The 72,089-nt window shown below is 34.8% G+C and overlaps 2 protein-coding genes and 1 long non-coding RNA gene across 4 annotated transcripts; 1 reads left to right on the top strand and 2 right to left on the bottom strand.

The window, feature by feature from the left end:
* Nucleotides 1–24,502: 24,502 nt before the first annotated feature.
* LOC112019285 (uncharacterized protein At1g03900) lies at nt 24,503–30,293 on the top strand. Its single transcript, XM_024051827.2, has 3 exons — nt 24,503–25,272; nt 25,954–26,244; nt 30,010–30,293. The coding sequence occupies exons 1-3, from the start codon at nt 24,760–24,762 to the stop codon at nt 30,076–30,078; spliced, it is 873 nt and encodes a 290-aa protein (XP_023907595.2). The 5' UTR covers nt 24,503–24,759; the 3' UTR covers nt 30,079–30,293.
* An 8,049-nt stretch (nt 30,294–38,342) lies between these two features.
* LOC112019222 (uncharacterized) lies at nt 38,343–42,218 on the bottom strand. Its single transcript, XR_010624501.1, has 4 exons — nt 40,250–42,218; nt 39,844–40,148; nt 39,094–39,711; nt 38,343–39,014 (listed from the first exon to the last, which is right to left on the bottom strand). It is a non-coding gene; the product is annotated as an uncharacterized LOC112019222 (long non-coding RNA).
* Nucleotides 42,219–64,693: 22,475 nt separating this feature from the next.
* LOC112019278 (protein CHROMATIN REMODELING 8) lies at nt 64,694–71,828 on the bottom strand. 2 transcript variants are annotated; one of them, XM_024051817.2, is made up of 8 exons: nt 71,672–71,828; nt 70,974–71,130; nt 70,159–70,716; nt 69,572–69,983; nt 68,457–69,330; nt 67,555–68,164; nt 66,767–67,267; nt 64,694–66,368 (listed from the first exon to the last, which is right to left on the bottom strand). In XM_024051817.2, exons 2-8 carry the CDS (start codon nt 71,061–71,063, stop codon nt 65,694–65,696), a joined length of 3,720 nt encoding a protein of 1,239 aa, XP_023907585.2. In that variant the 5' UTR covers nt 71,064–71,130; nt 71,672–71,828; the 3' UTR covers nt 64,694–65,693. The 2 variants fall into 2 exon arrangements, with proteins under 2 accessions (XP_023907585.2, XP_065618391.1); XM_065762319.1 differs by having other exon boundaries at nt 68,457–69,327.
* Nucleotides 71,829–72,089: the final 261 nt, after the last annotated feature.

Here is a 72,089-nt window from a genome sequence, read left to right as displayed (position 1 = left end):
TTAAAAAAATATAAAAAATTAAAAAGTTTTAGTGACAAATTTTTCTGTCACAAATATAGCAACGAAAAATTGTTTTAGTGATGAAATATTTTGTCGCTAAAGTAGCAAAATTTTGTAAGAAATGGTTTTAGTAACGAATATTTTCGTTGCTATATGTGCCTAGATTTTCTTAAAAATAGATTTAGTGACGAATTTTTTCGTCACTATATGTACCTAAAAATAGTTTTAGTGGCAAAATTATTCGTTACTAAATATGATTTAATAAACTAAAGTGTTTTTAGTGACGAAATATTTTCGTCACTGAATAGTGTTTTTAGTGAGGAAAACATTTAGCAACGAAACGTTTTCATCGCTAAATTTTTTTAAAAAAAAAAAACAAATCGGACTTTTAGTGATGAAATTTTTTGTCACTAGGACTTTTAGCGACGAAATGAGTTTCGTCGCTAATTAGTAGATTTCGTCGCTAAAGGTCCTTAGCGAGGAAAAACTAAACTTTTAGTGATGAATTTTTTCGTTACTGAAAATACATTTTGTTGTAGTGTAGTAGATAATCTTAATCCTAATTGTATTAGAAATATTGTAAGCATATGATATTGTGGTTGTTGAGATTTAGTGTGCTTAGTTAAAGTCGGGGAAAAGTGATCAATAAGTTAATGGTTGATAGAATTAGGCAAAAATCAAAGTGATCAATAAGTTTTAGGAAACATTTTTTTTTCAATTTTTTGTTCATAGCTGTTGAGATAAGTGGTGAATAAAATTTAGATGAAAATGATAATGCTCCATTTAGACGTTAATTCCTCAATAATTATATTAAAAAATTCATTTCCTATCATTATTCTAAAGGGATATAGTTGCCAAAGTAAAGGCAAGTGAATCATTAGTGGAGAAAAAATCTATCATTAATTAGTGGGAATGCTATCATCAGTGGAGAAAAATCTCGTCCTGTCCTTATAGTTATTGCCAACAAATTGACCTTGATATTTCAAGCTCACTAAGTTTTTGTCATTTTCTTTCTCCCCAAAAAAAAAAAGTTTTTGTCATTTTGGTTAGTATTTACTTTTTGGGTGATCAAGAATAATCTGGATTGTTTCATCGAAAAATAAGAACAATCTGGATTGATAGATGCCAAATGTTGGGTCGAGAAACTGATTAAGATGAATCAATGACAAGGCAAGCAAATTGATGGGTCATTACTTTTTTTTTTTGGTGGCAATATTCTCTTTGAACCTTTATGCCAAGTTAGATTAAACAAGACCTGTTAAAGCCATTATCTAGAATTAGACCACTACCCCTAGAAGTTAGAACCAGCTGCTCAGAACAATCCCTTTTTGACAGTCTTTCTTTGTGTATTTCCTTCTGTACTGACATGAACTTAAAAAAGAAATAAAGAAAAGAAATGAATAAAGAGGTGGAATGAGGAAAGGATTGAAGTGGGAAAGATTCGAACTGTTGACACTCATTACATGAAATGTGGTTTTCAATTAGGGTTGACTACTGCCTTTATCTTTAACAAAGTTTCTCAAGTTTATCAAAATATATATCAACTTTTATATATATATATATATATATACACATATATAGTAACTTAGGTTCCCTTTTTAAATTTCTGCCACATTTACTAATAAAACTAGATGAGTTAAAACTTAAAAGTGAAAACCCATTTGGAAGACACCTAAGAGAAAAACCCAAAGTGCAGAATCCTACCTTCATACACAATCTCCGACTTCTAATTTATGAAGAAATCATGCTTGATCTACTTCTCTCTCTGCTCAATAAGGGGGGAAAAAACATTCAGAACAATAAGAACAAATTGTTAACAATGAAATAGTGGAAGAAGAAGAGGAGGAGAATTATAATAGGAGGCAAAAATGTGTGGGTTTTTGAAGATTTTATATGTGAGATAGTTGTAAAAGGAGAGGATGTGGAACAAGAAGGTGTGCAAGTGGCAATTTAGAAGTCTTTGATTATGTGAGAAGTTAGAGAGGTTATGCATCCAGGGAAAACAAATTAAAGAAAGAAAGTTAATTAACATCGTTACTTGTTAGCTCTATTAGTACTAAAGTAGACAGGTGGCTAAAAATTAAAAAGGAAACATAAGTTACAAAACTTATGGTATTATATCTAAGTTTTACACTAAATATATTATATTATGTTTTATAATAAAGTTCAAACACATGGTTGTATTAACCAATTAAGTATACATTGAATATACCGTTATTATTTTCAATTACAAATTTTTTTAGAGAGTTTTAACCTATGACGTCCACTCTCGATAATAACTCTTTGTCATCAGACGAAAACACCAATCAATTTTTGGTGTAGGCAAAAATTGAACCCCAAATCTCTTTTTCAACCATCAGTAACTTTACTAGTTGAGCTAACTGGAACCCACTATTTTCAATTACAATTGAATTCAATGCAATTATGTGTTTAAAATTAATTAAAGAACAGAGAACTTGTTTTTTTTTTAAAAAAAAAAGAACAAAGAACCTAATGTATTAAAAATAAAAATAAAAAAACTAATTGAATCATCCAAATTCTTCTCATTTTTAGTTGAATGTGCAACCTGTGTCATGTATTTAATTTTTAAATATTACATATTTTATATATATAATTTAGAGAGAACTCGATGCGATCTTATCCCAAAAAATAGTATTTTTTAATTTTTTTTTAGTGAACAAATTTCTACGTGCGAGTGTGCTACTAACAAAACTTATTTGACTTTTTTTCCCCCTCCAAATTAGTGAGTAGTTGGTACCTTTTTACTGTTTGAATTTCAAGCAAAAAGTTTGGAATTGTGGAATAAAGTACTATCGTGTTTTTGGGGTTTTCTGTCTTTTTATTTTTTACTTGGCAAAAGATGAAAAATACTTGACACAATGATGAGTCGTTTTTGGTTTGCTTTGGTCCTTAAAGATAATAATTGCTGCGTGCGTACCTGCCCAAGCACTGGGGCATCGGCAAAATTTGATGGAGTTGAGATTCTTTTGTAATTACGATATACAGCGTGCGTTCGGATAACGCGTTTTGCAATGTTAGGTACTGTTTATACATTTTAAGCGGACTTAGAGCATTCGCATCAGCATATGGATAATCATGTATAATACAAAAACTTCCTCATTTTACACATTTTGGCCAAAAATCTTCCCACATCAAATTGTGTAAAACTGTGTAAATTCTTCTAAAAATTTCCATGAGCTACAGTAACCGTGTATATATACACGGTTACTGTAGCTCATGTATATATTTTAATATTTCTAATTTCACTCCTTTTTTTCTCTCTCTCTTCTCCATCTGCACAACCAACTCCTCATCATCTTCTTCCTCCGATACACACTCCCACAGACAAAATCAAAAATCAACCACCACAAAATCAACAACAAAATCAACAACAAAATAACCCACAGACACCACAAAACCAAACACACCCACACACGGACACACCAATGGAGATAGAGAGAGTGGATCGGCGCTTGTGGCGGATCGGCGTGCTTGGATCGGAGCTGCGAAGCGAAGCTTTGGATCGGAGCTCGTGGGAGCTTGGATCAGAGCTGCGGAGCGGAGCTTTGGATCGGAGCTCGTGGGAGCTTGGATCGGAGCTGCGGAGCGGTATGGACCAAGAGGTAGAGCTGATTCAGAAATGGGTATTGAGATGGGTTATGGGTAGGGAGATGGGCTGAGAGAGAGAGAGAGAGAGAGAGAGAGAGAGAGAGAGAGAGACAAAATCAGAAAAAATGGGTTGAGAAAAAATGGGCTGAGAGAGAAAGAGAGCGCACCTGTATAATAAGGTTAGTTGAGGAAATAATAAAAAAAATTGAGAAAATTGATTATTTAAATAAAAGTGGTGATAAAATAGATGAATTGATGTGGGTGTTTTGTAAAAGTGTATATATAAAATAGAAAAAGTATGTTTTTAGTGTAAAAATGGGCGTGTAAAATACACGGACTGATGCGAATGCTCTAATATATATATATATGTGTGTGTGTGTGTGCACTTGATTTGAAGCCTAATATATAATATTATATATATAAAACAAAAATTAGGGAAGAAAGTTCTTTTTAAAATGCATTAGAAAAATTTTAAAAGATGAGCTAAAACAGAAAGCCTCTCATAGTACATGCCAAATTGCCAATAGCATAGCATCAAAATATAACAACATTATTACAAGATCCTCTGGTGAATCAACAAAAGTCCTAATTAAAGTGTTGCTGCTGGCGTATTCCATTTTTTGTTAGCATGTGTCCAACTCAAAAACAGTGCTTAATGTATATCTTTACCCTTGGGATCAGACTCAGCAGAGTTACTACTAACTCAGCAGACCTGTGATTTGAAATGAGAATGGAATAAGCAGAGTTGCTACCAGTGTTGTTAAAACCGCACTTAAGCGCAAAGCGCAGAGTGCACAAGCCTTGGGGCTATTTTCCTCTAAAGTGATGCGCCCTCATAAAAGCATGCCTTAGGCGCGTCTTTTAGAGCTTTTTTATTATGCCCAAAGCACGCTTTTTTGAGCCTTTTGTAATTTTTTTATTAAAAAAAAATCTTAATTTGATTTTTAGCCATTAGATCTAAATATGTTTGATATAAACCATTGATTTAATATATAAAAACTAATAGTGTGGTTTGATACCATACACCTAATATATGATAGCAATGACAGGTTGACTAGAAGAGTAGAAGAAGATGAACTATCTGTAGATGATCTTGTGTATGATGATGATTTTTTGACATGGGGTAGTTTTGTTAGAGTTTCTGGAGTTGAAGAAGAAAGATTTAACTTGATATCAGGAATGGGCCCATTAGGGCAAACAATAGGTTCAAGTTCTAGTTCACAACATGCTCCTTATGATGGAGATGAAGACGATGAGGAAAATGATGAGAGCTATAAATCTTGTGATGATAATGATGATGGTCCCTTGCTTGATGATTATGTAGATTAAGATTGCATTGTATATTTGCATTAATTTTGTTAGGCAAAGATAACACTACTTAACATTTTAGTACTTTTTAGCCTTTGCCTTTTTGGTTCTATACTCCTATTCTGATTCAACCATGTTTTGTAATCATGGCCATTAATAATAAAAAATTTAGTTTATTAAAATTTTTTTATCAAATGTGCACATTACATCGATCAGGTGCGCACTTGCGCTTTATGTTTTGTGTCTAAGCTTTAGGAGGTCTTTGCACTTAAATACAGTCAGCGCTTTTAACAACATTAATTGGTTTTGAAATTCATTTATTGAGTTACAGATTTTAAAAATTCAGCATCTGTAGTTACTCCTATATAGCTCTAGATATCAAAGAAACCCACCCACCTCCTTAACTACAACTTAACTATTTCTTTTAAAAAAAAAAAATCCATGTCCTGAGAAGCAAATCATACAAAACATATCAAACAAAGAAATTTACACATTTTTAATTCAATTTCCACTTCACTAACAACTAGATTGTCAGCACCAGCTGAACTAACTGCTCATAACAGAATTGAGCCACCTCATCATAACCAACTCAACTGACTTCTCCTATCATATATAGGGTACCTGATCAATAATTATTAAAACTCGGCAACTCCCTATAGGTTGTCACCGTAATCGTATTCATCTTTGTCAACAGAATTGCTGCTTCTCCCTTCTTCTTCTTTTTTATGACATTCTTTGGTGGTGGTCCAAATGACGTAGGTGGTGAGCCGCCCATATATGCTTCATCACCAGAGCATGGGTCTTGAAAACCGTAGAATAGGTGCAAATAAGCCTCTGTCTCGGTTCATCGTTTTCTCTTCTTTTGAACCTATCATTTTTTAGTACTAGAAAGCAGCAATATAAATTGGAAAAACAAGCATGCATCAACTTAATTAAGTTTAAAAACAAGCATGCATCACCCAATTCGAGCAAAGGCTGGATGAAAGTCGATTGTCTGACCGTGTCTTCGAGGGTAGTGATCTACAGAGTAGCCTTCTTTGTAAAATCACTCCCATCAACTTTTTTTGAAAAAAAAAAATCTTCTTCAAATCCTTTGAAGTTAAGTCCTTCTCACCCAAGCCAAAGAAGTTCTTTGACCTGAGTGAGAACAAATTAACCCTTAGGATTTGTTGAAGTCTTTTTTTTTTTTTTTTTAATTTATGAAAGTGGTTTTACAAAGAAAGCAAATCTAGCGATAACTACCCCAAAGACACAGTCAGAGTATCGACTATCGTACAAAGTCAGCTCGTGATGGGTGTAACAACTGGTAAAATAATTATGGGATACAATCAAATTCAAAAGTCCTCTCATCTTGCTAGTACTTTGATTTTTCTATCTTTTTCTCTTTTATATTTTAATTAATGTAAGCTTAATTTGATGCATTCTTATTTTTCAATGTATTTTGTTGCTTGCTAGGGCCAAAAAATAATAGATCTTATGGGAGAGAAAACAATGAACTGAGATAAAGCTTATTCACCACTTATTCTACAGTACCAAAGATCCATACTATGGTGACGAAACATAATGTGGACGACTCACCGCTTGTCATCCACCACCAAAGAATGTCATTAGAAAAAAAAGGAAAAAATAGCGGTTTTGTGGACAAAGTCGAGAGCGATAATGATGATGACAACTATAACAAGTCACCGACTTTTACTAATTATTTATTTGATATCATATATATGACAGGAGTTCAAATTAGTTGAATTGGTTATGCAGTGGCTCAATTCAATTATGAGTAGTTAGTTAATTAATACAGCTGGTGTTGACAGTCTAGTTGTTAGTAAAGTGGTAAAGTGGTAATTGAATTAGAATAGTGAGAAATGTGTAAATTTTTTTTGTTAAAGTCCATACTTTAGTGAAAGTCCAAACATTTGCTCACTATAAAGTATCTCAAAACATGAAGTAACTATCGTTCTTTGCTCCAAAAAAAAAAAAAAAATGAAGTAAGATCAAATATCAATTTATTTAAGAAAGCAAGTTAAAAAAGAAAGACATAAGAAATGACATGTATCTATACTAAGATGAAATGTAAAAGAAAAACATGCAAAATGCATGAACATGTGAACAATCTATTTTAGAAAGCAAGATCAAAAATATTTACTAAGCATATGATAGCATGACAATTACTAGGACAGTAAAATGTATAAGGAACTCTATAGCATTACATACCAATGCAAATTTGCAATTCTTTTTCCCCCAAAAATTTTATCTCATATTCTCTCATGCAAAAAGGAACAACAAGAAACATAAATTTTGAATGCTTATAAAATGTGAAAAGAACATCATTCCACTTTTTTATTTTTTGAGGAAAATATTTTTATTTTGACTAAATAAATAAAAAATAAAAAAATAAAAAACATTTTTGTGACCTCAAGGGCCTTTTGCAATTTTTTGAAATTTTAGGGATTAAAATGTAATTTTGGAAATTTTGTGGGTGAAAAATAAGATTTGAAAAGATTTGGGGGTTGAAAGGAAATTTTGCAAAAGTTTAGGGATCAAAATGTGATTTTGGAAAGTTTGGGGCTGGAATTGTAACTTGGAAAAGCTCTGGGTTAAAAATATAATTTTTAAAAAGTTTGGGGTTTATTGAAATTTTGGGAAGTTGTGTTTGTGGCTTGTGGACCCACGGATTGGGTTTTTGTTAGTTATGGGGCCCAGAGGGGTGAGTTTTAAATTTAATGGGATCCATGTTAGGTCCATGTTTGGGTTGGGTACATTTTATTTTCTGACCAGGCCTAATTTCGGATTGGGCTTTGGTGTGAATTGGATTCAAAGGAACTGGGCTTTGGTGTGAATGTGGGACAAATTGGTCTGGCTCTTCTTTGTTTCACGGGTTGGCCAGTTGGGTCAACAGAATTGACCCGATTCACCTCATCTTAATGAAATCTCCCCTCCACCAATCAAAACCTAAGCAATCTCGGATTTTTTTTTTTTTTTTAATGCAAAATGCATGAACATGTGAACAATCTATTTTAGAAAGCAAGATCAAAAATATTTACTAAGCATATGATAGCATGACAATTACTAGGACAGTAAAATGTATAAGGAACTCTATAGCATTACATACCAATGCAAATTTGCAATTCTTTTTCCCCCAAAAATTTTATCTCATATTCTCTCATGCAAAAAGGAACAACAAGAAACATAAATTTTGAATGCTTATAAAATGTGAAAAGAACATCATTCCACTTTTTTATTTTTTGAGGAAAATATTTTTATTTTGACTAAATAAATAAAAAATAAAAAAATAAAAAACATTTTTGTGACCTCAAGGGCCTTTTGCAATTTTTTGAAATTTTAGGGATTAAAATGTAATTTTGGAAATTTTGTGGGTGAAAAATAAGATTTGAAAAGATTTGGGGGTTGAAAGGAAATTTTGCAAAAGTTTAGGGATCAAAATGTGATTTTGGAAAGTTTGGGGCTGGAATTGTAACTTGGAAAAGCTCTGGGTTAAAAATATAATTTTTAAAAAGTTTGGGGTTTATTGAAATTTTGGGAAGTTGTGTTTGTGGCTTGTGGACCCACGGATTGGGTTTTTGTTAGTTATGGGGCCCAGAGGGGTGAGTTTTAAATTTAATGGGATCCATGTTAGGTCCATGTTTGGGTTGGGTACATTTTATTTTCTGACCAGGCCTAATTTCGGATTGGGCTTTGGTGTGAATTGGATTCAAAGGAACTGGGCTTTGGTGTGAATGTGGGACAAATTGGTCTGGCTCTTCTTTGTTTCACGGGTTGGCCAGTTGGGTCAACAGAATTGACCCGATTCACCTCATCTTAATGAAATCTCCCCTCCACCAATCAAAACCTAAGCAATCTCGGATTTTTTTTTTTTTTTTTTTTCTAAATAACCAAATCCCTCAAACAATTTCATTAGTTAGCAAGTTTTTAAAACAATTTAACAATCTAACGAATCGAGTTCGTTAGACTCGATTTTTCTCTTGGAAATCGAGCAAGGATCTGTCGAGTTTCAATTGGAAATCGATCATTATGGATTCAAGTTCCATATGAAAAAGAACTAGAAGGAAGAACCCAGAAACTCAGACCAAATGAAGAAGGTTCTAGCGGCGGCAACAAAGCTCCTTTTGTTGAAGATCAATGAGTTTGTTATTTTTCTGAAGATCTTTGCTAAAGATCAGAGGTCGTTTCAATATGGAACTCGAGTGTTTCACTCTCGATTATGAAACTCGATAGAACCTCCCTCAATTTCAAAGAGCAAAATCGAGTCTAACGAACTCGATTTGTTAAATCGCTAAATTGTTTCGAAACCTTACTAACTAATGAAATTGTCTGAGGGATTTGGTTATTTAAAAAAAATCCAGCAATCAATAATACAAGATAAGCCAATAATATCCTGACACCTATTATTGGCGTATCAAGAGCTCGCCCTCCATGGCCATTACACGAGCCACTACCCATGGTGACTTTCTTTCTCTCTAATCCGCAGCCTCTCTCTTCCTCTCGGGTATTTTTTTTTTTTTTTTTCTTTGGGCCATTAAGTTTGGAGATTTGGATTATGGCTAAAGGTGGGATTTTTGCTTTGGATCTTAAGGTTTTGGAGTTTGGTGTTATATTTTGTTGGGAATATTTGATGTGGGTTTTTATTTGGGATTTTAAAGGGCTTCAGATTTTTTTTTTTTTTTTTTTTTTTTCGTATATGGGTTTTGGGGTTTGTTTCAAATGTCTATGATGTGTATGCTGCGTTAATGTATGAATTAAAGCAAACATTTGAGCATAAGTCACAAAGATAAAAACAGGCAACAGATTTAGTGCACTAGAGTTAGGCATAGATCAATATAGGGAAATTATTGTGTACTTCCGGAATACTATAAATGCGTACTCTCTCCTCTTACATGAATGGTGGGTCTCACTAATTAAATTCATATTGGGACCCATCATTCATGTGAGAGGAATATGCATTTACGGTACTCCGGGAGTACCTAATAATTTTTTGATTAATTTATATATGAGATGAGAAATAAATGCTACCTATTTTTGCTCTCTACTCGTTGTTGAGTTCTCTCTCTAATTGCTTACCTTTTGCCTGCTCTTCTTTTGTCCTCCTAGTCTTTGCTTTGTTGATAGTTAAAAAAAGGAACAACCTTTGGGTTAAATTTTGAGCTAAAAATTTAAAAGAAAAATGAGAGAGTGAAAGTAAAGTGAGAAGAAATTATTAGGTTGTCTCTGCTTTGCTCTGTCCTCTATTCTCTCTTTCTCTGCTCTTATTTCTTGTTAAAGTTGCCGCCTTTGGTGTTGCTTGTGATTGTCTTTGTTTGCTAATTCTCAATGTCTCCATTGTTGTTATTACTCTATAGTTGCTTGTTTGTTCTAGAGTTTTGGTTTAGTGAAAAAGGTTGGATTTTTCTTGGTTTTTTTTTTTTTGGTGAGATTTTTGGTAGGTGAAAAAGTAGTATATTTTTGTTAGCCGAAATGATTGTTCCGAACCGAAATAAGGAGGTGACCTTTTTTATTGCTCCTATGCACTTGATCTTGTCAATGGAAGCAAAGAGTTGCTTAAATCTTGTCTTGCAGAGAGAAGATTTGCATGATATGGTGAGAAGATAGAAGCTAAAGAAGTTGAAATAGAGAGAGAAGGTGAATGTCACTGCAAACAATAAAAGAAGACTAGCCTTAGAGCACGCGCCCATGCGCGTACTCAGATGCTCTTCTATTTGTTGGGTAAAATTTAATAATTTGCATCAATTATAATTTAGAGTTACTACATTTTCCAATAACAAAATACTTAGGGGTGTGATGAGTGTTATGCTTTTGTGGATGAAATATTTTTTTCATCACGCTCCTAGGTATTTTGTGATTGGAATATGTAATAATTCGAAATTATAATTGATATAAATTATTAAATTTTACTCAACAAATAAAAGAGCTTATGAGTACGTGCGTGAGCACGTGCTCAGAGGCTAGTATCTATTTTTGTTTTTTTGTTTTTGATAGGGAAAAAAAAAAAAAAACAATTGCAACTTGGGATTGTTTAACTTGTTTTTCTATTTTTTTTTTAAATAAAAAAACAATAAATGTATAGTTGTTTTGAAGAAGTAGATTAGTGGAAGAGTGATTCTATTTTGTAGGAAATGTTTATGTGGGAATTAGAGATATATTTTTACTATGTTATCTTCAAGTTTTGTCACTGCTTTAGATATATGTTTTAGGATATTTTTTAAACACAAAAAAGACGTAGATTGACAGGGAAAATTTATCCTGATTTCTTTCTCTTATACTAATTTTCGCTTCTCTCCTTATTTCTTCATGTGTGCCATAAAAGATTAGTCTGAAATAGGATAATAGTTATCATACTCATTACATGGATAAATGATAATAGAGAATTTATCGCCTTCTGCTTATCAAAAAAAGAAAAAAAGAAAAAGAAGAAGAAGAACAAACCCCAATAATTTTTTAGCATGGAGCAACACTTGTGTCAAAATCTAACCAACCAATTAGATCTAATGAGTTATCTTGAAATAAAAATGACATAATTCATAAAGGGTGTAAAATGACATAACTGACAAAAGGAACCAACCGAAGAAGTCTGGCATCAAATACTTCCAAGCCTTTTGTTTCACTTTCACCCATATGAACTCTGGCATCAAAACTCCAAATGAAAAACTAAGGTAATCACCATAAATTCATTTAATTTAACAATAAAACCCCAAAATCTAATCACCCACCAAATACAATAATTCCCATTTATTTGAGCCAAAATTCTAAACTAAGAATAGCCCAAGAAGAAGCATAATATGATGAAGATATCAAATTTAAGTCCTCTTGTGTCTTTACTATGTACTCTGCTATAGTGGAGAAGCCAGCCTGATCAGTCATTTTGCACAATAGAAACTCTTCAACTGCTACAGAGAGAGGTGATGATGGGATCAAGGATTTGTGTAAGGTTTAGTAGATGAAGTGGTGAACTAAACTGCTACTATTCAAGTTGAAAAAAAAAATTGATAACAAAGAAAAAGGAGAGATGACAGATAACTCGTAACTAGATAATAAGAAGTGGGGGAGTTCGAATTTCTAGGACAATTTTTAATTCAAAATTTTTGGTAGTTGTGGTTTGGGAGGAAAACATGGAGTTCGCAGATGTGTATCACTGGGATGAATGTGAAATAGAGGAATCAATGCGTGTATTAGTGGGAGGTTTAAAACTTTGGGTTTTGTTTTTATGTATTTCTCCTTGTTAGCTGAAAATTTGTATAAGAGAGCAGGATGGAAATATTTTAGGCATCTAAAAGTAGGAATCCAAATAGGGAAAGCCCCTTAAACAGAAGAAGATACTATATTTTTCAATCACAAAAAATTCCTAGGAGAGTGATGAGTAATATGTGTTTGTGGGTAAAATAATTTTACAATAATTTTTTTTTTTTTGGTTGAAGAGTTTTTAAATGTGTATGTGGGGCACAAGAATTTAGGTAAGGTGCCTGTGCCACGTGTCGTGTCCATGGCCGAGGAGTCCATTACTGCGTTGAGGAGGTCACACGCTCGGACAATAAAGCCACATCAGTGGCACATTGCAGAGGAGGTCCTGCTGTTGAGAAAAAGTTTCGAAGAGGGAGTTAGCCTTGACATGACTGGAGGGATGGTGACTGCCTCCACATTCATTGCATCCCACAAAACCCCCTAGCTGCATTTATGTGGAAAAAACCACTGAACAATACTGCCTTGGCCACTGCAACTCATAAGAGGTTTGGGAAGGTGTCTGATAGGACAAGAACTCAAGTGATGGACTGGACAATCAACAAATGGAGGGTTAAGATCGCCTGAAGGGAGCTATATAATGCGAGAGACCCTCCAAAGAAGAGGGAGGGAGAAATCTATAGAGAAAACACTGTAGTATTAAGAAAATGAACTTTAATCAAATCCTAGAGAAATATATTCAAGAGCTACTCTCCTCAAACATTGCCAAGGAAGAATTTTGTTGCATTATACTTGTCTATTCATTACTTTTCCTTACCATCTTTGGCCTGTTAAGGGTGCCGTCACTTCATTAAAGCTTAGCTTTTCAGCATATTCTCTACAAATATATTGTGTTGGGCTCTTTAGGCCTTAATTCATTCATCTTTTAAACCAAAGAACTAAAGCCAGCCCTTACAGTGTACTTATCCACAAATTTGTAAAAAGAAATGACCAGGGTAGGCTTTTTTGGATAGAATGTGGGATAGTGTTTTTTCTCTTTTTTTTTTCTTTTTTTTTTATTGAAGATAAACATGAGAATGATTTTTTTAAAAGAAAAAAAAAAAAAAAAAACAACAACAACAACAACAAACGTATAGTTGCTTTGAAGAAGTGGATTAGTGGGAGAGTGACCCTATTTTGTAGGAGATGTTTTAGGTGAGAGTTAGAGATATATTTTTACAATGTTATCCTCAAGTTTTACCCCTACTTAAACATAGGTTGTAGGGTTATTTTGGAACAAAAAAAAATCCAGTCCAAACAGGGGAAGACCCTTAAATAGTACCCCCTCTGTCCTAGTTTGTTTGTCCTTTATTCCATTTTGAGATGTTCCAAAATATTGTTGTGTTTCTAAAAATATAAATCATTAATTTACTAATGTTCTTATTATGCCTTTACTTTATTTTCAAAACTATTTGAAAAGAAAACTAACAAATATTTAAAAAAATTAATCTAATTGGGGCACATTTTTAGTTACCTCATTAAGAATAACTCTTTTAAAAAAAAGTTGATAAATTTACTTAAGGGTAGTTTTGAAAACTTATACATTTTCATAAAGATAAATAAGACAATAAATGATATTTCCTTAAAAAATTTGACTTTTCAAATAGTACTCCCTCTGTCCCAGTTTGTTTGTCATTTATTCCATTTTGAGATGGTCCAAAATATTGTTGTATTTCTAAAAATATAAATCATTAATTTACTAATGTTCTTATTATGCCCCTACTTTATTTTCAAAACTATTTGAAAAGAAAACTAACAAATATTTAAAAAAATCAATCTAATTGGGGCACATTTTTAGTTGCCTCATTAAGAATAACTCTTTTAAAAAAAAGTTGATAAATTTACTTAATGGTAGTTTTGAAAACTTATACATTTTCATAAAGACAAACAAGACAATAAATGATATTTTTTTAAGAAATTTGACTTTTCAAACAGAACAAATAAATTGAAACAGATAGAGTAGCATAGACGACGAAAGTAAGGTAAGAGAGAGAAGGAACATTGAGAAGTGGGAAAGTAAAATTAAAACTAAAAAAAGTAGAGGGGAGTCCAAGAGTCACGTGGGAAGGAAATTTTTTTTTTTTTTTTTACAAGATAAAATTTTTATTTTATTTTATTGACAAGATAAAAATTCTATTTTAGTATAATTTAAGTGTATATGTGAAACTCTCTTCTAAAGACTTGCACTCAGGTCCTTACTCCTACACTCCACAAATATTTATACTTATAGAATGACCATTATACCAAGGGTGAAAGGAAATTTCCTGAAAGGAGCATGCTGCATGCTTTACAAAAACCATTACATGCTTGCATATTTACAAAACTACCACTTTTTTCTTTATAGAACCAATCAGTTTAACACCCAGAAGCAGTTCGAAACACGAGTTTGTAGGCCTTATTTTTGGGCTGTCATGGATTTGTATGGTTGGAAAAGTTATGGGCTTAAAAAAAGAAAAGAAAAGATATGGGCTTCTTCTTTTTTATGGTGAATATATGGGCTTCTTTCTACATATATTCAGTGCGAAATTTTGAAATTGTGCACTGATATTCACCGGAACTGGAATGTATTACATTCCAAATTTCCAATAGTCAAACCGAAATGGTAACCGAAACAGAATTGAAGACTTTGGTTTTTGTGCCTCAAGTGGCTGAGGATAGGGGTATTTATATGGGGGAATTCCTAAGGTTTTTTGTGCCTCAAGAGGCTGAGGATGATGACTCAAATAATTCCAAAAGAAAAGGCGAAGGCCTACTGCTGAAAATCAGCTACAATCCTCACCAACTGCCCGTGAAAGATGCAAGTGCACTACTACAAATTCTTTGCAGTTTCGGCCCATTAATTGGTTAGTTGAGGGGAAAAAAAAGGAGGAGAGGACACACAAACAGAGCAACAAAGAGCAAACAGCAAGGGAGAAAGGAAGGGCAAGTGAAAAGAAAAGAAAAAAAGATTTCGACAAGTGCAGAAAAAGAGCAGTTACACAGAGGATAGAAAAACGAAAAAGAGGAAGAAGCAAAAAGCAATAAGTTAAAGACAGAAGCTACAGAGGTCTGTATATGAGGAGGCTTCACAAGTTTTCTTGATCTCTGACCCTCTCACTCTTCCTTCTCAAAACTGAATTTTTGTTAGGTAAAACAAATAGGATCAGTTTCAAGAGGAGTTACTAACTCCATATATGAAACTTGGAGTCACTGTTTGAGAATTACTAAATAAAAATTCTCTCCAACTCTAACAAATCAAATACATTAATGAATTTTATCCCAAAAAAAAAAAAAAAAAACATCAATGAAGTCCTTGACTCTATCTATATAAATTGATTCAATGGAGTCCTTGACTTCACCAATTTAAATATTAGAGTCAAGAACTCTATCAAATGTTAATGGAGTTCTTGACTCTACCAAATCAAATACATTAATGAAGTCTTTGACTCTACCTTATGAATTAATTCAATGGAATCCTTAACTCTACCAATTTAAATATTAGAGTCCTAGACTCTATCAAGTCAAATACATTAATGGAGTTCTTGACTTTACGAAGAAACACTCGTATCTCTCAAACAAACCTCTCCCAATCTCACAGTCACTATGTAAACCAAAACATAAAGGAAAACAGAGGGAGAGAAATGAACAGGAGAAACTCAGATATCTATATATATAGATACATTAGAGAAGGAAGAAGAGAGAAGCCCAACAAAGTCTGGTACAACAGACTTGTAACCACCTCACATGAACCATAACAGAATCCTTTACGTGTGTGAGATAACTGAATCCTTCAATCCTTCAATAACTGATACAAGAGAAATGACGCCTTTGGATTTAATGAGAAACGACACCGTTACACTTTAGGCGTGTTTTATATTTAATCATTTTAGCAGACGACATTGTTTTGGATTTAGGACTAGATGTTGGAAATAGTAACCTCCACGAGAGAAAACAACATAAAAAAAAGCAAGCACTGAGAAAAGAAGAGAGAAAAAGAAAAAAAAATTAGAAACAACGAAAGAAAATAGAGAGCATAGAACGGCAAGCATGCACCAATAGGTTGATCCCTCTCTGCCTCTAAAGCCCATGCTTTCTGTCAAGGACAAGAGATTCTTCTGAGCACAGTTTATTTAGGCCCGTTCCCTCAAAGCAATTAATTTCCTCCTGGGGAGATTATTCGCATTGAAGAAGTGGTTCCCTTCTTGACTTTGGCCTCGTAACATAACTTGGCACGACAAACTGACATTTCTCTCTTTGATTCAATAAACTCATTACTATTTCTTCCCCATTTATTTTTGCTATTTCATGAACAAGGCATTTCTTGTTGCCGCACTTTTATTTATTTCTATCTAAGTAGCAAACACATTTCTTTTGTTATCTTTATTATATCTGCCTGCCATCACTCTCCCATAGCAACTCCGCTTGTCATAGGGACGTGATTGAAGTTTTGACAAACGGGGCATAGTTTGTGCACAAGTCGGACCAAGGTGGGTCACAATTGGACTGGTTCTAACTCCCTAATCCAAAACACTTGGGCCCAGTAAGGCAAGAGACAGTTTGCTCAAGGGTATGAGGACATGAAGTTTGATGAAGAACACCATGGGCAGAACAAAAGGATTGAAACTCAGCATTAGTATATTCAAAACCATTGTCAGTTCTTAAAATTTTAAGTTTGGAATCATGTTGAGTTTCAACCATAGACTTGAAATGCTTAAACATAGACAGAACTTCAGTTTTAGACTTAAGAAGAAACAACCAAGTGAAACGAGTGTAATCATCAACAAAGAGTACATAGTAATTAAAACCAAGTAAAGAAGTAATGGGAGAAGGACCCCAAACATCACTATGCACAATTTCAAGAACTGAAGTGGAAACAATTGGAGATTGATTCAAATGAAGTCTATGCATTTTAGCACTTATACAATATTCACAAGAGGAACAAACCTCATCAATCATGGATAAAGAAAGAGATGAAAATACAGTCTTGAGAATAGAATACAAAATCCTAGAATTAGGGTGACCAAGTCTGTGATGCCAAAGTAGAATCTAATGTGGTTTGACAAACATAAAAGCAAAAGACTTGAAATGATTCAATGATGAAGATAGGTCAGAGTTGGAATGAATAGGATAGACCCCATCTCTACTAAACCTTGCATAGAGGATCTTCCCCGTGGGCAAATCTTGAATTAAGAACTTATTGGCATCAAAGTAATAAAACACATTATTTTGGAGACAAAGTTTATTAACAGACAGAAGGTTAGAAGCAAGGTCAAGCACCTTTAGAATATTATCAAGCCTAAAATTATGAGTTAGGGTTTGAAGCTTACCATTACCAATGTGAGTGACTGGAAATTCCTGACCATTCCCAACAGTGATAGTCTCATTGCCTTGGACAGGTTGTTGATGAAGAGACAGCTGTAACAAATTGGAGTTACATGATCTGAGCAGCCTATGTTAGTAAGCCAAGAGTTGGAAGCCTGAAATTGAGCATCATTGGCCACTATAGAAGCAAGTTTAGCAGGGGCACGCCTTCCTTGATATGCAAAATCCATGCGATAGTAACAATCAAGAGCTGAATGACCACACTTTCCACAAATCTAACAAATATGCCTGCTAGATTAACCTTGGTTTTGACCTTGATTATTGGAAGACTTAGCTTGATTAAAAGACTGAAATTAAGATGGAAAATTTTGATTGCCAGGATCAAAATTCTGAAACTAAGAGCCACCAAAATTGAAATAATTGCCTCCACCAAAATGAGAATTCATTCCACCAGAGTGAGGTCCATGTCCACGAGCACCTCTCCTTCTCTGGTTGTGATTTCTTCTTCCTCTTTCCTGAGGAAAACCTTGTGAGTGAAAGTTTGCAGCCATAGCCATAGAAACTGAATCAATACCATTGGATCTCTTCTTAATAACTCTCTCTTCAGCATTAAGTAATGCATTCAATTCCTCCATTGACAACACATCACTCCTAGTTCTAATAGCAGAGCTAAAAGAATCATAGTCAGATGGAAGACCATCAAGAATAATGTGGAGATGCTCCTCATCATCCACAAACACAAACACACTTGCTTAATCTTCTGAAAATAACCATCAATAGAATCACTCCCTTTCTTAATTGCATTCAATTCATTACAGAGACTCATAACATGAGACCTTTAAATTGATGCAAATCTCTTCTCTAATACTCTCCAAACTCCTCTAACATATTTTTGCCCAACTGTGAAAGCAAGAATTGCAGGAGAAAGAGTTGAATTCAAGAATGTGAACATTGCTTGTTCATGATTCTTCCAAGCTATGAATGCTGGATTGATTTCATTAGTAAAATTACCAAATGAATCTTTAAGAAATCTATCTGGAGCAGTGATTGAATAATCAAGAACATCAATCATTGAGTAGGTATCAAGAATTATCTCGATTTGATGTTTCCACACAACATAATTCCCATAGTCCAACTTCACAGTCATCATAGATGACATATTTAACAGCAACAACAATGAGGAATTCACTAGCAAACCTGAAGAAGCCATAGCGGGCACAGCACTTGAAGAAGATGAACTGGATTGAGAAGAAGCCATTGATATGGATCAATGCTCTGATACCATAAAGAAACACTCGTAATCTATCTATCAAACAAACCTCTCTCAATCTCATAGTCACTATGTAAACCAAAACAGAAAGGAAAACAGAGGCAGAGAAATGAACTAGAGAAACTCAAATATTATTGCTATCAAAAAGTACAATACAATATGATAAATACAAGTGAATAGATATCTATATATATAGATACACCAGAGAAGGAAGAAGAGAGAAGCCTAACGAAGTCTAGTACAATAGACTTGTAACCACCTCACATGAACCATAACAGAATCCTACATGTGTGTGAGATAACTGAATCCTTCAATCCTTCAATAATTGATACAAGAGAAACGACGTCGTTGGCTTTAATGAGAAACGACACCGTTACACTTTAGGCATGTTTTATATTTAATCACTTTAGCAAACGACATCGTTTTGGATTTAGGACTAGCTATTGGAACAGTAGCTTCTTCTCCTTCAGGACTTGACTCTGAGTAGCTTGCACTTTCATCTACCTTATAAATTAATTCAATGGAGTCCTTGATTCCACCAACTTAAATATTAGAGTCCTTAACTCTACCAATTAAACAAATCAATTGAGTCCTTGACTCTACCATTCATTACAAATTAATTCAAACAATTTGGAGTTCTTAACTTCACCAATTTAAATTAATATGCTTCAATGGAGTCTTGACTCCCAAAATTATTTTAAATAGAATGGATTTTCTAATTCCTTCAAATTAATGCAATGGAATATTTAATTCCAATATGATTAATTCTTTGGGATTCCTACTTCCACAACCAAAATTGGAGTTTCTAATTGCCAAAATAAAATGATCATAAAATTGATTTGAGAAAAATTTTCAATTCCTAATCTCTAAAAATGTTCATAAAAATAAAATTGATTTTAAAGGAGTTTTCTTTCCCTTAATTAATTTTGGGGACTTCAATCAAAATATCATTACTTGTTAAAATTCCTACAAAGAAGCAAATGAAAGAACGGGAAATTTGTTTGGACATTCAATTTCTCAAAAAATTAGTCGTTGGTTCGATTTCCATAAAAATATGGGTCCTTGACTTCTCCTTGAGATTAAAATAAATTATCTCACTCAAAAACAAAATTAAATCAATGCTTAATTAAATACCAAGTATTTGACTTAAATGTCTATGGTTTAAAGTGGACAAAATCATATTTAAGGATTTTAAATCTAAAACCTCAATTCAAGAACTATGAATTGGCTTGTTTCCCACCAAGGGTACGTCGGCAACCTAAATACATTATTAGGTACAGCTACAAATAAATAAAAACACATATCTCCTCAAATACAAAAATATATAAACTCATGTATGAAGGCAACATGGTTGGAATCAAAGGATCTTCCCTTGAAAAAAGGGATTGTAATTAAGAGAATCATTATCTTGAATGGACACTACTCACATCAATAAAACTCATATGCCTAAACGCTTATGGGCGAAATTATGTTTGATGGATTTTATTGTATAACAATTTTTGTTAAACAGTAGCATCTTGAGGCTTTGAATCTCAAGTTCAAAGATGGAACTTGAGTCACTAAAACTAGAGTTGCAATTGGTGGCAATTTGATGTGGAAGAAAAAATCCACGTGAAACTCAAGTCTTTAAGACTCAAGTTCCTACGTTCTCCAAATCAAGTTCCCGTTGTCTTTCTTCTTCTTCTCCTTCTTCTTCTTTTTCTTCTTCTTCTTCGGATCTACTGCTTCAGATCTACTTCTACAGAACTCAAGTATCTCAAACTCGAGTTCCACGTGGATAAATTGTTCCATGCCAACACTAGAACCTGAGTCTTAAAGGCTCAAGTTTTTCATTGAAATCAAGTCTCAAAAACTCATGATACTAGTTTCCTAAATAGTTTTAAAAACGTGCTTATTAATGAAATAGTCTCTAAAATTATGTTAGATGGCAAATTTTCCCTAAGGATGATTGTGGACAAAGATGGTAACACACCATGGATAAGAATGGTGAAATGTGTCACTGACATGTTCTAGCAAATGTACCAATGCCATAATTTACCTTTACCTATACAGTGGAATAAAACCTAGAGTACATTCGTTTCAAAAAAAAAAAACCTAGAGTACATTGCACTTAAGGAGCTAAACTTTTATTAACAATTATGAATAAAACTTTGACATACTCATTAATTAAAAGAAATTAATTTGATTTTTAAATAAATCACATTATGACCTGAGAAAAATAAAGGATCAAATATGACAAAGTAATTAGACATGGATAAAAAATAGGACATGGACACATAATTTATAAAAATCAATTAAACTTCTTAATTAATTTGATGCTCAAGTCTCAATAGCATGCTTGATTAAATAGTCCCAAAATGGTAACAATTTTTCATTGAAACCATACTAAAAATTTAGCATGTGTTACATATAAAATTATATACATTTTTTACAGTTAAAATGCAAAGTGAGTAATTTCCTTAAGTAAGTGATATCTCACCTAGTTCAATCTTAATCTTCGCCCATTAGTAATCAAATTACATGAAATATCATGGTTTAAAATAACATCAAAATTAGTCTAATCTGATGGTTAAATTCCAATTTAAGCTCAATCAAATTTAGTCAACCACATAAAAATTGATAAAAATCAACAACAAAATGGGGTTTAACCATTAAAACCATGAAATCCTTTAATTCATGAATAAAACTTCTTTCAAAATTTAGAGTCAGACAAAATACAGTATCAATAGCAACAATTCTGTTGATAAAGACAAGTAAAAGGACGATGACAATCTTTTCAAATCCTCAGAGGTTAAGTCATTCTCACTCAGTTCAAATAAGAAGTTTGGCTTGAGTGAGAATGACTTAACCCCTGGGGATTTGAAGAGATTTTTTTCTTTTTCTTCAAAAGAGTTGATGGAAGTGGTTTTACAAAGAAAACAACTTTGGTGATGACTACCCTCAAAGAAAGGTTAGAGGGTTGGTTGTCGTCCAGCCTTTGCTTGCAATGGTTGTAACAGAAACTAGGAAAAAGTTACGAGGCACCATCAAATTCAAAAGTTCTGACATCTTGCTGGTACTTTGATTCTTCCATCTTTTTCTCTATTTGTGTTTTAATTAATTTTAATCTTAAATTGAAAAGGGGTAATAGTTTTTATAATCTTTTATTTTTATTTTATTTTTACCTCTTTCTAACCTAAAACTAATATTGCCCATACTCGATTGGGTTGAATTTAAACCCATGTCAAGTACGATAAATGAGGGGATCAATTTTGCAAAAGATAGGTCAATTAATAAAAATTCACTAAGATCTTCAATGATGGTATTAAGAGTGTCTTTAGAGTATACCAAATCCGCATAGCTATCTTTCATTCAACTCAACTCTACTGCCATGTCTTCATCTTATATTCTACCTTTTAAATTGAGTTTTCTTTATTTATTTGTAAAATATAGCAAGCTCTTTTTTCATTGCCTCTCCAAGAAAATAACCATTTTTTTTAGTTTTATCTCCTTCTGATTCACAAAGAGAGAGAGAGAGAGAGAGAGATGGCCCATACGAAAAATGTACTAATAAATATAGATGACGATTTTTATTTCTTTATTTTTTAAGTTAGACATGACTAAAAGTTTTGTTAATCCAAGCATTCATATCCTTTTGTAATATCTAGCTATATTTTTGATCAATAAGTCACATTTTTACTATAAGGTTCCATTTGGTTTGGGTTAGGAGGGATAAAAAATAGGGAGTGGAAAATAAGAGTGAAATGAAAAAGATGGTTTGTTTGGTTGGGTGTGTGTGTGTTTTGTGGTTTTTTTTTTGGGGGGGGGGGGGGGGGGGATAAGTAATAATTTTTTATTTAATAATTACAATAAATTATTGTTTATATTATGTAGGGGTATAAGAAATTTGTACAAACAACATTTTCTATCATCTATTTTTTTTTTCAACTAAACAAATAAGTTTTTCATCTTTTCTTTTTTTCATCCTCTTGAGAGAAAACTAAAATCTTTTTTATCCTTCCATTTTTCTATCCTAACATCTTAATTATTGGTGAAAGGCCTTCATAACTTAATCATGTAATCCAAATGATCAATTAACCTAAGTAAGACCAATAATCCTACATACACACCTGAAGTTTGTTTGGTTTTTTCTTATTTTTAGTAGCATATTTGTATAATGTATATTATTTATCAAAATCAAAATATATAGTTTTTGGTAAGTTGTATGTTTTTATTTTTATTTTTATAAGATATAAGTTGTATGTTAAATAGTAACAAAAAGTTAAAAACTAACTTATTTCCTAAAAGCTAAAAGTTAGATTATTTGAAAATATGTTAGACAAATAATAAAAAAACAAAAACAAAAAACAATAATTGAAAGCCAATTATAATCACCTTCACTTTGTTTTTTCTGGTAAGACTGTAAAACATTTTCAAATTTAAAATGATAAATTCAAAGGAATCAATGGGCTGAAAAATCTCCGGATGCTCTTGATCTAGTAGAGTGAATCCTGAAAAAACAAAGGAAATCAGCAGAGAAGATCGGTGGAAGCCGGCCTTTAATTCTCCGATGGTAAAGTTAGTAAATTGAAGGAGAGAAGAGCCCTCAATACTTAACTTATCTGAAAATTTTTTACCAAAGAGAAAAGTCCCCTTACCTCTGCGCAGAAAGACCTTTATATAGTGTTAGAAATCGGTTATTTCTCTTAATCGTCGTTGAGTTTGGAGGATTCAGAGGGTAACTTCCTTAACCGTCACAAATGTCACCTCTTCGGGAACTACGTTGAGATTCAAGCAATACAACTTTTGGTTGGAAGTGTGCTTAGTCTAACTCTTTATGAATTCACCTCGTCCGTCACTAATGAAGGACGAGGTTCACAGCCCGCTCGTCCTTCATTGGACGAGTGTGTAGAAGTAGAAGAATGGTGGTAATGGAGGGACGAATGTACTAAACACTCGCTCTCAGCTCTGAACATTGCTATGGACGACCATAAGGACGAGTGATTGACTTGGTGTTTTTCTTGCACCATCATAAAATATCTCCAAGTGTTTGGTATGACATAGAAAATTTTGAAGTACAAATCATCAAAACTAGTGGCTGAGCTAGAAATGATGGAGGTTACCTGCGCCTTTGATTTTAGGCCGTCAGCAGCGCAGAACACACTAATCCGCAACCTGTGACCAGATTGCCAAAATTGGTCATTGGACCATAGGCTTTGTGTAACTAGACCACTACCACTGACCAACAGAACATGACCCATCCACCAAATGAGAGGAGAGAGCCACTATATATTTTTGTAAAGCATTTTTCCAAATTTTGAAAGGTAAAAATATTTTACAATGGATTTTACCGTCAAAAAAAAAAAAAAAATCATGTTTAATCAAATTTTACAATGGAACATATACTATAAAAACATTTTAAAACAAATGAAGCATCAATCTCACACTTTACTAAATCGTCTATTTATGGTAGGAGAAATATTACTTTCATATGGATTTATTAGTTATATTTATTATGCATTGAAGTAAATGGTTTGTCTCTAAACTTTTTTAACTTTTAGACCTCGAGTTGATGAGGTTCCACCTCATCGTTTCTTCTTTGTTACAGTTGGTTGTCTTGTTTCTCGTCCTTCGCGGCTCATGTATAGCTTTCCCTCCCACCCAAAAATCCCAGAAAGAAAAAGTACTAGTATATATAAAACAAAATAAAATAACAAATAATTATTTTATTTTTTAAAAAGAAAGAAAAAAGAAAGAAGACAAAAGAGAGGGGCAAAATGGTAAAAAAAAATTAAAAAAAGAAAGAAGAAGAAGCATTTCTGATTTCTCTTTCGCTAATATTACAGTTGACATTTCCACCACTCTCCTCTTCCCTTCCCTTCCAACCCACGTCTCTGCAACTCTCTCTCCCTCTCTCATTGATACCTTCCCTTCACCTTAATCCATTTCCCAAAATACCCTCTTAACTCACACTTCATATCTCTTTAGATCCCAAACCAACCCCAATTCGAACCCACATTCCATTCCCATTTCCACAAAAAAAAAAAAAAAAAAAAAAAAAAACGATGTCGTTCCAGGAAGGTGACATAGAAGTAGAGGTGGACGATGAAGAAGCCTTGGAACACACACTCCTCGTAGTCCGCGAAGTCTCCGTCTACAAAATCCCACCTCGTTCCACCTCGGGCGGGTACAAGTGCGGTGAGTGGCTCCAATCCGATAAGATCTGGTCGGGTCGGCTCCGGGTCGTTTCGTGTAAAGCCCGGTGCGAGATCCGACTCGAGGACCCGGGTTCCGGCGATCTATTCGCCGCGTGCTTTGTACTGCCCGGTCAGCCTCGGGAGTCTTCGGTGGAGACTGTTCTTGATTCCTCGAGGTATTTCGTTTTGAAAATTGAGGATGGGCGCGGGAAGCACGCGTTTGTTGGGTTGGGATTCGCGGAGAGAAATGAGGCTTTCGATTTCAATGTGGCGCTTTCGGATCACGAGAAGCATGTGAGGAGGGAGCAGGAGAAGGAGGTTGGGGAGACTAGTGATGATACCCATATCGACATTCATCCTGCTGTAAATCATAGATTGAAGGTCTTTTTCTTTTTAATACCAATTCTATAATGGGTTTGCTTTGTTTTGTTTGATTTAGTGTGAAATTTTGTGTTTTGCGTAGCAGTGAAACTTGAATGCGAGTTTTTGTGTGGTGGGTGTTGTTTATTTCAGCTGGATTTTGTGTGTGTGTGCAATGCATGTTTGTATGTGTCGGGATTGAAGAATGAATAACTTAGATTAATGGGTGTTTTGGAGTGTAATTTAAATATTAATGGGTGTTGTGCATTTGTCTAAATTTGCATATTTTAGATGGAAAAGTGTGTATTTAGTTATTTTGGTATAATGAGTGTTGTGGGTGTTTGTTTATTTGTGCAAAGATTGTATCTGTTGGACTAGAAGATTGTATGATTTTGGTATTGTAGTGTTATGGGTTGTGCAAGATTTTTTTTTCCTGTTGACTAAACGATTATTTGATTTGAAATCATACTGTTGTGGAAAGAGTTTGCATTACATCTATGTTTTGCTTTCACTTTGCATTGATAACTATTCTAACGATCATTCTTGCTACATTTTATTCTATAAAAATCATGGGCCACATTTTATGGTCTTCATTACTCTGAGAATCGCAACCATTTCGACCTACATTAGTGAACCTTATTTGGGCCTAAACTTGTCTTTGGTTCTGTTTCTGGATGGAATTGACTTTACTGTGTTTTATAGGAAGGTGAAACCATCCGGATCAATGTGAAGCCCAAACCAACTAGTGGAACTGGTATGCTCTCAGCTGCTGGTCTGACAGGTGCAGTTTCTGGAACCACAAAGCCTAAAGCCTTGAGCCTCGCTCCACCACCTACTGGAGCAGGAAAAATCAGGTCTCCTCTCCCACCTCCTCCCAATGATCCTGCTGCTGCTCGGATAACCTCTACCAGTCACCAAGGTGTTGTTATCAAGGGGCCTAAGGAAAATGCGAGGCATACAAATGATCCTTTATCAGACCTTTCTCCACTTGAGGTATGCCTCACATCCTTCATCCCCATCCTTTTAGTACACATGATTTGTTTCAAATGTAGTGGGAACCAAAAAACTCAACTTATTTGTTAATTGTTATGACTTCCTGAAATGCAATATCTGGCTGTTTCCATTTACAAATTTGTCTTTAATTTTGAAGGACCCACATGATTTTTTTTCCCTAATGCATGGGTAGGAAATCTTAAAGAAGGCATAGTGATCTTCCCATGGCTCACTATATCTCTTCTTAACTAGGGACATATGTATCATTTTCTGTGTTATGAAAAGTTAAAAACTTCAGAATACCTAGTAGAAGGTTTGACATGCACCTTTTAAATAACAAAGATGACTATTATGACTTAAATTTTCCTCTCTCATTAGAGACAATATAGAAGTTATGGTTCATCTTTGGCAAACTCAGTTAGACCAGGGGACCATTTCGGACCTCATTGATTTCTTTGTGAGGGATACTGAAGAAGTGGTTGTGATGCACTATGGTTCCATATGGGTGGAATTAAGAATGATAGTTTGCAGTTTGGAGCTCCCTAAGACCTTTTTGCAATATAGACTGCTAGTAATACTGCAGCAGACTTCTTCAGTTTTATACACATTCTACTTCATTGTGGCGTAGTATTTGGATCAAAGAATTAACATGTGAGTGGCTTATTATAATGGATGTTCTTTGTATACATGACTTTCATGGCCTTTTTTACCCCTATGAAGAGCATATCTGTTGAAAGTTTCGACATCAATATTGATGTCTTCGTGCTATTGGAACTTGAAAATATGGTTATTAACATTTTTCTTCTTGGTTAGAAGTGATTTCTGAAGCATATGCGAATGGCACTCTGACATGTTTACTATCTTCCTTTTATGTCAAGTTAATTTGGTACCTAATTAGTTTTTTTGAGATGTAAGAATTCTTACAGGAGCATTAACTTGCTTTTATATGGTGAATTTCATCTGCTATTTCAATCTAGGAAGCATATTGAGGTGGTGACAAGAACTTAGGTCTAGCATTGTAGAAGGGTTTAAGGAGAAATTCTAGCAATAACCAAGGTTTAAGAAAAGAAAAAGATAACAGGATTGTTGTTGGATCAATCAAATATCAATTTCTAGGCTCAAATAGCTCAAGAAATATTCAAATTTATTATTTAATAGATTAAAAGAAAATACTGCCTACAACGTTGGTTCAAACCCCACCTCCTCCCCTCACTATCATCTTTCTTATTATTTTTTAAAAAAATTTCTTTTATTTATTTATTTATTGAGAAAACTGATACATCAAGTATACACGGGGTATACTAGATGAATATCACATTTAGGTTCTGAGTTTACAATGATCCATAAAATCTAATTAATTATAGAAAGAGGCTATTTGTAATAGCCTTTAGTAACCCTAGAATCCTAGCCCTTCATCTTACATATAACAATTAAATCCTAACTGTCCAGCTTATTAAAATTCACATGCTAGTCACAAGATTTTTTTAAAATACTAATGACAATAATAAATCAAATATTACATAGAAAAATAAAAGAGAATGGACTAATGAGCCATTTTTTTTCCGTTTGGGCTTAAATTCTCCTACATCAGCTCTCCCCAGATTGTAGAAAACTTGTACTTGAGTGGATTTAATCTTTCATGATCTGTGGAATCCTGAATAATATTTTCCATCTTTTTTTGTCACCTTAAGTACGTCAGGAAATAATTTGTTAGTGTTATGATGCCAATAAGAACTTGTGCATAACAAGCTGATAACATTTCTTTAAATTTTCACATCAACAGGTCACATAAAATGAATTATCATCATTTGGCACCGTACCCAAAAAAAAAAAAAAAAAAAAAAGTTCTAAAAATTGGCTCAACCTCTTTCTTTCTTCTCATAAATCTTGTTGAATTGAGTCTTGCTCCATAAATTATTCCCAAACACAATCAAATCTTTTATCTTTATGTTCAAAAAATAAAGATTCTCATGATTCAACATTATGCCGATAGAAGAATTATTAAAAATCACCTCTTTCCAAGTGGAAGTATCCATCTTCACTAAGATATTCTCTTTGGAATTTCATTGAATAGTAGTGGTTTATTGAAATCAAAATGTGTTTGCAAACCTATCCAAAAAAAAAGTGTTTACACACCTTTCATGTCCACAAGAAGACTCGACTTGCATTGAGCACTTGTTATCACTCTCTTGAATAGTTTCTTCAATATGTATTGAAGTACTCACCTCCAAATCAATCATCAAAGTAGACATCATAAATCGGTGAAGAATTCTAGTCTACGGCACAAACTCTTTCAAAATTGTCATCCTCCAATTCAACTACCCACAACCAATTCTTCAATCCACCTTGTAGTGCATGTTCTGCAGTTCCAGCATCATGAAAACTGATTTCATCTTCTATATCATCATTCTGATCCTGGAGTCCAAGTGGTCATGGTTGCCTTCCAAAATCTGTCTGCTGGTCTTGATTTTCTCCAACCCCACAATTTCTACCATAGTTTAAAGTTGCAACATTTGACTCAAATCTAAATTGTGTGGTTTAGATCAAGGATCTTTTGCTTTGAATCTCTAATACTGCTTGATGCAGCGAGAACATAGGTCTAATGTAGGAGAACGGTGTAGGGAGAAATTCCAGCAACAAACAAGATTAAATAAAGAAAAAGATAATAAGATTGAAGTTTGAATAATTAAATGTCAATTTATAGGCTTAAAGCTATGAAATTTCATAGATAGATAAGAAAAGGTTGCCTTGGACTTAGAAGATGCTCCTCACCGTTTGGATGAGCTTATTTTAACCTCAAAAGAAAATTTACAGCATTTTAAAGCATCACCTTTTCCAAGTTACAACTATACTTCACGCACACACACAAAACCTGATAAAATAAGCTCATCCAAACACACTTTTTTGAAAGTTTGGTTGTTTTAGGCAATATCCTATCTTTCTCTCTCTTAGAATTCCTAGATAGCAAAGGGTATATGACATGTATTATTTATCTATTCCATAAAAATTATTTGGATGAAATTATTATTTTTACTTGCTTGGTAGATATACTTCTTCCCTAATACAAATATCACTCTTACCATCATATTAAAGCCTGTGTTTAGTCTTGTTACACATTAGTAGTTTATCGCTTTATCTTAGATATTGCAATTCGTTGAGGGATCATTGATCTGTGCTTATTATGTGGTCTCTGGGTATGTTGTTTACATATGTTTCACTCCTAAACTTGCCAAGCTGAGCTAGCAGTGCAAATCACTTCTCTTATCCAAGAAGGTTATGCTTGTAAAGTATGTTGTTTACATATGATTCACTCCTAAATTTGCCAAGCTAAGCTAGCAGTGCAAATCACTTTGTTTATCCAAGAAGGATATGCTTGTAAAGTATGTTGTTTGCATATGTTTCACTCCTAAACTTGCCAAGCTGAGCTAGCAGTGCAAATCAGGTGGGATGTAAATTCGAAATTCCTATTTTCTACTCCAATGAAATTTTTGGCATTCTTGCTTGGGTTCATGTGACTAACTTTGTGATGTACCTTTCCTGATAATCCCCCAACTACACTAAATTCCACTCCCCCACCACCCCCACCCCCCCCATGTACCTTTCCTGATAATCCCCCAACTACACTAAATTCCACTCCCCCCCCCCCGCCCTCCTTTTCATTAGTTCGTATATGTGCCCTTGTCTACTAAGTGACCAACTTTGATACATATATATGGGAACAACATTTATATAGAACATTGCTCATTTGCTTGATGGGACTTGCAGAGAAATCTCCCTACGGCAACTGGATCAGGATCAACAAAGGCCACTGCTTCAGGATGGGCTGCTTTTTGATTGTGTGAGAATTTGGTAATTGTGATTGAGATCTTTGTTTGATGTTTTTTTTTTTAAAGAAAAAAGAAAAAAAGGCGTGAAAAGAACAAAGAGAATGAGAAAAGTAGAAAGCACAAGGTATAATAATGTTCCTGGAATATATCTATATGCTTCTTTTGTTCTGGTGGAACTTGTAAGTTCTTAACTTTTATATAGAGAGATTTATTTTTCTTTTCTATGCATGATTGGTTGACATGGAATTTGTAAACTGAAGGGTGGCTTGTATTTACCGCTCTGCTAGAGGCACTAAAAATCACTCTCTTTCGTATAGAATTGACATCCGCTCCTCTGGGCCCATCACAACACAAAGAAAAAGGCTTAATGTTCATAGACTTATTACCTACTTATTGGGTGAGCAAGGATAGTTCATTTCCCATGCTAACCATGACTTGTACGAGAAGCATTCACTTGCAGTTTTCTATACTCTATTTTAGCCCATAAATAGAGTCACTCGGTTTTACTCTATTTTAGCCCATAAAAAAAAGTCACTTGCGACGGTCAGCCACTGCAGATTTGACGAGAGTGCGAGAGAGCAGTGTGATAAATTGACTAATACAGCACAGGTACCTACTGAGGTACAGTAGTTACTCTTAAATTTTCAGGGAGTATACTCTAAAAGTAAGATAACAATCCTCCTCTATTCAAATCTAAAAATTTCTTCTATTATAAAAAAGAAAAAGAAAAAATCAAAATTCAATATTAAACACACAATTTATGAACTTACTATGCTTCATGACCTATAATAATTAATAATATACTAACAATACTTCATGACCTACAAACCAAGCTGAGCTAAATGTCCATCACCAAGTTGGACTAAACGACCTGCAACTACAAGGTTAAAATTTATGGCCCGCAATAATCCTAGTTTTAGGTGTAACCAATTTGGACTAAACGACCAACAAGTCACTTTTGGCTAGATGACCCATCATTACTTGAACTTCATGATAAAAAATTAGGATTTAATACTAGAATTAATGGCCCTTGTTTACACTAAATACAGAGATACCATATCTGTGACCATCATAGGCCCAATAGGCTTGCACTATACGGCATAAGAGCTAATGGGCCAAAGCAGCACTTAAGCCGAAGCTCCCATGAATCAAGTGGGCAGTTGAGGAGATAATATACCGAAGTCCAATTCACCAAAACTAAAAAAAAAAAAAAAAAAAAAAAAGAAACATTCTTAAAATCATGATCATGAGATCCTAAGATCCTACCCCTTGAATCGATCCAGCTTTTGGGCCGAAGTAGCACTTAAGCTGAAGCTCCCATGAATCAAGTGGGCTGTTGAGGAGATAATATACCGAAGTCCAATTCACAAAAAAAAAAAAAAAAAAAAACATTCTTAAAATCATGATCATGAGATCCTAAGATCCTACCCCTTGAATGGATCTAGCTTGGTATAAGATCGATTAAGAATTGGAATTAAAAAAAAAAAAAAAAAAAAAACATTCTTAAAATCATGATCATGAGATCCTAAGATCCTACCCCTTGAATGGATCTAGCTTGGTATAAGATCGATTAAGAATTGGAATTGTGATGGGATCATGATCTTACTGCATGAGATTAAATGGGTTTTGTATTGGTTATTGGGTCTTCAATTTTGAGCCCAAGCTGGAAAAATGGCCTTGCTAAGTTTTGTCAGCCTAACCCACTAATTAAATTGAGTAAAAAAAAAAAATTCCCAACCCCCTCTATAATAAAGTGTGTTTATATATATATATATATATAGAATTTATAACAAAGTTGTGTTAGTAACAAGCTTAATCAACATTTGTCACCTATATTGAATACCCAAAATAAATAAATAATTTTGCCACCCAAATTGTCAAAATTTTTCCTTCTCAAAAGTGAAAATTTTGGTGTTATTGGCACTATTTCTTTCTATTGGTTAGAATTTTACAACCTTGGATAAAACTTAAAACCAAATTTTTTTTTCTCCCAAAGAGAACATAGGCTTAGAGCATTAGCATTAGGTGTGTCAAATGCTAAATTTTCAAAGAACAAGTTGAATTGCCTAGATCACCCTCAAACGTGTCAATAATGTTTCCTCAAAATTCAAAATAAATAGCTTCTATTAAAAGAGACACCTCTAACTATTGACAAAGTTACCACTAAACAGTCTAAACATAAGAAGAAAGAAATAGAAGTCAAATACATTGTTAGAGCAAAGGAAATTGTAAGAGCATCCACACTAGTCCCTCCAAAATATAAAAAGTGACAAAATTTACACAATTTTCCTCCAAAACTACCCACATCAATGGGTGTAAAAATGTGCATATTTGCACATTTGTTATAGTAATCGTACAAATATGCACGGTTACTGGAGCTGTGTATAATAATTCTTTATTATTATTTTCTTCTCTCTCCACTGTCAAACTACTTCTTCCCCATCATTCACAACATCCGAGCAACATCTCTGCAAAACATAAGAAGAAGGAAGAAGTAGAGGATAACCACCAACCATAAATCCAGCACCACCAGTCCACTACCACCACCACAACCTACCACCACCGAACCAACATCAACATAAGCCACTTGAACAGTTGATAATCCACCACAAAGTTGACCCAAAATCAACAGAAAATTAAACCAAAATCAACACAAACAATTAGAAAACCCAACTCAAAATCAAGCCAAACCCACCAGAAAACCCAACTCAAAATTAATCAAAACCCACCAGGAAACCCAACTCAAAATCAATCAAAACCCATTGGAAAACCATCCCAAACCAAAATCAAAACCAAACCCAACAGAAAACCCACGTCAAAAACCCAATGGAGTCGTTGTTGTCGCCAATCTGCTGCCGCTTTACCGTCGAATCTGCTGTTGTTTGTGAGTGTTTGAGAAAGGAAGATAGTTGAGGGAGGACTGAGAGAGGGAGTGATGCATGTGAGTGTTTGAGAGAGGAAGATATTTGTGAGTGATAATATGGTATGAAAGAGAAAGAAATAAAAATGAAATAGAGATAGTAATAAGAGAGATGCTACGTTCACAACATTTTTACAACAAATCACGGGTGGTTAGTTGTTATTAGTTCAAATTTGAAACTAACACTAAGATTACTTTTTTGCCCCAACAATAACAGCCTATCACTTAGGATTTATTGTAAAAATGTTGTGAACATATTATTTCTCTATTAATAAATAATAATAATAATAATAATAAAAGAATAAATAATATTATTTAAATAGAGTAGATTGTAAAATAAATAAATTGATGTGTGTGTTTTGGAAAAGTGGTAGTGTAAAATAGAAAAAAGTAGGTTCTTAGTGTAAAATAGATGGAAAAATTTAGCTGGACTGATGCAGATGCTCTAAGCTCAGCTACTACTTTTCCTTCTTCTTATTTTTATTTTTTTATTTTTTAATTTTTTAATTTGATTTTTTATCAAATACATTATACACTTCAAAACACACTTCAACTATTGTCTAAGAAGAGGTTAGAGTTGAAATAGTAGTAGAAACTTTGATGATTGAAGAGTTAAAAGACAATCATTTAAAAATGAGTTCCCAAGAAGAATTTAAATGGAAAATGTAATAAAATTTATAATAAAGTAGCATTTGTAACGAGTTTAATCAAAATTTGTCACCTAAACCATATACCGAAAATAAAAAATGTTGCCACCCAAAATGTGAAAAAAATTTCCTTCTCAAAAGTGAAAATTTTGGTGTTATTGGCATTATTTCTTTCTATTCGTTAGAATTTTACAAACTTGGATAAAAATTAAAACCAATTTTTATTTTTCTCCCAAAAAGAACGTAGGCTTAGAGCATTAGCATTAGGTGTACCAAATGCAAAATATTTAGCATTTGGCACACCAAACACCAAAAATCACACCACTTGAGATATGTCAAATGCTAAAAGAATTTGCAATTTGCTAAGTACAATGCTAACAATGGCATTGTACAGTCAAATATACTATAAAATTTTTGGCTATTTTTTATTCTTACTTTTCTCTTTCTTCTGCCATTTTTCTACTGTTGGAGAAAATATATTTTGGTCCCTACCGTCCATCAACTAACGGGAATAGCTGATGTGGCTGACGGAGAGAACTGTGACTCATTTTAAAATATTAAAAAGTACACGTGTCCAAGCTGTTGTAGCACGTGGCCTTACCGCACAACTTACTCGCACGCATCCCTCATGTGACCACCACTACCATGTTTAATCAGTACCAGAAAACCCAAAACCCCCCAAATTGAGACCCTAACAACAAAAAACATTCCTTACCTCCAGCCATACAGCTATTCCTCGAAGCCCAGACCAAAATGGAAGCAACATGTTCAACGGGTTCCAGCGTCAGGAGGAGAGCACCAATGAGGTGCTACTGTAATAAAAAACCTGTCATAGTTGTGTCATTGACATCAGACAATCCTGGCAAAAGATTCTACGGCTGTCCAAACTACTGGGTAAGTTGTTAGTTATTTTTAGTTAAAATTGTTGATTCAAAATGTGATGGTTCTAAAAAAAATTCCCTGCTTTTTTTTTACACATGAAGCACTAATTTTGTTACATGCTATTACTGATACTGTATTTTTCGTTTTGATAGGGATATTTAAAGAGAAGGATTTTCGTTTTCATTTTATTTTTTTTTAAATATCTTGAATAGAGTATGAAAAGATCATTGTTTTCTTAAAAAAAATTTCCTCCAAATTGAATATTTGTGTGTATTTATGTCACTATGTTTGTTGTATCGTGGATGTTCTTCACGAATAGCTTACTGAGTGAATAACTGGATTTTATTGGATGCTCAACAAATTGATCTTTACTTGCAATATTGATGGTCATAGATGGAGCATTCCTCTAATTGGATGGCCAAGTAGTTAGTAATATTGATCTTTACTTGCAATATTGTCAAAGAATAGTACTAGTAGTTAGTAATTCACTAAATAAGAAAAACTGTAGTTACATTCAACAAACTTGACTATGAAAGAATTGTTCATAATATAATGCAAATTAAAAAGAAAAAAGTTTTAAAGTCAGCTCTTAAATTCGTAAACAGAATGTCCATACAATTAGGCTGATGATTACAAATTTATATCCTTACCTAGTTACCTACTTCTCAGCTACTTCTGGTATGATTTAAGCTTTTAAATCTATAGTAATTTTGTTATATATATATATATATTTCAAATTGTATATATATATATATATATATTTCAAATTATATATATATATATATATATTTCAAATTATAGTTTTGTTTAGTAGATTCATCATGATTACAGAGACAATTTGGAATTTGACAAGTTTGATTCTTAGCAATATTATTACTATGTGAAGATTCTCCTTGCACCCCATTTATCTACATTGCAGCCACTTCATTTGCTAAAATTAGTAGAGAATTATTGATTACTACATTAATTAATTTCAGTATTTTGTTTCAATTAGTTTATGGGTTTTCATTTTCTGAGCATTATTTGCATTTTAGGTGGGGCGTAAATGTAGGTTCTTCCAATGGCGTGATGATGAGATATGTGCTCGTGGTAAGGTTCTTATCCCACAGCAAAGGCAGAGGATCATCACACTTGAGGCTGAGGTTGCAAGTTGCAAGAGGAGGGAGAAGTTTTTAGTTATGATTGTGGCATTGTTAATGGTGATGTGTTAGTTTTGTGTTTGGTTAGGTAATGTATGTAGTGTAGGGGTGAGTAACAAGTGCTACTGTGTGCAAGCAACAAGTGCTGTTGCTGCTGTGTGCTGCTGATGCTGTGTGCTACTGCTGCTACTATTGTTATCAATATTGTTAACAGGGCTGACAGTTTAGATGTATGTAGGGTAGTGATTGTTATGGGAATTATTAGGGCAGTTTTAGTTTATGTTGGGCTGGCAGTGTGTACAATTTTTGTATGAGATGTGTTTAAGCATGTATTACCTCCTGGTAATTTTGTGCTCCTGCCAAACAGCTCTTATCAATGTAACCCACTTCCCTATGAAATAAATAAACTTTTTGTTCAAGATACAAATGTATTAACCATTGATTGTGAATGAAATGAATATATCTATGGATTTGAATGCCAGACAGCTCTGATTTGTGCTACCGCCAGACAGCTCTGATTTGAATGAAATGAAATGAAATGAATCTATTTATGGATTTGTTCTCCTGCCAAACAGCTCTGATTTGAATGCATCTATATATGGATTCCACAATGGGTTTTTAATGGGTTCTTATTTCTTTGAATTGAATTTCACTTTTTGGATTTTCTTTGGTCTCTTGCTTTTTGGAATTTTCTGGTTCTTGAATGTTATTGATTTTTCAATTTTTGTAAATTTTGAATGCCTTTCTTGGTAGTTTTAGCTGTACCCTGTTGTTTGTTTGTTTGTTTTTTTTTTTTTGGTCTAATTGGCGTGGAATATCCTTTCAGATGTACGGACTTGAATTAATTTTCATGTTCCTGTTTTAAAATATTTTTCATTTATTTTCTTTGTTTCTTATCTGGAATTTGTGGCGTATGAAGTTTATTGATTAGATTAATATGATCTTTCATGTATAACTACTTAAAAAAAAAAAAAAAAAATTGTCCTTTGTAGCTCAAACTGATTCCTTCTGTTTACAAAGAAACTTTATTTGGATCTTGTTATGGAAGCTTATCTTAAAAATATTGTGAGAAAAGAGAAGTAGTAGTCAACGAAACATTTATCAAAAAATTTTAAGACTGGGCAAAGAAAATCTTTCAAGAAAATCTTTCTAAAGTGTGTTGATCATAGATTTTAGAGATTAGACCTTTCTCCCATCAAAATGTAATGGTTTTCATCTTTGAAGATTACCCATCTGGAATTGTTGTTATTTTCCATTCTGTATTGGTATATATATATATTATTAAATTTTCGTTTCCCAACTACAGTTGATAGACAAGGATCCAAGCAAGGCAATTTCCCTGTTCTGGTCTGCCATAAATGCTGAGGACGGGGTTGATAGTGCCTTGAAAGACATGGCAATTGTGATGAAACAACTGGATCGATCTGATAAGGTGATTGAGGCTATCAAATCTTTTCGTCATCTTTGCCCTTATGATTCTCAGGAATCTCTTGACAATGTGCTAGTTGAACTCTACAAGGTAAAACTAAAACCACTTTTATCCAATAAATAGTTACTTATATTTTACTTGCCATTCTTTGTCATTTGCCATTTTAGCTAGTTACATATATTTCATCACCTTAGAAAGTTTAGTTGGGTGAACTGCTTGGATCAGCTATAAAGGTTTAGGGATAAGAAGATATTAGATCTTGTTGCAGTAGAGATGGGAACTTTGATATAAAGGTCTTATTTCATTTAGTTTACTCCTAACAAGACCTTGCTGAAATATATAGTTCAAAAAAATGTTTTACTCTTAATAACATGTGTAAGTTTTAGCGTATGGTAAAATGTTAAGAGTGATAGAGGCAAGAGCAACCTATGTTGGTGTATGCATATTACCACGTTCGATGTGGCATCTGAAAAAATTTTAATTTGTTGGTAAGCTGTTCCTTGCCTTTGATATATGGAAATGGTAAGAATTTACATTATTGGTGCCATATATACATGCACAACGTCAAGTCTTTTGTGTGTGTGTGTGTGTGTGTGTGTGTGTGTGTGTGTGTGTGTACTTCTAGTGAAGACTTCATTAACTAGTGGCTCTTCAATTTCCAAAATAGCTATGCTATTCAGATATTAGAGTAGGAATCAAATTATGGTATTATGCAAGCATTTGAGAATGCATAAAGTCAAGTCTGATGTTTGCTTCAATGAGTGATTTCTTAAGAAACAACATATTTGCAGGTGATTCTTTAGTAAAAAAGAGAACATCAGGAAATTTAATTTAGTATGCATCAAATTAGTTTTGTATATGGACAAAAAGATTCTAGGAGTTTTTGTGTGTGAATGAAATGAATAAAATTCTATATTAACCATACTATATAGCAGAAAATTATGTAATAAAATTCTGTATAGCAGAAAATGTACTAACCATAATATTGCTGTTTTGTACCTGTAAATGTACCTGTTTTGCAGAAAATTCTGTTTTGCAAAAAATGTGCTGGTTGGGTTAATTTTATTGTAAATGTACCTGTAATTCTATTTTGCAGAAAATGTAAATTCTGTTTTGTTGTAATTATTATAAATTTTACTAATTGGGTTAATTTTGCCAAAAATTCTGTTTTGCTATTTTGTACCTGTAAATGTATCTACCTGTATAGTTGGTTGTACTGTTCTCAAGATTCTATATTAAACTAAACAACACAAATTGAATAGAAACACAGCTGCAACTTATCATTGACTGCTAACAACCACAACCACAGTCACCATAATTACAGTTACCATAATTACATAGTTCAACTATAAAACCAACAACCACAGTCACCATAAGTACATAGTTCAACTACAACACTAACAACTACAGTGGCTATAATTACATAGTTCAACTACAATAGTTAAGCCAAAATATTTGACTTGTTCCATAATGAGGCAGATCACCATAAATACACAAAACAAGTGACCCTCATCAACAAAATGAAAAATCTACTTCTTACTCTCTTCATTTCCTTGGACCCTGCACAGATGATTGACTTCCAGCATGTTTGATTGCTTCCATGAATCTGGATGCATTCTTAGAAGCCTTCAGAGTTTATGATGTGACCACTCTTTTCTTTTTCTGCCTTGAGGTTGGGTTACTGTTGTTGGAGCTGTGATGTGCTTTTGATTGTAGTAGTGCATTTGGGGTGGAGCTATGCTATTGTGTACTGGGATACGGTGTAAACTGAGTGGCTGACCTTGTCATAGACTGGGATGGAGCATCTAGTCTGAATTGGTATGGTGGACTTGGATTGGATGGGCTATGCATGGCAGCCTGGTGTGGTGCAAATGGTGTGGTTGAGGCTGTCCTAGCCTGTGATGGAGCACTTGTGCTTTTGCTGGTCTACAAATAAGAAATTCACAAACAAGGTTAATAGCGAGTATTGAATAGCAACTGTTTCACCATAATGTCACTTTATTACCTTATTATATGTGCTAGTTTTGTTTGTGGTGCTTGACAGTGAAGAGTTCCCTCCAATCTCACCCTTGCAACTTCTCTTATTGTGCCCTAACTTACCACACGCCTTACACTGCTTAGAGATGCCAGCTCTCTTACCACTTGTTAGCTCATTAGGTTCCCTTAATTTCTTCTTCTTAAGCTTGCTAGGTGATCTTCTTTTGATAGGGGGCTGAACTGGGGTCACATCACTTGGTCTCCACATATTCTGCCCATTGATTGGTGCTATGATTGGCTCGTAGCATGCTCTGTATGTAGATACATGGTAACAAGGGTGAACATACTGCTCAGCATCTTGTCTGTTGAAAAATATGCAGGAGATTGCATGAGCACATGGTATGCCAATTATGTTCCACTTCCTACAACTGCAATGTGTTGTGGCCAAGTCAACAGTGAAACTCTGCAGACCATGTTTCACTTCAAACTGTGTTTGCCTTGCCCAGCAAGCTAACCACCTATTGGAAGCCAGCTTTTCCTTATGCAACCTCTTTATCACCTTGGCACAAATATCTGACTCTAGCCTCACACCCTTCTCTCTGTTCTCTTGGAACCTAGTCATTAGATATAGCCTGATGCACTCAAGCTACAATCACAAACAAGTACAATGAAACATTAGATATTAATTGCAACAACTGCCATAAACAATACCAAATAATCACTATAATTAAATACTCATACTAGGCTAATTATGGACATATATCTGAATTTAAGAAACCTGTTGTTGAAGCTCTCACACATATTGTTGAGTATAGTGTCAGTCAAGCCATCCTCACTAAACATGTGTCTGGCCCATTTTGTTGTTGAGTGAGAATCCAACCATGAGTGTGCATCAACATCAATCTCCTTCAGATCATCCATCACCCTATCAAACTCTTATTTGTAAGTTGTCTTGGCTGCCCTCCAAAACATATCTTTGATCAAAACACCAGGATAGTTCTTCCTAAAGTTGTTATAGAGGTGCCTGCAGCAAATCCTGTGTTCATACTGTGGCTAGTTGTCAATGAATGTTTGCACCAACCCCTATCACAAACAGTATCACAGGCAAGAATGTGAAGTTAGTGGACCAAAAGTACAATGACTAAATACAGATTAAAACAACCAATGGAGAATTAGCTACACACCTTTTGCTAGTCTAACATAAACACCCATCTCTTATTCTGGCTTATGTCTGCAAGTAACAGATTGATGAACCAAGTTCAAGAGTCCTTGGTTTCAGCCTCTATCACTGCATATGCAAGTGGGAAATACTCTTCATTAGGATCTCTGCATACTGCAGTAATCAATTGCCCCATTGACTTGTTTTTTAAATGGCAAGCATCCAAACTAATGAATGGCTTGCATCTAGCCAGAAACCCCTTCTTGCATCCCTCCAAACATATGTATAGCCTCTCAAAATAAGGCACTCCACACACCAAGTCAGACTCAGCTGCTAAATCACCATCATTGAAGGTATGTACCTTCATAAGTATTGTATTGGCCAGACTAGACCTCATTAATTCCTCACAGTACTCCCACAGCTGGTTATACTGTTGTGTATAAGCCTCATCCACATATTCTCTAACCTTATCCCTGGCCTACTTGCTTTTCCTGCATTTATGTTTATGGTATACTTGTCATGGACAGCTTGTATGTCTTTCAGCTTCATGTTGGGTTCTCTTTTCACCTTTTTCATCAACTTCTTTCCAATGTATGATAAAGTACACCTACGATTCTTAAAAGATCTAGAGCATGTATGTTCCAAATTCAATGTCCTTATTTGGTAGCTCCTCTCCCTTGGCACTTTTGCTAGATAGGTAACAAACTTGCAGTTTTTCTGGCAGACAGCTCTTACCCTTTGCAGGTCATTTTTTACAAATTTGATCCCCCATCCACTATGAACTGCATATTCTGTTATAGCTTCCTTGAATTGCTTGGGTGTTGTAAAAAGCATATCTTTTTCAAAAGAAATATGCTCTGCCTTAGCCACTGGCTTAAACACAGGGAACTTCTTTACTTCCTGATTTTTCTGTCCCTTACCATTTCCCACATGTGTACTTCTATCATCCTCAGCATCATCATCACTGTCAAACCCAAGCTCATCATCAGATGATGATTCCACCAGACTGTGCAATTTCTCACTCTTATAATCAGAGTTCATTACACCAGCACCCATTTGGCCTGGTTCAACAACATCATCATCATCATCATCCTTACCATCCTAACTATCACTACTATCTTCAACAAAGTCCCTAACACCATAGTCCAACTCTACCTCATCATCTAGCCCACTTCCCCCACTTCCACTATCACTGCCATCACTTATAATAATCACCTAAGGTGGGTGCTCAATAATAGGTTTTTTACCTACTCTCCTTGAACCCATCTGGGAAATAGCAACATCAGCATTAAAAGTTTGATCATTAGCATCCACCTTAGTTGGCTCATCCTCATTGTTAAAAGTTTGATCATCACTATCATAAAAACTGAAAAATTCACCCCCATCATGGTCATCATCATCACTGCCATCACTATAATAACCCATAAGGCCTTGCTCCACTAACTAATGGAAATTAAAGATGAGTGCAGCGGAAAATAAGTTTTAAACGGATCTACTTCATTCGATATTGATAACACGTACTAAGTAAATTTCAGAATTTTGAGAACAAGAGATCGTACCTTAAAGCGGTGAATTTCAAAATCAAAGATTGAAGTACTCAGGAATACTTTTAATCTTCACTCCAATTCCACTAACGCCCAAGATGTGTGGTCTCTCAATTGGTAACAAAAGGGATGTCTAGTGAGTGACAAAAACTCACATACACACCACTTCACAATGGTGTTTCTTACCCTCTGAAAAATCTGAACGTTTTTCCCTTTGTATCTAACCAATTTATCTAATTGGGTTGGCCTTTTGGGCCTTCCCAATTGGGCTTAAGTGTGTGGCTTGGAGTGGGACCAAAAGGGACCAATAAGACACTAGCTCCAATGGGCCTTGGGCTTTTCTGTCAACTCTTGACAAGTCCAAAATTACCATTAACTATATTTAATACCACTATATAAATATAGTTGCACTCTAGGTCTTATCTATAAATTATATCCCAAGACTTTATTATACATGCAACCCTTTCATAAAATATTCGTAGTAAGAGAGAGGCTAAAAACAAAGTAGATCAAGCTTCGCCACAGTGAGGCAGCCATTGCCTCTAACTACGGACACCATTGCCTCTAACTACCAAGCAAAAGTCTAAGAAGATCAAGCTTGTAGAGGTCGTGACTCGTGATGAGGAACTTTGAGGTAATCTAGAGATTAAGATCAAAGATAAAGATCAAGTGACAGAGCTGATTTGGGGATTTTTCAGTGATAAAGTAGCCATGAACGGTGGTTGACTCACATGAGGGACGCGTGCGAGTAAGTTGGGCAGGAAGGCCATGTGCAAAATATAGGAACCAAAAATGCATTTACGCCTTAAAAATATTGGTCATGGCAAAGCCAAAAGCATCAACACAATCAAAGTACCAAATATTATACGCAAAATTTTATACTAGTTTATAATATATTTGAATAATAATTCATTTTGACAAATCAAGGGTTTTTTTGAGAATGACAAATCAAGGTTAAGAGTAATGTTTCTCCTAACTTTTTTTTCTCTGCCTTAGGTCTCTCTGCTTCCCGGTCATAGAAACCTATTCGGTAGAAACCCACTGTGTTCCTCTGGGAATGATAATTCACCCCTCTACTAACACCGTTATTAGTATGGTTTGTTGGGTTTGTTAGATTTTCGATCATAAGAAAGCCTAAATCATTTTTAACTTTTAAATTTTTTATAAATGAAAAAACTTTCTCAACTAATCTATCGCATTAGCTCCACAAAATGTTCAAAAAATGTAAAACATAAAATTGAAAAATTCAATCTATTGAAAAGCATTATTTTTAGAGGGACATGTTTTGAGTTAGCAGCAAACAAAAATATAATAAATATTGTTAAAAGATTTTTAATTTAATAAAAAAAAGACAGAAATTAATATCAATCATATTCATATAAACTTTTTATTAATTTTTTACTAAATAAAAAACAACTCACCTGACTTAAAAATAATAATAATCTTTCGAAATCCTTCCGTTCCATAATTCCTGCAAAACATCGCTTAATCATGTTAAATGTAGCAGGGTAATAAAAAAGAAACTGATATCAAGATCCTCAAAAAAAAAAAAAAAAAAAACCTCTTGCTGTTGACAATTCTTGCATGGTTTCGACAGAAACGAGCAAAGAGGGTGCACAAGCGAAATCGGGGGAGGCCGTGGAGATCCAGAGGCGCGGCCATGAAGCAAAATGAGAACAATGCCTCAGATACCGGTCTGTTTTGGCCGGAAAAGAAGTTCCCGACTGGTACAGATCAGAGAAAAAGGGAAAAAAAAAAAAAACCAGAAGAAAAAGATGAAAAGAAAGAGCCTCGGTTTCAGCTGGGCTTCTCGGTGTCTGATGAGTTTCGGCTGAAGAAATGAAACTCCAGACGTACTGCTTGAGAGATGATGAGGGTGAGAAAAAGTAAACAAAGGGAGCAAATTTATATTAGGTTAAGAGAGGTGGGTGAGAGAAGTAAAGGAGGTTGTTGTTGGACTAATAATGGCTGAGAAGAGAGAAGAAGCACCGGTGTGAAGAGTCAGAAAGAAAGAAATAAAGAAAGAAAGAAAGATGAAAAATATAGAAAGAAGAAGCTGTGGAAAGAAGTTAGCAGAAGTGAAGAAGAAATATAAAGCAAAGGCAAAGAAAGAGAGAAAAGGAAAGAGACGTTCGTTGGTGTCAGGAGTTGATTGTGACAATACAATGTAATGCAATGAGTTCCATGGGTTTTGAGGAAGAAATTTACCAATGGGTTTTGACAATGCGATGTAATTACCAAATTGCCATTAACTCAAGCATCCGAAACGTGGGTCATTACGCAGTGGCGGAGCTTTCGAAAATTTCATTTGTAGCACCAACAAAATGATAAATTACATGTAAATTATATGCAAATTAGCTAACTGGCCCCCCTAGAATTTTGAGGAAAAAAATTTATTGGTTACTTTGGTCTCCTTCAAATCTTAAATTTCCATAGAAAAGCTCATATATGTATAATAAATAGCGTATTTAGAACATAATTATTGCTTCTGAATGTTTATAGATTCTACACAATACAATAGCCATAGGATACATCACAATGGTCAAACAAATCAATAGATAAAATTCATATTAGATAAAGATAGGTAGTATTAGAAAGATTATCACCACTTCATTAGGTTGTCTAAAATAGAAGGGAAAATAGAAATTCTCTAGAAAAAAAAAATGTACTTTTTTTTTTAATGATGTTTAAAACAATCTTGTTGAAGGAATAAAAGCATATTTTTATTTGCTCTAATATAAATTTAATAAAAAGATTTTGCTAATATGTGTCTTAACTCTTAAGGGCACACAATAATTAATCATTTTTGGAAAAAAAATCTCTCGAGAATTGAAAAAATATTGATAACTTTTTCAATTCTCGAAAAAATGTTCCCAAAAATGAGTAGTTTAATGTGAGTACACATTGACCGGACCCTTAATAAAATAATGCACATAACATACACCCATTTTCAATATCACATGCTTTTATTCAAGTTAGGGTATGGAAGTGATGCTTTTAGCAACGCAACAGAGGAGTTTCAACTTACAACTTTTAAAACTCAATGCCAACTTTGTTTCATTAAAATAGCAGAAAAGAAAATTCCAAATCCCAATATTACGTAAAAGGTTGAGAACTTTGTAGTTTGTAACTTTTTCTTTTTTTTGAAAGTATATGTTGGAGGATGAGAAACTGAGGACAGGAATGAGTGAGAAGAGGTCAACACTAAATGGGCACACCTTGGGAAGTTCTATCAAAGAATTCATAGAACAAGTATGATAACACAACCACCAATCCAAGAAGATAAGAATGCCCGAGGATCTCAAGGATACCAATACGTCCTCTCGGAATGGCCGAAGTCCAATTCTAAAGACCATTCAGGCACGTACCGAGAAAAAGAAGGAAAGTTTGTCATTAAGCAAGTGAAGGAAGAGTACAAATAAAGTGTCCATCACCTCTACATTCAATACTCTGCACCCACTTAGTTGGCCACATTAATGGTGAAATGATCCCTGAATAATGTCATCACAGCTTACAGCCTAATAGAGATACCTTCTAGCAAGGCTCTGATGGGTCAAGTATCAGAGGAAATAAGCTAGCCCTCCAAGTGGAAGGCCAGGATACAACCTGGACGACTATATAAGAGAGAGAGATTCCTACGGAGTGAGGGATCAGGCATTGCAAAGAAGAGAAAAGAGAGTGATAGTATTGTAACATAAGAACAAGTGTAAACCTACACCTTGGACTAAACCCAATGAGCATAACTTAATCAATCAGAGACTTGTATTTTTTAGTTTCCTCTACTCACATATATTCGAATAACACAATCAATTTATTCGAAAAAAGGGTAATTAAGGTTGATTGTGATCCCATCTCTATAAGTAAATTGTGTGTAGTTGAAATTTAGCTCAATCAATTTTGACCCGCCACAATATAAATTATGTTACTATTAATTTAAAATAGTGTAAGAACTTTGAAGCCAAAAAAAAAAGTGTAAGAACTTATTCATATCATGCATTTGCCTTGCTATGCTAGTAACTGGCTGAATTGCAACCAATCTCATAGCTTTTATTTATTTCTTTATTATTATTTTTGAATATCAAACAACTTTTCTCCCCCACTACATATCACACGCTTTTATTTACGTGGGTTTCTATAGTTTGATTTTTAAAAAAAAAATTTATTTATGAAAAGTAAAACTTTATTACAGAAACTGAACAAACTACAACCCAAACCAGCCTCCTCCAAAACAATATGAGCAAAACTAATAGGTAATTACCTAGGCTAGCAGCAATAAAAAAATAATGGTAAATAAGAGACCATTTAGCAAGGTTAAGGTAAAACATACATTACAGACATTACAACTTTCACAAAATCAAAAAGTATCCAAGGGACTTTATTTGCAAAAGCTTTAAGTGCATAAAACCAGCTTGTAAGAGAATGGTGTCCAAGAGTTTATATACACATGGTTAAATTTACACCTAAACCATGTGGATACTTGAATAGTAACATACCACCATGCTTCACAACCTACTTCTACGAAAGCTCACTCTATTGACATTGACTCGATGACAGTCCTTTTTCCTTTTGGCAAACTTCACTCACCTATCAGTTATTCAATAACTTAGTAAGATATTTTAATCTGGCTTCTAAGGAATATACACAAAATTATCAAATCTATGAGATGTAAAAACAGAAGAAAAATATACGCCAAAGAAAAATAATCATACACAAGAAAGTATTTACATGGTTTGGCAATTTGACTACATCCATGGAGTTAACAAGGTTCTTTTCGCGGTTGGAGCAGAAGCAGGGTGTGTGTACTTGAAGCCATTTCACAAATGTGCATGGACGGTATATTGCACCAAGCAAGCCCATAAAACCCACACAAACGATCTTAGAAAATGCCCAACAAATGAGTATTATTGCCAATGGTGCTAGACAACAATGAGGTGCGAGGTTCCCATGGAGGATAAAAGACATGCAGGATTGCACGTGGAGGCCCATGGATGATGTACTAGTGACGAGAAAGGCCTGTTAGGCAAGGGGGGGGAGGGTGAGTAGGACTTGTTTATAGTCACAGAGAGGTCTTGAAGCCCATAGAAAGGCAGAGACTCACACGTGAGGGGGAGATTGTTGGGTATACACGATGAGTGAAGTCCCACATTAATAATGATGAGAAAAATGAGTGGTTAATATTACATAATTGAGCACATACTCATTTGGCTTAGGCCTTTTGAGTTAAAGTATATCTCTATATATTATATTAATTACTCAAGGAAGTTCCCAAAGTGTTTATCTTCCCAACAAGTGGTATCAGAGCCCATTGTAGTGTAGGACAAAGGAGGCAAGGTTCCCAAGGTGTATCTCCCCAATAGCCTTGAGATTTGACCACAAAGTCGCAGCTCATTTGATCCTACACTTAATAAGCTAAACATTCAAATTGCCGATAATGTTGATTTAAAATCTAGATATTAATGCCTATTTTCTCTTCTCTTTTACAACGTCTGTTGCATGTGCAACATCAAAATCACATACCTAAACATACTTCAAAAGCCCAAGGTTATTTTTTGAGAAATTAGTAAAAAATAAAATAAAATAAAATCTAACATCATTTGTTAATCACTTACCAAGAAAATTCATGCAAGCATCATAATTATTTACTTTGTCACCAAAAGGAACTTGTGCATGATCAAACCCAACATCCATTTACCTACAAGAATTTATAATGATTTGGTGTGTTATCTATGATTCTATGTCATTGAATTACATGAACAAAATACATATCAACCTCTAGGATCCAATCAACCATAGTATCCTTGTTTTGACAGGATTTGTCCATCATACTATAAAAAATATCCCAAAAAAAAAAAAAAAACACCAATTCAAATAAGCTAAAATTGAATATTTCTTCAAAATACACTCAAACTAAATATCAAACCAATTCTAATATACTCAATCTGTGTTAAAAAATGAACAAACAATAAACAATATTAGAGAGAAATTTAGAACCCCCATGATTGCTTTGCACATTCGATCAGATTTGTGTTTGGCATTGGCTTAAAAAGCCAATTTTTTTTACTATTTAGTTTATTTTTACTACTATTCAGCTTATTTTTGCTATTATTATGGGTCCCACTGCACTTTTTGATACTATTCATGGGTCCCACTATACTATTTCGGCAATCTTTTAGATTTATCTATAGTACTTTTAGTAAAAAGTTTTTAACTTAAGCTAAATAAGCTATTTTCAAATGGACTCTTACTAAAACAATAGTGATTAGTGACAGATTTAACCCCCCCACCCCAAAAAAAAATTTGAATTAAAAAAAAAAAAATTTGATTCATTGTACATTCTGGAATTGCAACATGAATGTTCAATATTAAATAGAATTTCAATGAACATTTTTTTTTTGGGAGAAGTATTCAATAAACATCTTTGATAGAGCTTTGGGGTACAAAATACCTGTATTTCAAAAAAAAAAAAAAAAAAACCCTTTCTTGTTGATTCATTGCTACTAGCCTAGCATCATACTTTACTATAATCACTTATCTAACATACATTCCTTAGTTTTGTTCGTTTGCATCCATTTTGCACCTAGAAAATATGGGGTAGTGAGAAATTTCTTGTAGGCTTCTTGAGCATTAGCATCCGGTATCTTCAAACTATTCTATTTTATCATCTTAAAAGTTAATTATTTATATTATACTAAACATTTTACAATACACTCAACATTCCAACTTTTATTTTAAAATACAACACATTAAAATTATATAAATTATACAATAAAAGAATAATTATCTATCTCATTTCTCTCTAATTTTTATCACTGCCTCTTTGCCACTCTCCCAACAACCAAACAACTTAGTCACCACCACACAACCACCATGCCCACCACTATCCACCAAAATCTTATCAAAACCAAAAATCCAAATTAAAAAAAAAAAAAAAAAAAAAAAAAAAAAAAAAAAAAAAAAAACTCAACAAATACCCATCATAAACCCAGCAAAACCATTTAAAAATAAAAATAAAGCAAAACAACTAGTCACCACCATGCCACCACTACCCACCAAAATCCCAGCCACAAACCCAGCAAACCCATAGAAAATAACCAAAAACCCAGTCACCACCACGCCCACAACAACACCACCACACCCATCACGCCAACCTAAACCAACCAATCCAAATCCAACCCAAACCCCATCGGAATCCAAAATCCAATCACCTGAATCTAAAATCCAACCCATCCAAACCTAAAACCCACACCTACCTCTACACGACCGATCAAAACCCACCAACCTCTGCCACCACGCCGATCTCCACCTTTGCACAACCCATCGATCAAAACCCACTCACCTCTGCCACCACCCACGCCAATCTCCACCATTGCACAACCCACTCGATCAAAACCCACCCTCCTCTACCATGACCCACCCAATCTCACCACGCCGTGACCACACTGATATCCATCATAACCTAGTCACCACCACACAATCTCAACACCACGACCCACACGCCCCACGATGAACTCCATGCAAAATGGCCCCACCTAGGTCTAGTGGCAAGCTTTAAACGAAAGAGAGAGAAAGAGATACGTGAGAGAGGGAGAGAAGACTAAGGACTGAAGGAGAGAGAGAATCAAAGGAAATATGATATGGAGAAAGATAGAGAACGTGGGTGATGAAGAGATGAGTGGGAGATGGAGAGGGAAAATATTAATTTTATATTATACCATCTGCTATAGTACAGTCATAGAAGTAAGATGACATTGTAGCAAGATTGTAAAAAAGTTTACAATTGGGAGCTTGGGTAATGCATTTTTTTGTACTTTGATGCTAAAATATACAGTTAGAAACTGAAAAGAATATGGAAGGACACCCAAAGTGAGCATATCCCTCTGTATACCTTAGGATAATTGTAACATCTAGAAGTTATGAGGTAATGGTTTGAATTGTTACTTTACCCCACTATCCCACTCAATATTAATGGAGTAGTGTGTATATAAATACCAGGGGTGGTACCCATTGTATAAAAAACGAATTCTGCATTTCCTTCATAGTGTTTACAGAGTGTTGTGAGGCTCTTAGGTTATGGGTTATGTTTGCATCACTCTAGTAGTATGCAACACCGTCGGAGAAACGTTTTTGGTTCGAGAGTTATACAAACTGGAATTTAGAATGTGCTTGAATAGTTGGTCTGCGTTAAGGCTGGCTCTGGACAATGTAGAACAATCTCAAAGCTCCTATGTGATCATCGGTTTAGGTCAAGAGAGGTATGCTGAAAAACTGATTGTTTATATTTTGCTACAAAGTCTCTATTTCTTACATTGGTATCAGAGCATTTATAGGTTGTTCTCAATGTCATATGCATATATGATTAGTTCTAAATGCATTTTATGTTTTTGTAATATGTTATGAAATTTTATACACCTCACATGGCCTTCAATGGCAAATTTTGATTCTAAGCATTTCGTCCCTTGAAATTAATATGTGTTGTTTATATTACATATATTAATATCTGCCTTAAGTTCCGTAGAAAATCTCTAAGTGTGCCATGAGATATAGTTTGACAAAACTTAAAACACCGAAACTTTAAAGACAAAATTGCTCTTATATGATTTCTATTTGCAAAATATGATTTCATATTATGAATTTGTATGTTATAAGCTTTAAATCGGTACATGGTAGGTTTAAAATGAAAAAGATATAAACCTTTGAAGTTCTTGTCTTAAACTCGTTTTTTACTGAAAGATAACTGATGCTGGAGGTTGAACACAACCACGTGGGCTTGTGGCAGTTCCACATGCCTTAAGGCCTAAAGTGACAGCCAATCAAAGGTCACAAGAGGGTCTCATAGATGTTTGTTTTATTTATTTTTTTTAAAAAAATTAATTATACACGTTTAATAGTAATACAAACCACACTTTTGAAAGTAGTGCAAATGTACGATGCCTATGTGCCACATTTTTTTGGGATCCTTGTCTCTTGTGAATTGTTTTTTAAATAAGCCTACTACATTGAACATACCAGGTTATCAAAAAAAAAAAAAAAACAATTATAACATTTAAAAGCATGACAACGTGAATATGTTTTTGAATAGGGTGTAAAACCCATGGTTTACATCATCCAATAAATGATTACTATATCAGCATTTTACTTAAAATTTAATACATCCTACCACACCTAATAACACCTCGATAGATTCTCAATTTGGTTGGATTTATATATGAGTATTAGAATTGATTGAGTGTGATTGTATTTATTCTTAAATTTATGAAAAGATGATGTGGCATGTTGGATTGGAGAGGCAAAACATGGGTTTTACACCACGTCCTTATAGAATTTAATCTCTCTTGAATAATGTTTTTAGTTTAAATAACATGAAGATGAAAGATTCATTATTCTTAGATTTAAAGAGCTGCTGCATTTTACTTATGATGATACAAATTTTGGTTGTGGATATATTTTTAAGAAATATTTGTATGAATATCAATGGATATTGGGACATTCTTAAATGCTATGGAATTGATATAATTTCTAAATTGTTTAATTTCATGATTATTTCTTAGTGAAATATGGTATAAAAATATTTACACAACGTTAAATATTATATTTAACGCGACAAAGCAATAATTATTTCTTAGTGAAATAATGGCATGCCTATATGATTTGTTCTCATGAGTTTAAATTGTGATAGCATGTTTTGCTTAATAGACAATGGATAATATTGGTGAATTATTTTCAATACATATATTTTTTTAAAAAAATATGTTTAGAATTGAAATATGAAATAGTGGGAGTATGGTTGAGTTGCGTTATCTCTCGTACATATTTTTACACGAATAAATTAAAATCAATCTTAGTAATAAACACTAGTAGCACAAGAGACAATTAAGAACTTAGGGAATTTTCGATCTTGCGATGTATGTTGATTCTCTAAGTTTATTTTAGATCATATGTCAAAATTTTTGAAATAAGTGTGTAATATCCCATTTGTGAAATTTTGTAGTGAAATGGCTTCCAAGGGTATAGTTGCTGACCTTAATAAAGGAGAGAAACTGGATGGTGAAAATTACAATATTTGGCACTGCAAAATCCAGTATGTGCTAAATGAGCAAGAGGTCTTAGAGACTTTGACTCATTCATTGAGTAAACTAGATGAGAGAAGCACTGAGCAACACTAATCTGATCTTGTTGCCTATGAAAGTTGGAGCAAGAAAGATTTGTGTGCCTCTCTTTACTATGTTGAGCAGCACGCATAATGATCTGATTGGTGAATTTGAGTAGTCTACAATTGCACAAGACATGTGGAAAGCTCTGACGCTAAAATATGAAGGGCCATTAGCCACTAGACTGCGTGGCTTAACAATGAAATTTGATTCATATAAGATGCACTCTAAACATAAGGTGAAGCAGCATCTTAGGGTGATGTCCTCCATGATTCGAGAGCTTAAATCAACTAGAAAAAAAAATATTACTAACGAACAACAAGTCCAAGGAGTGATTCGTTCACTACGAAGTTCATGGGAGACCATGTGTCAAAAATTGACACATAATGAGAACATCAAAATATTTGATGATATGGCTCATCACTTGGAACTTGGAGCTGAGCGCCTTGAAGCAACCAAGCCGATTAGTTTTGTGCACACGGTTAAAACTAGCTTGCGTAAGGCATATAGGCCTAAATGCAAGCAACCTGATTACGCTCCTGGACAAGAGAGACCTACTAGGCCACCACCTAAGAATGCTAAGTTTGTCAAGTGCAATACTAAAGGAAAGCGTGCAAAGAAGGACAAGTCTAAGTTGACTTGTTATAATTGTGGAAAGAAATGACATTTTGCTCATGATTACACTAAGCCAAAAAAGGTAACACCTATTCCTACATCCCACTATGTTTTTGTAACTAGTCATGTCATTGTTGCTAATTCTGCTCCTATGTGGACTGTAGACTCAGCAACAACTAAACATGTAGTGAGAGATAGAGTAGGATTTGTGGAGTACCATCGGATTTATGTTAAGGGTATAGACATCAAGGTGAGAAATGGAGCTAGCGTGGAGGTACTTGAAATTGGTACCTACAAGCTAGAGTTGTGAGGTGGTTGCACTGTGTTACTCCACGACTTATTGTATGCTCCAGAGATCTGAAGGAACTTTATTTCCGTAATTACTTTGTTAAGACTTGGTTTCCGATTTATTTTTTAGAATAATTATGTTTTATTGCATTTGGGAACAGTTTATTATGGTCGTGGTTTTATTTCAAATGGTTTTTTAATTTTGGACAATGAATATTATAATAATGGTAGTTCAGTTTTTTTTTTTTAACTTCATCTGATAATGCTTCTAATAATTCAATTGTATGGCATGCTAGGCTTGGCCATATAAGGCAAGAGAGGATGAGTAGGTTAGCTAGAGAAGGCCTTATGGGCAAAATCACTAAGGTCACTTTGTCCACTTATGAACATTGTTTAGTGGGAAAGTAAAAAAGAAAACCGTTTGGAAAAGCAACAAGGGCATCTCTTCCATTGCAACTAATCCACTCCGATATATGCGGTCCAATGAATGTGAGGGCAAGGCATGGAGGTTTCTACTTCATCACATTTATAGATGACTATACACGTTATGGTCATGTCTATTTGATTTCTCATAAATCTGAGGCTTTAGATTGCTTTAGACGATACATGAGATTGGTTGAGAATCAATTAGACAAGAGCATTAAGGCTCTCAGAACTGATAGTGGGCATGAGTATCTATTTGAGCAATTTAAGGAGCTTTGTGATGAAAAGGAAATTTCAAGGTAGTTAACGATGCCTTATACACTGCAACAAAATGGTGTGGCAGAAAGAAAAAAACCGAACACTACTAGAGATGGTTAGGTCAATGATGGCACAAGCAAACCTACCGATTTCGTATTGAGGGGATGCACTTTTGACTGCAGCCTATATACTTAACCGAGTGCCATCTAAATTAGTATCTTCCACACCTTATGAACTATGGACGGGCAAGAAACCTGACTTGAATAACTTGCAACCATGGGGTTTAACAGGTTATGTTCAAAATATTTCTCATAAATATGGGAAGTTAAGGCCTAGAGGAAAGAAGTGTATCTTTATAAGATATTCTAAGCATTCCAAAGGCTATGTATTGATAGGTGAACAACCTGATGGAAATGTGACTAAATTGGAGTCACGTGATGTTGATTTCATTGAAAGTGAATTCCCTAACAAAGGTGAGGTTGAAAAGAACTTGACTCTTTATGAAATGATGGATCAAGAAGGAGGCACCCCAAGTAGACTAGTAGAGGACAAGGAAGAAATTCCTGAAACTCCTAGAGTAGTGGAAGAGACTCACAACCTAGTGGGAGCCCACTACTAGAAGATGATCCATAATAACCTCAACCACGCAGAAGCATTCGTGGTAATGTAATTCGTCATCTTTTTGAGATTGAGGGGGAAGCTTTCATGATTGCTTCATAAGATGATGATGAGCCAAGAACTGTGCAAGAGGCTTTCTCATCTTTTGTTAGTGATGAGTGGATGAAAGCAATGAATGATGAAATGAAGTCTATGAGGATTAATTAGGTCTGGAATCTAGTAAACCTACTGTTAGGGTGAAAAGCAATTGGGAACAAATGGGTTCTTAAAATCAAACACAAAGCTGATGGGTCAATAGAAAGCTATAAAGCTTGATTAGTGGCAAAAGGATACACTCAAAATGAGGGTGTTGACTATAAGGAAACCTTTTCTTCGGTTGTGAGGTTTGCCCCTATTCAACTCATTCTGGTCATTGTTGCAAACTTGAATTTGGAATTATACCAAATGGACATTAAGACAGCGTTTCTCAATGGAGAACTAGATGAGGAAATATATATGGATCAACCTATTGGCTTTGTGACTAAAGGTCAAGAGCACAAAGTATTGAAGAAGATTACTATGTCTATGTAAAACAATCCAAGGAAAGTTTCATTATTTTGTCATTGTATGTTGATGACATATTATTGGCTAGTAATGACATGGAGATAATTATTGCCATAAAAGGGTAGTTGTCCTCTAACTTTGAGATGAAGGACATGGGTGAGGCAGATTATATTCTTAGGGTTAAAATCCTCAAGGATCACTCAAAGAAACTTTTAGGTTTATCACAACAAACCTACATCAAGAAAGTTCTTAAGCGTTTCCAAATACATAATTGCAAACTCATAGATACTCCAGTTGCCAAAAATGAGAGTTTAAGCCTGGATATGTGTCCTAAGACTCAAGATGAAAAAGAAAAAATGGCTTGTGTTCCCTATGCTAATGTAGTTAGAAGCTGATGTTTGCAATAATGTGTACTCAACCTAATATATGTTATATTGTTGGATTAGTTAGCAGGTTTCAATCAAATCCAAGGCTTGCTCATTGGAAAGCTGTAAAGAGGATATTAAGGTATCTTAAAGGGACAATGGACTACATCCTTTATTATCAGGTTTCAGATTTGCGTATGATTAGCTATAGTGATGCTAATTAGGGTAGTGACCTATATAAATGCAAATCTACATCTGAATATGCTTTCTTGCTAAATAATGGCTTCATCACTTGGAGTAGCAAGAAACAACCTTGTATAGCATTATCAACTATGAAGCTAAATATGTAGCATGTTTAGCAGTTGTTCAGGAAGTAGTTTGGTTGAAAAGGTTCTTTTAGAATCTTGAGGTCGTCAAGGATGCCTCTAATCCCATTACAGTACATTATGATAGCATGGCAACACTTGCCTATGCAAAGGACTCTAAGTATCATGGTAAAACCAAACACATTGATATACGATATCACTACATTCGAGACAAGGTTGCTCACAGTGAAGTGGTTCTAAAAAAAATTTCTATAGGCTGCATGATTGCTGATCCTCTAACAAAGCCTATAGGAAGGGATGCCTTTTAGGCTCATGTTCGGAGTTTAAGGCTACGTAGAATATGATGATATGCTGTTTTTAGTTACCATTTATTGTACTCTTTTGGGATATTTGTTTTAATGCATATGATGTTATTCAATTAATAATATGTATGTTTTCACACGTGTATACTATATGATGAATTCTGTGGTATGAAAGGTATGTCGGTAGGTTTAGGTTGGCTCACTCACACGAGAGGTCGCCTCTGGTGCTTGAGTATCGAGCATCAATGAGACATTGTATCATTTAATGCTTATATAGCACATATAGATGGTTGACACAAATAGATGTCGTCTTAATTAGAACTAAGACGAGGTCTATGATATATTTATCTTTGGAGAAAACACACTTTTGGTCTCTACATTTTGGTCCTTAAATTGATTTTGCTACTAATGTAGTTCCTAAAAAAAGAAAATCAACTATATTTGGTCCCTGCCGTCAACCCACTAACAGAAAAGTCCTAAGTGGCACGTTAGATGCTGTGTGGCTAATAAAATAATAATAATAAATTTTATTTGATTTTTAAAAAATGCCACGTCAACTCCACATAAGTTCTAAATTTAAAAAAAAAAATTATCAATTTTAATGAAATAAAAAAGAGAAAAACAAAATTAAAAATTAAAAAAAAAAACACGTTAATTGAAATCTGTGTTCATCTTGATCATGAACACATAAGAACAACAACCCAGAATATTCAAACACAAGAACAAGAGAAGAGAAACCCATAATATTCCAAAATTTGTACCCAAATTCTTCCACAAAAATCAATTATACATTCAACCAAAATTATTATCCTAATACAATATTTCTCATAACATAGATTCCCAACCAAATACAAAGAATTTCTTTTGTTTTGTTTTTCTTTTTGTTTTTCTTTTTTTTGCTTTTGTTTTTGTTGGTAGAAAAAGGACCATTCACATACAAACCATGGCAATCAGCCTCAAAAATAGAAAAAGCGCCCACAAGTGGACTAGAAAAAATAGCAAAATCAACATCCATAAAAGTGCCTAATTTAGCCAGGTAGTCCGCGCATTTGTTAGCTTTTCTGTAGACATGCCTAAATCTTGACTGAGGGATCTGGGTAACCAACTGCCTACAATTATCACTGCAAAAAAGGATGGTTCTGTTAAAGGTACTCCGAGTTGCTACCAAATGTTTCTAACCGAGGGGCAATCACGCTGCGCATGTAAAATCGATTCAGAACCAGTTTGACAGAGAGGACAAGTAGTATCCAATGACAACCCTCTTGCCGAGAGGCATTCCTTCACACCAATGCTTTTGTGCATACACTTCCATATGAATGTTTGGATTCTAGGCAAGGTTTTGAGTTTCCAAATCCATTTTTCCCTGAAGGGAGCTTCAATATCAAATTCTAAAGTCAATAAATATGTTGCTTTCATGTCAAATTCTCCTTTAGGGGAGAGTTTCCAGACCAATTTATCTTCGGATCTAGCAACTAGAGGAATAGGGGTAGCTTGGATGACCCTTTTTATGCTACTTGGTAGTTCCATATGGATTCTAGACCAATCCCACCCACCCAGATGTCCAACATCTTTAACCTTGATCTGTAATGATTCATGGGTCAAAGGGCCCTAAATGGTTTATCTTAGGGGGCCAAGAGTTGACCAATTGTTCTGCCAAAAGTCCAGATTGCTATCAAACCTTGGGATCCATCTAATACCCTTCCTAAATATATCCTACCCTCTCTTCAAACCTTTCCAAACTCTTGAGCTAGGCAGTTTGTTTTCGTTCCTCAAAATTGCTCGTTGTTGATTACAATATTTCAATCTTAAAACACTTGCCCACGAAGCATTTTTCTCACTATGAAATTTCCAATTCAACTTCGCAAGCATAGCCGTATTCCTTCCTTTGGCCGTCTGGATTCCCAGCCCCCCCATACTCTTTTGGTCTTGCTATCTTCCTCCAGCCCACCCAATACATCTTTTTGCTATTTTCTGATGAACCCCAAAGAAAATTCATGTTTACTCTGTCAATCCCCTCCAGAACCTTACCAGGAAGCGTATTACACTGCATGACATAAGCTGGTATGACATAAGTTAGTTCGCCTTCCAACTAGCCAGCTTCTTCTTGACTTTGTCCAGAACAAAGTTAAAGTCCTGGTTGGATCCTCCATGGTGCTTAATAGGAAAGCCAAGATACCTCCCCAAATAATTTGTCAACTGAAACCCGAGAATAGTGCTTAAGGCCTCCTTATTATCTTGATCAATATTAGGGAAAAAGGAGGCTCTTGATTTGGCACCATTGATAGTTTGGCCTGAAACCTTACAAAACATGTCAAGCACCTCTTTAATGACCTCACAGTTCTCAAGAGTAGCCTTGGCAAAGAGAACCAAGTCGTCGGAAAAAAAGAGATGAGAGAAAGAAGGTCCACTTCTAGAGGCTTTCACTAGTTTCCACAACCCCGCTTCACATTTCTCTTGGATTTGCTAGCTTAAAAAATCCATACACATGTTGGCTCAAAGGGCTCTAAGCTTCCTCCATTGAAAAGACTGGATGTTGTAATCGTGGTGATGCAGCTCATAATAATCTCAATGAGAATATCTGGAAAGTTAAATCTTTTCAACATGCATCTAACAAAACTCCATTCGAGCTTATCATATGCCTTCTCTAAGTTGATCTTAAGTGCCACATATCATACTTTACCTCTAGTTTTACCAATTGTATGAATAATCTCTTGAATAATAATTGCATTGTCCACCCCCTTTCTTCCGGGCATAGAGGCAATACAAAGAATTTCAATCAAACAAATTCTTTCATTGATTTCCCAGAAACCAGCAAAACCTTATCATCAAATCCACAAAAATCATAAGCTAAAAACTTCTAAATCAACCTTAGACACACCAATAAACAACAAGATCTAAACAAACCTAGATCAAAGTCAGTGAGAGCAGATCCAAAACCATCTCTTTCCCAAATATCTATCAAAATTCTCGAGATAGCAAAATGGAGGAGAGGTAGAGATGTGGCTTCATCGTGGGGACTGATCTAAGCTTCACAACACCCACAAATCCACTACTTGAGGCTTCACAACACCCATTACCTGAGGCTTTGTTATGAGGACCGATCTAGGCTTCACACCTGAGGCTTCATCGTGGGGACCATCATAACAACATAGCCAGCACAACCACTAATTTGGGCTACACAACACCCACAAATCCATAACCCACCACCCCGAACCGATCCTTTGCAACCACCACCACCACCAGTCTAAGGTTTCACAGCAGCACAACACACCCACAAATCCACAACCCACTAATCCAAAAGACCCACCACCCCAAACTGATCCTTTGCCTCCACTGATCATAAAACTCCATGGTCGAGCTTGAGGACTTGATTTAGGCCAAGCCCCATTTCAAAGCATTCAATCAACTGGGAGAGTTTATCACAAAAAAAAAAAGAAAAGAAAAAGAAAAAGAAAAAAGAATCGGCTAAGAGAGAAAGATCAAAAAGAGGGAGAATCAGAATCGGTAAAGAGAGAGAGAGAAGAGAGTAAGAAGAATGAAAATAACTTTTTAAATTTAATAATTTTATTTTATTAGAATGTAGGTTTATTTTTTATTTTTCTTACGTGGCCTTTTTATTTATTAATATGCTCATGTGGAATTTTTTAAATGGCAAATAAGTTTTTAAAATATTATTTTAATAACACGTTAGCTTAATGTTAGCCACCCATGCATTTCGTCTACCATGTAGGACTTTTCTGTTAGGGGGTTGACGGTAAAGACCAAAATAGAATTAATTTTCTTTTTTTAGGAACTACATTAGTAGCAAAATCAATTTAGGAACCAAAATGGGAATTGGCCCAAAATGTAGGGACCAAAAGTGTATTTTTACATTTATCTTAATTAGACCGTACATGAATAGCCCACGATCCATGTAACCTATGGTTAGCCAGATGCAAGACCTTAATTTGATGCCTGAGGTGGCAAGCAAATAAAGGACTCGAGTTAGGCGCTTGAGTAGCGACTAGACTAAGATTTGTACGGTGTATTGAGTTAAGACATACTCTCTTACTTATGAGAACTCCACCATAGCATGTATTTCATACTACATGTGCTTGCTCCACCAAAAGTGGAGGTGAGAGAATAAATCTCTGCTTCTTCATGATGTGAGTCCCATGAATCTTTCATTAAGATCCTACTTATGCCCTTGTTACTTTTGACTATGTCATGAAGCTAAGGTTTTGATGTCTACTACTTTGGCATGTTACTTATGGCCATATTGGATTCGGTCTAAAGGGACATTGCTAGGAAAACAATTGGACCAAAGTTAAAGGACATGAATGCAAAGGGAAGACTATTTTGTAACACATCCTTATATTTGTACTCACTGTCAACAGGTTATAGCGCTTGTGGTAGCGAAATAATCATGAGTACATCTGGATAGTTATGATGGATCAAGCATAATTCTGAGTATTAAACTCAAGAGGGGTTAGAGATGCTTGGTTCAATGTATTAACATATGTCTAGGGCATAACGAGACACTTTAGGGATGTTGCTATGCTAGTCTTTATATAAGATTTAGTATAGTGCTCCCAAATATGTTTTTCAGATGTGCTCGACGGGGATCAAGCATAATTCTGAGTATTAAACTCAAGAGGGGTTAGAGATGCTTGATTCAATGTATTAACATATGTCTAAGGCATAACGAGAAACTTTAGGGATGTTGCTATGCTAGTCTTTATATAAGATTTAGTATAGTGCTCCCAAATATGTTTTTCAGATGTGCTCAGCGGTCGCACAACCTTGCATAACGAGACACTTTGAGAGATGGATAATAGGGCCATGCCTATAATGGATGTGTAAGAGATGATAGAAAATGAAAAGAATATGGAAGGACACCCAAAGTGGGCATGTCCCTCTATATACCTCAAGATAATTGTAACATTCAAGAGTTATGGAGTAATGATTTGAACTGTTACTCTACCCCACTAAGCCCACTATCCCACTCAATATTAATGGAGTGGTATGTATATAAACACTAGGGGTAGTACCCATTGTACAGAGAACGAATTCCGCATTTCTCTCATAGTGTTTATAGAGTGTTGAGGCTTTTAGGTTGTGGGTTATGTTTGCATCACTCTAGTAGTGTGCAACACCATCGGAGAAACGTTTTTAGTTCATGAGTTATACAAACTAGAATTTAGAACATGTTTGAATAGCTGGTCTACATTGAGACTAGCTCTAGACAATATAGAACAATCTCAAAACTCTTATGTGATCATCGGTTTAGGCCAAGAGAGGTATGCTGAAAAACCGATTGTTTATATTCTGTTGCAAAGTCTCTATTTCTTACATATACCAACATATGGCGTATGGAAGACCGGGGTGCTAATGCTCCAATGAAGCCCTTGGCCAATCTCATTGTATGTATTGACAGTTAGATATATTATTCTCATTGAAAAAAAAAAAAAAAACCCTTATTTCAACAATTATCAAACACCTCGCAAGCAAACAGTGCCCATTTCGCTAATCTTACTATATGTTTTGACAACCATATACATTATCCACGTCTAAAGAATAAAAAAAAAAACGCATTTCTTGAACAATTATCAGACACTGACGCGGTAGTGAAATTGCAAAACAACAAAAGGGAAATATCAAGCATATGCTGGGAATTAAAAAAATGTGTGTATATATATATATATATAAAATAAATAAATAAACTAAACAAAAAATATACAAATTTAGAGAGAACAAAGACTCAAGAGTAGTATAGCTGATAGGATAGCTGATATACATGGCCTCCATTGGCCTTTTAATGGTTATCCATAGACGATTTGAAGGGATTGAGCTGGATGGATCCTTCGTTTGCGGTTGAAAAGATTGTAAGTTTCAAGGATGCAAGAGAGTTGTAAAAGAAAAACAAAGGTTTTCTTCTTGAATGATTTTGCCCAGGATCGTTTTTTGGATTTAGATGTTTTAGAGAAGAATGGTGGGAGTGATTTGTGTTGACGAAATTTCAAGTTTGAACAATCTTAGGAGGCTTAATCCATCTTTTAGTGGTTTAAAAAAAGTAAGTTAGTGGATTGATGGGGTGACAACATCTTAAATCATTAATTTTAAATGAGAGGTGAGGATTTAAAAAAAAATAAAAAATCTAACTAGTAGAGTATCCTAAAAACTCTAGAATATTTGAATCTCAATCACCATTGAACACCTTTTCCCCCACTTCCACCACGCGTGTATGCGGATCAGTGTAAAATGATTAAGGAAAGAAGGCTCACTTCAAAACGATTAGCATAGTTCAAACGATTAGCACAGTTCAATGATTAAGCAGCACCCAATTTTCTGGTTAAAGCTTATTTTATGGATTAAAAATTATGACCTGGGTTTTGCAGGAGTTGAGATGTTTAAACAAAACTCTTGCTTCTGGGTCGCATAAAGTGAAAATTTACTGTGTCTTTGTAGATTACCTCCTTCGTGTCCCTGAACCACAAAAGTAGATAGATTATCAAACAGGAAGTTGAGCCTACAGGGCTTGGCATAACCATCAATGTAAATTCCCCTGGACAAAGGAAGGAGGCTTAAGATACCAAAAATAGTTGCATGAAGCAAATGATGGTGGCTGTTATTGTCCGCCCATTCCCATATTAGGAAAGGTAAGTAAATTATAAAAATGGATACATGTATTTGCTCAAATGGAAGTTTGCGTGGAGAGATTTTGGACAGAAAAGAAGCATAATTAAATACATTGTATATCCCTTAATGTAACAGGAAATATTGAATTGTGCCTGCACTATTTTTCTCAGAAATCACTGAATCAACGAAAATGCAATGTTGCATCTTTTGATACCAACAGCAATTTTCTTCATAAGGAGAGAAGTTTGAGATGCAGCAAGCTTCAACTCCCAATTCGCCTGACAACGACCACCCAGTGTGATTATGTTCCTCCCTATAGCATGGTTGAAGGAGTTTATCAACTAAATAGACGCCTCTATAGGTTACATCTAACCAGATACACGTTGATCTTGACTGGAAAATGCTACAGCAACTCCAAAAGGTAACAGTAAAGACTCAGATAAAGGACCAGTAAAAAGATGCTTCAATCAAATGTGTTAATAAATACCCAAACCAATGAGCCCGTACCCAAACATCCTTCTATTGTTTATAATCTTGTCAAACAAGCAATAATTGACAACCTAAATGTCCTAATCTCTTGGAGTAAATTCTAAGGTCTATGTTCTCTCATTGTCTGCCAAAAATGGGGAAAATCTCTACAATTATGTACTCTAGAGCAAAAGGGTATTCGGTGCGATCAGAGAATGCCAAACACTAGAGTGCAGCGACGATAAAGAGGACTTCTTTATCACCTTTGCCTGAAACTAAAATTTTGAAGAACAAAGTTTGGCTCCAAACATGTTCAGATCTCTTTTTTCCAACCCATTACGTGACGATTTATAAGACCATTCATGAGTATGTGATTAAAACTACACATGGATAGTCTTTTTAATTGCCACATCATGGGTTGATGCAAAATAGCTTCAAACATGTTTGGAGCTAAACTTTTTCCAATTTGGGAGTAAAGTTGAGAAACAAAAAAAGGATCAACTAGTGAAAACGACCTAGTAGTTATGGACATGGCTGCAGATCCTTAATAAATATCTGATGGGTCAATACAAGCCAAGCAGATTATCAGTGGTTGAGACTATTGTTGTTGATACTCTGGCTTTAGTACCCAATGTGATCCATCCGCATCCTTCTCTAGTGTTGCTATTTCCTTCAGAAGATTCTTGAACAAGGGCAGATCTTCACTAGGTATTCTGTCTTAAAAAAAAAAAAAAAAAAACCTTATTTCAACAATTATCAAACACCTCGCAAGCAAACAGTGCCCATTTCGCTAATCTCACTATATGTTTTGACAACCATATACATTATCCACGTCTAAAGAGGAAAAAAAATGCATTTCTTGAACAATTATCAGACAGTGACGCGGTAGTGAAATTGCAAAACAACAAAAAGGAAATATCAAGCATATGCTAGGAATTAAAAAAATGTGTGTGTATATATATATAAAATAAATAAATAAATAAACTAAACAAAAAATAGACAAATTTAGAGAGAACAAAGACTCAAGAGTAGGATAGCTGATATACATGGCCTCCATGGCCTTTTAATGGTTATCCATAGACGATTTGAAGGGATTGAGCTGGATGGATCCTTCGTTTGCGGTTAAAAAGATTGTAAGTTTCAAGGATGCAAGAGAGTTGTAAAAGAAAAACAAAGGTTTTCTTCTTGAATGATTTTGCCCAGGATCGTTTTTTGGATTTAGATGTTTTAGAGAAGAATGGTGGGAGTGATTTGTGTTGACGAAATTTCAAGTTTGAACAATCTTAGGAGGCTTAATCCATCTTTTAGTGGTTTAAAAAAAGTAAGTTAGTGGATTGATGGGGTGACAACATCTTAAATCATTAATTTTAAATGAGAGGTGAGGATTTAAAAAAAAATAAAAAATCTAACTAGTAGAGTATCCTAAAAACTCTAGAATATTTGAATCTCAATCACCATTGAACACCTTTTCCCCCACTTCCACCACGCGTGTATGCGGATCAGTGTAAAATGATTAAGGAAAGAAGGCTCACTTCAAAACGATTAGCATAGTTCAAACGATTAGCACAGTTCAATGATTAAGCAGCACCCAATTTTCTGGTTAAAGCTTATTTTATGGATTAAAAATTATGACCTGGGTTTTGCAGGAGTTGAGATGTTTAAACAAAACTCTTGCTTCTGGGTCGCATAAAGTGAAAATTTACTGTGTCTTTGTAGATTACCTCCTTCGTGTCCCTGAACCACAAAAGTAGATAGATTATCAAACAGGAAGTTGAGCCTACAGGGCTTGGCATAACCATCAATGTAAATTCCCCTGGACAAAGGAAGGAGGCTTAAGATACCAAAAATAGTTGCATGAAGCAAATGATGGTGGCTGTTATTGTCCGCCCATTCCCATATTAGGAAAGGTAAGTAAATTATAAAAATGGATACATGTATTTGCTCAAATGGAAGTTTGCGTGGAGAGATTTTGGACAGAAAAGAAGCATAATTAAATACATTGTATATCCCTTAATGTAACAGGAAATATTGAATTGTGCCTGCACTATTTTTCTCAGAAATCACTGAATCAACGAAAATGCAATGTTGCATCTTTTGATACCAACAGCAATTTTCTTCATAAGGAGAGAAGTTTGAGATGCAGCAAGCTTCAACTCCCAATTCGCCTGACAACGACCACCCAGTGTGATTATGTTCCTCCCTATAGCATGGTTGAAGGAGTTTATCAACTAAATAGACGCCTCTATAGGTTACATCTAACCAGATACACGTTGATCTTGACTGGAAAATGCTACAGCAACTCCAAAAGGTAACAGTAAAGACTCAGATAAAGGACCAGTAAAAAGATGCTTCAATCAAATGTGTTAATAAATACCCAAACCAATGAGCCCGTACCCAAACATCCTTCTATTGTTTATAATCTTGTCAAACAAGCAATAATTGACAACCTAAATGTCCTAATCTCTTGGAGTAAATTCTAAGGTCTATGTTCTCTCATTGTCTGCCAAAAATGGGGAAAATCTCTACAATTATGTACTCTAGAGCAAAAGGGTATTCGGTGCGATCAGAGAATGCCAAACACTAGAGTGCAGCGACGATAAAGAGGACTTCTTTATCACCTTTGCCTGAAACTAAAATTTTGAAGAACAAAGTTTGGCTCCAAACATGTTCAGATCTCTTTTTTCCAACCCATTACGTGACGATTTATAAGACCATTCATGAGTATGTGATTAAAACTACACATGGATAGTCTTTTTAATTGCCACATCATGGGTTGATGCAAAATAGCTTCAAACATGTTTGGAGCTAAACTTTTTCCAATTTGGGAGTAAAGTTGAGAAACAAAAAAAGGATCAACTAGTGAAAACGACCTAGTAGTTATGGACATGGCTGCAGATCCTTAATAAATATCTGATGGGTCAATACAAGCCAAGCAGATTATCAGTGGTTGAGACTATTGTTGTTGATACTCTGGCTTTAGTACCCAATGTGATCCATCCGCATCCTTCTCTAGTGTTGCTATTTCCTTCAGAAGATTCTTGAACAAGGGCAGATCTTCACTAGGTATTCTGTCTTTAAAGTGCTGAACTATGCTGGCTGAAGTGCTATTTCCATCTCTTTGCTGCATAAATGTACAGATCTGACGTATCAATACTTCAGGCTGCACTCCAGCTATTTTCTTTGATGACCTAGAAGTCCCAACATTGATAGATCTTGCCTGGTTACTTGAACTTGAAGCCAACCCAGACTGATGCTCGAGTCCAGCACCAACGGCTCTTTCTTGGTTACCTCGAATTTTAGCCAATAGTTCAGCTGAAGATAGTGCCTTCCCAGTAGATGCCCCAGCTGCAAACCCATTTACATTGCTGGACAATTCATTAGATGGTTTAGTAACAATTGTCAACCGAGAGTTCACAGTTGAACCAAACTTCTGGCGCACAGATGATGGTGCACCAGCAGTTCCTGATTTCCCAGTCCATGTTGGGACAGATATACTGTCACGACTTCGGAGCATCCGTGACTGACGCAATGCTTCTGCTGCTCTTTGGGCAACTTGGGAAGCATGCTCCTCAAGTCTCATCTTCTCCTCATCATGGGCATCCATGATTATGTCATGGTTCATGGCACTCTGTAGATGAAAAACAATACCAAGTGAGGTTACAAAAGGAGCAAAAAAGCGGAGATAATTGGAGCAAAAGTGCGATCTAGTATAAGCAGTTTTTTAATGCATTCTTGTAAAAAATGGTTAATACCAAAATAAAATTTGAACCAAGAAATTCCATTAAAATATATATTCTGTTGCCACACTTGGGAAGTGTGACAAAAGAGTCTAATGACAAGGCTTCTCTTATCAAAATATACTAGCTTTTTAGCTCTCCCAAATCCAACTAGACAACAATCAGGAAGAAAAGAGAATTAAATGCCTGATTTGCGTGATAATGATATCAAAGAAAGTACAACTAAAGACAATAACAATACTAGCTGTGAATACAGACAATTGTAGACAAGAAGATTGATGAAACTTACATGTATCCCATTGGCATCAAAAAGACTCCTTAATATGTGTGTTTCTTCATCTACATCACCACAACTTTTTTTTTTATAAGTATCTGCATCACCACTACTATGATCAGCTTTCTCTTTCCCCTTCCTCCTGGAAGGTGCAATCTCTGATCTGTTACCATTTTCAGCTGCAACACCTTCAGCATGGTGCACAACTTCAGGATGTATATGGTTAGTCTGATTATCTTTCTGAGCCCCAACAACATTTACATTTTCAGAAACCTGACTGAAAATATTAGATGTTTCAGTTGACCCACTCTCTCCATTGTCATTCAGTGTGAAGAGATCCTTCATATCTCGAGATTTAAAGAACCTTCTCTGCTGTGGGTTCTTCAAAATCTTATTAGTGAGAAAATGTTTGTAAATCTGCCGGTGGTAGACCTTCTCCTCTATGGTTCCACGTGTGATCAATCTATATACTGTTACATCTCGTTTCTGACCAATGCGCCAAGCACGCTCCCTGGCCTGTTAAAGCAAAAGGTACCCTTGATTTACAGGTGTGTGTTTTCAGAATTAAGTAAAGTTTCAAAATTCACTTCAAGAGAATTAATTCCTATTCTGACTGAAATTAAGATATCGAACAAAATTTATGTTTACGCAGAATGAAAAGCATCACATCATATTTGTGAGATTCTTACCTTAAGAACTGGACAATATTTAATATGATAGAAAATTTTATATGCCAATGAATTTTATGGAAATATATTAATTAGAAGAAAAAAAAAGGAGGAAAGAACCAAGTGCAAAAGTACCTGCATGTCAGTTGAAGGGTTCCAGTCAGGATCATAAATGATCACCCGGTCTGCACCAGTTAGATTTGTTCCCAAACCACCAACCTTGGTTGTTAAAATGAAAATAAAGACATCATCTGTGTTATTAAATTCATCTATTAAGGCCATTCTCTGTTTTATGGGGGTAAGACCGTCCATTCTCCGGTAGCTATAGCCACCATTGATCAAATTATTTTCAAGAATATCAAGCATTTGTTGAGTTTGTGTAAAAAGAAGAACACGGTGTCCTTGTTCCTTCCAGACCTTAAGTACTTGGTCAACAACTTTCATTTTTCCACTGCGTTCAGGATTCCCATAGTCTGGATTATGGCAGGAGTGTTCCCTTTCAAGAAGATCAGGATGGTTGCAAATCTTACGCATCACATCAATTCCAGAAAGGGAATTCCTATTCCCATCTAAAATCTGTTCCACCTCAGTGCTTGCTAGAAAGGCTCTATATGCAGACCGTTGATCTGCAGTGAGGCTGCAAAAGAGGACATGTTCAGTCTTCTTTGGAAGGTGGGCATTCACGTCAGCCTTCATACGTCGGAGGAGATAAGGCATGATCAAGTCACGCAGGACCACAGCACATCTGCACATTGACAAAATTAAGACTCAGAATTGGAAATCAAAAAGTCAAGAAACCCATGAAATAGAAAATTACAAATAATCTGATTATGAAAGTGAATAATGAGTGAGCCTTCCTCCTGCCTCCAACCCTCCCCTCATCTTTCAACAATCAAGACTTACTTGAAATAACTCAGGATGTCACAAGCCAGTTTTTTCTTTTTTCAGGAAGTCTCAAAATCAGTTTGACCATACTAACAAATTTTCACAAAAAAGCTAGACCCTTATAAATAGTTCAGAGATATCACAAAGGTCACCTGTAAGCTGTAGATACTTGTAATGGTGAAGCATTAGCATAACCACCGACAGATATGGGAACTGCAAACTCTGCCTCAAATATGGGCAGGACACCCAGCTTCCCAGGGAACACAAAATCAAATAAAGACCACAGTTCACTCAGCTTGTTCTGAATTGGTGCACCAGTCATTATTATGCGATGAATTGTCTGTAGCTGCTTGCAAACTAGAGTGATTTCAGCATTTGGATTCCGAATCCGGTGACCTTCATCCAGAACTGCATAACCCCATTCAATATTAAGCAATTTTCCCCCTACTATGCGCAGTTGCTCATAAGTCGTAATGAGCAATCCAGATTCTGATCTCAAAACACGGTTTATTAAGGAAACCCATTTTCCATTGCTTCTACTTGAGATGTCTCCCTCATGCTCACTGTCAAATGAACCTTCACTTTCATAATCACTATCAGATGATTTAGCTTGTTTCTTCCTATTAACAGAATCCTGAGCAGAATCATGTAGCAACTCCACATGAAACTTCGGGTACCATTTTTGTGCTTCCCTTTTCCACTGTCGCAAAAGTGTAACAGGACAGACAATGATGCTTGGTTTGTACATATTACTAAAATGCAGTGCACCAAGAAAAGATAAGACCTGGATAGTCTTACCAAGGCCCATCTCATCTCCAATAATTCCACCTGCTCTTTGGCAATGCAATTCCCATAACCACTGTACTCCCACTTTTTGATAGTCAAAAAGTTCATGAAAGATTCTTTCTGGGATTTTCAGCCCACCTTCAAGTGTTACATAAGGAGTTTCATAATCATCTATGTCTTGAACATTATCTGGCCTTTCATCTTCACAACTGGAGGTTACCACTTCTCCCCTTGCATCTTCTACAAGAAAGGTAATGAGGTTGATATGAAGAGACAAACTTCAATATAGGATAGATGAGAATGTGGACAAAAATGCATTAGAAACAAATAAAAAATTACAATTATTACTTCCCAATCCAGGTAAATCTTGTCCGATTAAAAATAATAAATAATTCCCACACAGCAGGATGCATGCTGTATCTTGGTAACTAGAAATAAGGGTCAAGGATACTCATTTATGCAGGCAATAATATAAACATACCACTTTCTTCCAAGTGTATATCCTCACAAGAAATGAGCTTTGACCACTTCCTGTCAGGCAGAGGCCGTTTCTTTTTCTTTATCTTTTGTGAATGTTTATTCTTTTTTACCTCTCTTTCTGGGGATCGAGGATATTTCAAAGGTGTTTTTAGCCTTTGAAAAGGACGTGTGGGTGCATCAAGCTTTGGCAAAGCTTCTGGATCAAGGAGCTTGGTTGTTGGGCGAGCATGAGCAGCCTCTGACATTGACCTTACAGCCCTAGCTACACTGGCAGCAACAAGATCATCACTCCCGTCTTCTTTCTTAGGTACATTGCGCCTATTAGATGGTCCTGGTTGTTGAAGACGGCGCTCAAAGCCCTTCAGCTTATGAAAAGGAGTTAAAACTCCTTTCCGAATCAATTCATCCCTTTCCTACAATGTAAACAGTGTAAAAAATTAGTCCTCATTGTTCTTCCTTTTTTGTTAATTATTAACACTTCACATCATTAAAAATAAAAACCAAATTTTTGTTACATCCTTTTCAACCCTGCCACAAATCTCATTAAAGACTGAGCTGAGTAGAATTTTAAGGCTGAGTTAACTTTACCGTTTCAACAAAGCCTGTAGATGCTGCATCCAAAATTGCATCAAAACCAGTATCCTCCTCAAATGATACAATCTTCTTTTTCTTTTCTATAATTTTTCCCGATTTCTGGACATCTTTCAGCTTCCTCTTCCGCCTTGGCTCTTCCTTGACCATATCTCGTAACACTTTATTATGTTCAACACCTTTCGATGAGCTCTCCTTACGCAAATCTGAAAGTTCATTCTCAAGTTGAGCCCTGGTTTTCTCGAGGCTTCTTAGCCTATCAGCAGCCAAGGCATGCTGGAGGTCTAAGCCATTTGGCGAAACCTGACCACTATCCTCCTTATTACCTAGCCCCCCACTGTCATTACCATCACCAGCACGGTCTTCATCACTTGCAACATTCCTCGCCTGCTCAACAGTGGATGCAACGGCATCTATTTCAAATTCTACAGCCCTCAATTTATGGTAGAGCTTCGCTTTGCTGGTGGATGATGGGTCAATACCCTCTGGCTTCTCAAGAGTTTCCTCCTCAGGGCCCCCTCCACCTTCACCATTGTTCTCATTATTCCTTGTCGCCTGCCATTCAAAAATCCCTATTGTCAGACACCAAAAGTTATGATTTACTAAAAGTTCATACCAAAAATAAATAAATCCTTTTAAACCCCAACAACTAAAATTCCAAGAACCACTCCAAATCACATGGAGATCAACTTTCAAATCAATCCTAATATTTCTTTAAGTACTTACTAATGCTTTTCAAAACTAAATCAATAAATTCAAGAAAGGCGACTTTTACACATTCTACAAAAATTTGATAAACTAGAGTCTGCTACCTCTGCTAATACGTCACGCTCAATATCTTCAGGGTTCGCAGACGCAATACCCAAACTATTAAGCAAAATTCTATCCTCATCTTCCTCCATTGGAATCACACCAACCGCTCCACACAAATGCCACTACGCAGCCAAAAAAAACCCGCCACCTGTGCCTCTGAAAAAAAAAAAAAAAACACCACATTTAGATTATACTTCATCAGCATTGTCATTCTCTAAGACACAACACCTAATTATCACCGCGTTTTTTGATAATTCGACAGTTACAACAATCGGATCATAAAGAATAACAACAGACAATGCCACTGAGCTACATGACTGTTGGGTTTTTGGTTTTTTGTTGTTGTTGTTAGTTAGTTAGTTAAAAGTGTATATCATCCCTAACTTCTTTACTCACAATTCACAAATAAATATACAGAAACACATTCAGTATATGCATTTGCACATAAAATGCCATAGCAACCAAATTTGATTGTGAAGTTTTTTTTTCAAAATAAGAGTTTGGTTAAATTAACATTAGCGCATAATCATAATCAGCTTCATAATAAAATCCATTCGAATACCTCAAAATCAGAACTAGGTCTGAGCTACTATAGAAGAAATTCGAAGAATTATAATGGGGGACTGAATAATTAGGGAAAAGTAATTAAGAGAAAAATTAAGCAATATTACAAAATAAATGGGTTTCATTAACGTACCAAGAAAAAAAAATCGAAAAATCTTTCAATCTGTACAAATTAGAAACCCTAGATTCGCGGCACTTGGGCGATGATTCTCTGTCGCGCGCGCTCTTTCTCTCTTTCTCTGGTGGACCGGTGGTGTTATGACTTTCAGCTTTTTAGACCTTCTATTTTATTTAATTAAGAATAAATAAAATAAAAAGACCAAGAGGAAGCACAATAAAATTGTATCTTTTTCTATTTTATCATATTAAAAAACTATTTTATCAATATCATATCATTTTACAATATAATTAATATTTTTATTTTTATTTTTTTATTCTACTTATTAAAATAATATATATTACCCATTAAAATAATATAATATATTCTAAGACAACTCTCCTTCACTCTTCTCCCCCTCTTTTCCACTTTATCAATTAAAATTTATTATAAT

The sequence above is a fragment of the Quercus suber genome, unplaced genomic scaffold, assembly GCF_002906115.3.
Source record: "Quercus suber isolate HL8 unplaced genomic scaffold, Cork oak 2.0 scaffold_452, whole genome shotgun sequence".
Classification (NCBI taxonomy): Eukaryota; Viridiplantae; Streptophyta; class Magnoliopsida; order Fagales; family Fagaceae; genus Quercus; species Quercus suber.
This window is presented reverse-complemented; position numbering and strand designations above follow the sequence as displayed.

Excerpts from the sequence above, each read along its gene's own strand:
- LOC112019285 (XM_024051827.2), top strand. The coding sequence starts at position 24,760 with ATGTCGTTCCAGGAAGGTGACATAGAAGTAGAGGTGGACGATGAAGAA. Across the intron at positions 25,273-25,953 it reads CTGTAAATCATAGATTGAAG|GAAGGTGAAACCATCCGGAT; the intron begins GTCTTTTTCTTT and ends TGTGTTTTATAG. Across the intron at positions 26,245-30,009 it reads CAGACCTTTCTCCACTTGAG|AGAAATCTCCCTACGGCAAC; the intron begins GTATGCCTCACA and ends TGGGACTTGCAG.
- LOC112019278 (XM_024051817.2), bottom strand. The coding sequence starts at position 71,063 with ATGGAGGAAGATGAGGATAGAATTTTGCTTAATAGTTTGGGTATTGCG. Across the intron at positions 69,984-70,158 it reads CTACAGGCTTTGTTGAAACG|GAAAGGGATGAATTGATTCG; the intron begins GTAAAGTTAACT and ends TTTACATTGTAG. Across the intron at positions 67,268-67,554 it reads ACCCTTCAACTGACATGCAG|GCCAGGGAGCGTGCTTGGCG; the intron begins GTACTTTTGCAC and ends TTGCTTTAACAG.